Source organism: Chiloscyllium plagiosum, unplaced genomic scaffold (assembly GCF_037043375.1).
Source record: "Chiloscyllium plagiosum isolate Xiang-an unplaced genomic scaffold, Cpla_swu_hap1 HiC_scaffold_52, whole genome shotgun sequence".
Classification (NCBI taxonomy): domain Eukaryota; kingdom Metazoa; phylum Chordata; class Chondrichthyes; order Orectolobiformes; family Hemiscylliidae; genus Chiloscyllium; species Chiloscyllium plagiosum.
The window spans coordinates 11,124,050-11,196,138 of NW_028270190.1; the positions used below are offsets into that span (position 1 = coordinate 11,124,050).

The window sequence follows — 72,089 nt, forward strand, 5'->3', positions numbered from 1 at the left end:
AAATTGAATTCGATAAAATCTACAATTAAGTTTAGATTTAATTAAAATTAAACTAGTTTGATGGATATCAAGTAACTATTTAAACCGCTGGAAATAACATCGAGTTTACGAACATGCTTCTTCGAAGGAAATTTGCCTGTCTTACCGGGCGCAGACTACATGTTATTAAAGAGATATGAACAATCCGGTTAATTCTGAAATGGTCTTTGAAGCAGATTCGGAAGCCAGTCATGTGTGTAGATAATTGTGAAGTAAAATAGGTTTTGAATTATCATTGAGAATTAAATTATTCATTTCTCTTGTGTGGTAATGTATACATATCACCTACGCATATAAACATAAAAATCAATGTACTTCTCGGTCACAGTTAACTGTCAGAATCAACATAGTGGGATGATTAACCATCGTAGCCCCAACTTATTTTGAATAGTATTTCGAACATTATTGGCTTCGTCGGAATTAATTATTTTCTGACACTTTTGTCGTGTGAAATTCATTTGAAAATGATCACTTCTAATCTGGAAGTTGTGCAGCTCATTAAGCACGCGGACATGGTTGATTAGGGTTCTGAGATGTCACTAATATCGTACAACCTTTGAACATCATTGGTCGAGATGGACAAATGTGGTAATTCCACATTTATTAAGACGTAATGCATCACTTGTTATGGTTGGACTGAGCACATTGGGCTGAGGAACACCTGAATTGGCAAGGTGTGATAATTGTAATCCTTATCAAGCATAACAATCTTGTATGATTCCTGCTTTGACAGTCCTGAGACTTCCCGCTGGCTGCAATTGATTTCAGATGCATTTGGCTTCTTCGATGTTGTGATTATTCAATAACTTACTCCAGGTCAGGGGTAGTTAGCCATAGTATGTGCATTTCCTGATCTCACTCATCCATATGAGCCAAATGGAACAGAATTTGTTCCTTTCAGCAAGTTCTGCAGAAATTGAGCATAGTTGAGAGGATGGTACGTCACATCAGTTTTGCTGAGACCTCCTATCAATGTTACTAATGGGAAACAATTGGACAAACTGATCTTGTCATGTTCTTTGTCAAGTAATTGTCATCTTTCCCCAACAATGCACTGGTGCAGACTTGGGCAGTAAGCAAGTCACCCTGAACAATACTTTAGACAATGGGATTGATTCAAGTTTCTGCTGTCAGGTCTAAAGCAATTGGAAGATTGATCTCTGCATTAGATGACATGCCTGCACTATTTATAACGTCTGGATTTGCACAGGCTGTTCGGAGGACTTGGTTTGTTGATAGCCATATGTCTGTTGAACATTATACCATTGTTGGAATTTATACATCACAGATTCATGTCAGGTGGATGTGAAGGTGGTTCAATTTCATATTTTTTGCTGAATAGTTTGTATCATTGAAGAACCTCTATTGTTTGGTGAAACATTACAGATTGGAGTTGAACCTCATGCACTGGTGGAGAATGTCTGTTTTTTGGATGATATTACTCAATATATATTAGATTGAGGGGCTGGGCATTTAACTTACAATATGATGTGTTGGGGTCATTTGTGTTAATTGTACTTATTTCAAAAGTCGAATAGGCTGTATTGTTTGCAACATGTGCTTCTTGGAACCGAAGTTCATTTGAAATGTTTTATTGCCTCGAACCTCCGTCGAATCCCAACACTGTGGAAACGGGTCATTTGGCCCAACACATCCATAACGACCGTCTGGAGGGTATTCCACTCAAACCCATTTCCCGACCCCATTTATCTACATTTCCCCTAAAGCACCTCACCTACACATCCTGAACATTATGTGAAATTAATCTGATCTGCACATCTTTGTGTTGTGGTCGGAGATTGGAGCACATAGAGGAAATCTATATATAAACACAGGGAGAATGTGCAAACTCCACACAGACAGTCTCCCGAGGCTGGAATCGAGTCTGGTCCCTTGTGCTGTGAGGCAGCAGTGCTCACCACTGAGGCACCATGCTGCATGAGGTAGAGATACTGAATGAGTTGATGTCATAGAAGTAGATTCAGATTTTCAATTGAGTGTCTGTTTCTGTGTGTGCATATGGAGAGTGTTTGTTTTGTGTGGTTGCAATTGTCTTGCACAGTTGTGAAAATTGCTGCCTCAGAGGACAAATTGCTGGAATGAACAGAACTTGACAGGCCAGGAGACAGTGTTTAAATATAGGTTTGTGAAATTGCGAAATAATTCCACCCGTCCACACAAATTGTGAAGACAGGCTAATTGTAAATATATTCATATCAAAGAGGAGGCTTCATGTACTTTATAAATCTGAGATATGAAGCAGGCATCAGTAATATTGATGACAATGGTATTATGGAATAAACATCGATTTAAAAAACTGCGGATGCTGTGAATCAGAAACAAGAAGCACAGGTATTGCTGGAAAGGCTCAGCAGATCTGGCAGCATTTGTGGAGAGAAATCACGTTTAACATTTCGTGTCGACTAACGCTTCCTCAGAACTGTTGACTCCGAGGTCAGCTCAGATGCAGAAGATAGTCTGAGGGAGTGGGTAAGGAGGAAGGGAATATAATCCGAAGAAAGAGAAGGAATGTTCAACAAATTGATATGGCCCAGGAATGTGACTTGCAAATTTACAAACCTGCCTCGCCAGGTTAATCAAGCAATTCTGATAGATGTTGAAAATGTTCTTTGCTTGTGTGATTAATGATCATCAGGTCGTCCAAATACACCAGACAACCGAGTAATCCAGAAACAACTTCCTTGGCAAGTCTTAAATTGTGGCTGAATCAATTTTCATGTCTTTAGATTGGTATAGTCCGTTATATGCCACAAATGCCAAATTGTCTTTCCTCTTTAAGATGAAGGTACCTGACAGTACCCACTGAGTATGTCCAGATTGTGTTGCCAATAGAATAAAGAGAGGAAGTATTGCGAATTAAATGTCTTTAGTCACCTAGGATTAAGGAAGATTTAGGCCAAGAAATAGAAATATTTTAATGTTTTGGATTGTGAAAAGACGCGGTTGAATTTTTCTGTACCTTCATTATGTACCAAGAAAGCCACAGGTAGAAATAAAATCATAGCCTTTGATGTCAATTCCCACATTTCAATAACATTTTTTCCGGTTATAATATATTGTGTACGTCCCCGAACTAAAAACAAAAGTGGGAACCAATTTTTTTCTAATTGTAATGGGTGTGTTTACCAGGCTTCCAGAGACAATTCCACGATGGAATGTCAGGGCATAAAGGTTGTGGCGGAGCTGCTTGCTTTACATAGGAAGATTCAGTCAGACGAAAGGTTCAATTTTACTGCTGAATTATTCAAGGAGGTTATGGACAGTTCAGGCATCAGTCACTTTACGTCAAGTGTGCACCATCCTGAATCTCAGGGAGTATTATAAAGATGGCAGCAGGCGCCAAGGCTCACTTGAGCACTTATTGCCAGGATTATCCAAATGATCCTATTTATATTATTTACTATTAGGGATGCTTCACATGAAGGGACTCCGTTTACACCACTCGAATTGGCATTCAGACAGAAGCAAGAGGGCATTTAAAATTAATTATGGAAAGGTTGGCAGGTCCGAAGTCAGATAGCTTGAGGTTGGATTAAATTTCTGAGGTGAGAGAAAGATTCAAAAGAGTAGATGAATTAGCTAGACAACATTAGACGCTGGCACAGCTCCGAATGAAGCACGAAGCAGATAACAAATCTAAAATCCGTATGTTTGACGATGAAGATAAATAATTTGTGCTGTTAGCAGTGGTGGGAGATTCTTTCAGAGGAAGATTTAATTATCCCTATCAGATTGAGAAGAATTTAACTCAGATGAATTATCTGGTAAAGATACCAAATAGAAAAAAAGACTTTCAAGGATATTGTTTGAGCATGGTGGAATTGTACTATGGTATCAAGGAAGCAGGTATTGTTTCCTGCACTCAATGTGAGAAATCAAGTCGTGATGATTTGGATTTTGATGTGCCACCGAAAAAGATTGAAGGATGAAGAAGTCCTGAGGGAATTAGATAGGGTAGAGCTCTATCTGTCCCAGGAGAAGAGAACTATATTGAATGATTTTTGTTACTGTGCTATGGGCACCTATGCAGAAATGGGAGAGGGAGGACTATGGCCATAGTCGATGAGGCTGACAAAGGGATAAAACAACATCCGTACAGGTTGAATCTTTTGAAATTAACACAGCTTCAGAAGGAAGTGGAAGTTCATTGAGATGAATTAAAGCAAATGTAGTTTGCCAAACCTGTTTACGAAATTTGAAGTTACTGAACTATTCTGGAATGACTGTCTGTAGATCAACGCTATGACTAAATCTGACTCACAATCAATTCCCAAACTGAAGATTTGTGTGGATAAATCTGGACATGACATCACCAAGTTAGACTTCTTTTGTGATTAGGGTCAAAGTCAGAGAGAACAAAAGATGTTTCTGCTTTTGTGAGCCCAAACGGGCTATGTTAATTTAAAGTAATGCCCTTTGAAATTAAAACTGCAACAGCTACTTTTCAAAGTCTTGTGAACAGACCTGTTGTAGAGTTGACCAATTGTGCTGACTTAGTGATATTTAGCCATTCGTGGAAATATCACATGGAAAATTTGGTAGAGTGCTTTGAAAGATTATGGCGGGGACGTTGATCATAAGCTTGCAAAACGAGGAATTGTGAAGGTGGAAATGGCATTCTTCGGGCACAGCAACGGAAGTGGGTGATAACACTGAGGAACATGAAGGTGAAGGCTATCGAGGAATTCCCAAAACCATCCTCAAAGAAGGAAGTACTACGAGTTTTACAATTGAGCGGATTCAACAGGAAAATTGTTCCAAACATGACTAAACTTTTAGTTCGTAGTTAGGGGGACAATTTCCACTTCATAATAACGTGGATTTCACTCCTGCATACATTACACCAACTGTGACATAGCTACCGTTGAATACAGCTGCAGCATCACTTTCGCGCTCTTATTAACAAAGGCAAGTATACCATATGCCTTCTTAACGAGGTCACCCAACTGTTCTGATCACAGACTTCTTATGCAGCATCATTCAAAGCAACGACGTTGACAATCTGGTAGCATAAGGGCTGTCTCACGTTGAAACACTATTCTCGACAATTTCCCCACCACACCAATATCTAAAACTTCCATTATTCTCTTGAATTGTTTCCTGTATTCTGATTTGGTCTATCTTTGCTTGCAGTTGGTTTGCTGGTTCATCATCATGCTTTGGTATACATGGTGAACTGTAAACTTATGCTGGACCAGATAGCCTTATATTTATCTGTACAGTAACTGTAGAAGACAATTTGGATTGATTCATGTGCTAATCCATGTTTTTTACTGGACCAGGTTCTAATTATCAAAATAGAAGGACTATACGAAATCCTCAGAGAAAGTTGGCAATACTTGTTTAATTGACTGCCAAGACTTTATACGTAATATAGAGTCGTTATTTATTTTGCATTTGAAGAAGATAATCTCATTTCAGACACACAAGAATGCAAGCCCTTTTTCTCAGAACCATTGTCTCACACACACACGTATGCACATGCACACATGTTTTCACACATACTCTCACACAAACTTTTTCAAACATTCTCATTGGATCAAATGCACTAACTCAAAGTCACACACGCAGTCTCTCTCGTTCTGTCTCACTCTCACACACAAATGTCGTCACATGCATGCACTATCAGACATGCAGAAAGACCCGCTCACTCTCTCCCACATACAGTCACTGACGCACATGAGCAATTCCTGCCTCGCATACATACGCTGGTCTTTATCCAGGAGTTCGTGTTTTCATTTTAATACTTATATTTTGACGGTTCATGAAGACGTCGGTGCAGCTACAGGTCTTTAAATAATTCTTTGCGGTGACAGGCATCTGGTCTGCTCTCTGTGTCGAACGAAATCCAATTGATCAGTGAATTGAGACAATTTGTGCACTCAATGTGCAATTCAATGACAATTTTCTGGAATAACGGGACTTTCATTTTCAAATTTCTCCCTCTGAGGGGTAACGCTACAGTACTTTACTGAGGAGTGTGGACTATCGTGGCTGTTCGGGCCATGTGTCCTGTCAGCAGAGTCTTCAAATCACTACCCTCAATCCTTCACTTCTGGGCTTATTAGTTGAATGGACTTTCGCACAAATTGACAAAATATTTAATTTGTATGTTGATATCCAGAATAGTGAGGGCCTTGTGGGAAATCATTGCAATTTGAGAAAAAAAATGTTATGTCTACGTCATTTGAAATCCAATGAATGCAAATATAACCTGATACAAAGTAGGTTAACAGGTGAAGCACATAAATTATATCCTTCACTCTCAGAAGAGTTTTTCGGTGCTGAAAACAGTGCACAATATAATTACTTGTCAGTGAATGCCTGAAGGCATCGAGGAAAAGGGGAGAACCTGGGCAAACCTATATCAATTCTCGACAGGTTAAGTAAACTAATTATGACAGGTGAATATTCGAAGCCAATGCAACACCAGAAGCTCTCCGACCTCTGAGACAGGTTTACACCCTTGACGAAAGTCAAATCTCAACACCTGGAAAAGTATTCAAAGCTGATGCATTTGTAACTGCTTAGCAGGAGAGTAACCCCCTGCTGGTTATGAGTTATTCTCTGAAACTAAATACTTTAGTTTCATTTCCAGCTCATAAATTGGAAACGAAGCTGGGTACATACAGACAATGATTGGCAGCTGGACTAACTGCAATACGAACAAAGGAACATTGTAGTTAGAAGCGGGAGTAGGGAATTCATTCCTCTGCCATTCCTCTGCTCGCTCTGCCATTTAATATTTTCAAGGCTGATCTTACCCTGACCTCACCTCCACTATCCTACCAAATGCCTATAGCCCTTTATGACACATTTAATCAGAAACACATCTATTTCTTTCTTGAATCTGTTGATTGATTCTGTCTCCATTTAACTCTGGGGCAGCAAGTTCCATATTCACAAACCCCTGAAAAAGTAGTTTCTCCACATCTCAGTGTTGAAGGTGCCTCCTCTAAATCTATCTCTATGACCTCATTTTCGAGACTCTATCACAAGGGGGAAAATCTGATCAACTTATCCAGCTTATAAATGCCCATTAGTATTTTAAATACCCCAATCAAATCGGCTCAATTTATTCTGAACTGGATGGAGTACAAGCCCGAGCTATTTAAACCATCATCGTTTCACAGCCCTTCCATCCCTGGGAAATAACCGGATGAACCTCCTCTGAACGGCATCCAATACCACCACATCCTTCCTCAAGCGAGGAAATTCATTTCTGAGTTGATAATTATTAATGATATCTGAAGGTTCAATATTTGCTTCCACTATTCACTTCCTGTTTATACGCTTATAGAGGCTTTTAGGATCAGTGCTTATGTTTTCTGCTAACTTAGCTTCTCTTAGCTCGATTGATTCTGCTCTGAGTGAATCTTTGCTGACGTTTAGAATACTCCCACTGCTCCAGAGCTTCACTAACCTTCACAGCATGAAATGTTTAGTGTTTATGCTCTCATTGACTTCCTGAATGATTTTGAACTATTTTACAATTCATATGCTTCAATTGAGATTATATTTAGCAACTCCCTCAGCATTTGCCACTGTTCTTCAGCTCTTCCAGAGCTTCATTTTTTCCCCAAGCTACTCCGACCAAATCCTGCCTTAGCCCTGCATAACTGCTTTTTCCCAACACTAAAACTCTCATATAGGACTCTGTCTTCACTCGAGTATGGCGAGGTCACTCCCTCCAAGTGGATTGTAAACGACAAGTTCATTTACCAATGTTTCATCGTTTCATCATGTCAAATCTCTAGTTGGCTCCGTGACATGTTGCTTTAAGAACTAGCACCTTACACTCTAAACAGGCCGTCGAGGCTCCCCTAACCACTTTAATTAATCCGATCAATACCTATGTTTAAGTCGCTCATAACGGCCATTGCGCCTTTCTCACAAGCCCTCCTTTTTTTCCTGATTTATGTCATGCCTTACTTCATACGTATTCTTCAGGATTCTGTAAATTATTCCTATCAAGGTGTAGGAGTACCTTGCTTTTTTTAATTTCCATGCAGACAGATCAACCATTTTTGTCCCTCATGTCAATATCAAATCTCTATACAACCTTGATCATATCCTTCATCAATACAGCAACTCCCCCTTGTTTCTTCTTGTCTATCCTTTCAGAATGTTGAATATCCTTGGATATTTAACTGCCAGTCTTGATCATCCTGTCACCATTTTTCAATAATCCCAACGAGGTCGAACCTGGTTGTCTCTACTCGTCTCGTCAGCAGAAATGTCTCCTTCTGTGCTGCACAAACAAAACCCTGGGTAGTTGCCGCTTGGGGTACTGTGATTAGATGTGGTCAGCACACCTTGGGAAGGACATATCGAACTTGCAGGGAGTACAATATACACGTATCAGTCAAAACTAGCCATCTAACTATTCAAATCCCGTGTGCTCATCCATTGGCCCACAGTCTTGGCATTGTAAGTGCACATCTGAATACTTCCTCAATGCTGTGACGTTCAGACATCTTGGAAGGAGTATAACATAGACTAATGACGATGTTTCTTAAACTTCATAGATCAAACTATTTCAGGAAAGCATATTGAAATGTTATCCTTTCCTTGCGAATTTGAAAAGTTATGTTGTGATAGATGTGCTGTAAAGTTTCAAGATATAATACGGAAAAGACTGGGAATTTAGAGACAGAACATCTCCATATGTTGGTGATTCTCGAACGAGGGAGCATGGTCTGAGATTTCACACCAGACAATTCTGGGGAGACATGAGAAAATGCATTTACAAACAAAAGGTGGTAGGTGTTCGCAACTCAATTCCACAAATGGAAGGGAATATGATATAGAACATAGAAAAATACAGTGTAGAACAGGGATTTTGGCCTGTAAGCCAATCCCCCTACACTATCCCATCATCATCCACATGCTTATCGAAGGACTGTTTAAATGAACCTAATGTCACTGAGTTTGCTGCATTGGCAGGCCGGGAATCACATTCTGAGTCAATACCTGCCTCTGCGTCTGTCTTCAATATATCCCCCTTCAATTTGCAGCTATGCCCCCTCGAACAAGCTGACACCATCATCCTAAGAAAAAGACTGTCACTGTCCATCCTATCTTATGCTCTGAGCATCTTGTATGTCTCTTTTAAATCCACTCTTCGCCTTCTTCTCTCCAAAGAGAACAGAACCAAGTTCCTCAGCCTTCCCTCATAAAACCTTCCCTCCAGCCCAAGCAACATCCTGACATATCTCCTCTGCACCTTTTTCAATGCCTCCACGTCCTTTCTGGAATGGGGCGACCAGAACTGTACACAATGTTCCAAGTGAGGCCGCAACAGCATTTTGTACAGTTGCAGCATTACATCATGGCTCTGGAACTCAATCCCTCTAACAATCTAACACACCGTATGCCTCTTAACAGCGCTATCAACCTGGGTGGCAATTTTCAGAGATCTATGTATTTGGACACCAAGATCCTTCTGCACATCCACACTACCACGAATATTTCCATTGACCCAGTATTCTGTCTTCCTGTTATTCTTCCCAAAGTGAATTCCCAAAGTTAGTCATTTATCTGCATTGAATTTCATATCTACATTGAAATCCATGGCGTTGGAGATTACTGAACTTGATTTTGAATCCTGAAGACGGGAGTTTCCAAGAGGAAGGCTTTGCAAATGTACCAGCACTATGGACTATAGAGTGTTTGATAAGTTGTTAATATTAAATCTGAGAGAAGGATTCAAATGTTGTTCAAAGTTTAAAGGGGTCTCAGCCAAAGACACTTGCCTTTGGCATATGGAGTTAGAGCAAAATGCTGAAGAAACACTTTAGGTATGTCAACACCTATAGAGAGACAACAGAGTTAACATTTTGAGTGCAGTGATGCTTCTTCAGAACTAGAAGCAGCTTGGAAAATAGGAATTTCTGCTGCTGATGCGTCGTTGGATGCGGGTCTGGTGGGTGGGAAAAGGAGCGATCAGATAAGTAGTGAGGGAGCCGAGAGGGAGAGAGAGCGAAATCAAACGACAGGTCGGCCAAGGAAATTTTGATGGTAAGCCAGGCAAGAAGAAAAGCTGTACTGGTTACAATAAGCTCTCTGAGTTGGAAACAATGAGTTGGTACCAATGAATGTAACCCATTTCATGATAGGTTGCGTAGTGTTGTTCTACCAAGGAATGGAGCATTACCACTTTGATATTATTGAACTCGATTTTGAATCCTGAAGTCTTCAGGGTCTCCAAATGGACGGTTGTTTGCAGCTGTACCAGCACTATGGACGATTAAGAAAATTAGCTTTGACAGAAATAGGTTTTATAGAGCGTTTCTCCGATTGTTTCCTGGTTGGTTGACATCTCGTGGGTGTGCACGGTGTAGAAAAAGCCTCTTGAAACAATGAGGTTGCACCAGTCGAGAGCAAATACTGAAGTATTCTCATCCCATATTACACCAATTTTATCCCTGTCCATTGCCGCCATTGCTTCAACTGAAAACTCAATTAAGTTGTCAGACACGACCTGCTCTTAACAAAGCCATCTCTACTATCAGGTATTAAGTTACCATTTTTCCAAGTGGATATAGTTTACCTTGGTATCTCAAGTCACATGAAAATGCTTCTTAAATGTTTAAAGGGTTTCTGCCTCAATCACCCTCACAATGACTGTCATGGTATTACAGAAGTAAGTAGGTCAGACGAGGTCCTTCGGCCCAAATCTACTAAACTGTCAAGAAATACAGACTACAAATGTAGCCCTTGGGCTACACAAAACTTCGTTCTCAAAACAAAATGTGTAAGTCGACACTTGCCCCACTTTCATGCACTAGGCCGATAATTGTGAACTTTGTGACATTTCAAGTCTTCATCTGAAATACTTTTTAAAAGGTTTTGTAATTTGCATTCTCAACTACCCTGCCGGCCATATAACCCTATATATTTTGTAACATTTACTGTCATTCAGGTTCACCTGATTCTCGCTGGTGCAATTTATCTCCACCACTTTCCCAGGTAGTGCATTCCAAATTCTGATAACTCATTGTGTAAAAACGTTTTGCTATTACGAGGGGGCATAGCTTTAAATTAAGGGGTGGTAGGTATAGGATAGATGTTAGGGGTAGGTTCTTTACTCAGCGAGTCGTGAGCTCATGGAATGCCCTGCCAGTAGCAGTGGTGGACTCTCCCTCTTTATGGGCATTTAAGCGGGCATTGGATAGGCTTATGGAGGATAGTTGGCTAGTGTAGGCTAGGTGGGCTTGGATCGGCGCAACATCGAGGGCCAAAGGGCCTGTACTGCGCTGTATTCTTCTGTGTTCTATGTTGTATGTTTCTCATCAACTGGCTCTTGCTGACAGACTTCATATTGTTATCAGCAAGTTACTAATTATAATTGGAAAACGATATCATCTTTACACTGTCAAAATTGATCATAGGTTTAAGCATTCCAAATAGGTCACTTTTTAATGTTCTCTACCTCAAGGAGAAAATGACTAATCACTCTATCCTTTCATTGGATCCAGAATTACTTCATAATTCTTCGAAAACTCCCTTTCACTCTCTCCTGGGCATTAAGATGTTCCATACTGAAACTGCCGACAGCAGAATATAAAACTCCAAATGCGTCTTCCAGATGGTTTTTCTAGGTCTGTCACCGCTTCATTGCTTTTATCTTCCACGCCTCTATGTAAAAACCGTAGTATTCTATTCCTTTTTCAATAACTGTTTCGCAGTGCCTCACAGCACCAGGTACCCAGGTTCGATTCCAGCCTTTGGCGACTGTCTGTGTGGAGTTGGCACATTCCCCTCCTGTCAACGTGGGTTCCCTCCATGTGCCCCGGTTTCCTCTCACAATCTAAAGATTAGGCGAATTAGCCATGTTAAAGTGTTCAGTGATGTTTAGATTAGGTGCATTACTCAGGAGTAAATATAAGATCATGGAGTAATGGGAATGGGTATGGGGGGGATTTGTGTTCCGAGGGTCAGTGCGGACTAGTGGGGCTGAAAACCCTGTTTCCAAATTGTAGAGATTTCATGATATTCTATGATGTTTCAACTTCCCTGGCAACCGTCTGAAATGCAAGCACATTAACCCTGAAGTGTCTCTGCTACTATATGTCCAGCGAAGTTGTATCATTCAGTCTGTATTGCCTCTCTGTTCTGCCTATCAAAAAGCATCGTCACCTGTACCTATTTATTGCAATTTATCTGCCAGGTGTCTGCCGATTCTGCCAACATACGAAAATTCATTCGAAGATGATCAGTGTCATCCTCATTACTCACTATTCCACAAACCACCTTATCATTTGCGAATCCATATTCGAGTATTATCCTCTCTGTTGCGTTTAAGATTCTCTTCATGATTCTGACAGCTATTATCATCGTGGCATGCATCACATGTCATTCATTTCCATCCTTATTTTCTCATCAGTATCCTTAGTCATCCAGATTCCTACCATTTTGAATGCCTCAAATTTATTTCTGATGGGCATGCAGTAAGCATGCACACTATCCAACTATATTTCAACGATATTATCCCATTTCTCATGCATTGTTCTTATCAACGTGCTCCAATTTAGATTTTAGACCCATAACATCGTTCATTTTCCAGATGCAATATTAATCATTGAGTGATGTTTATATACTTTGAACTGAATGTCGAAAATGACTAAGTTGTTATCGCTATTGCCTAACTGCTTCTCCACGCTGATGCTCCGCACTTGGCCTGTCTCAGTTTGTAGGATCAGATACAGTACTGCCCCGTTCTTTGTAGGACTAGAAATGCTCAGTTCTCGGAAGTTCTCCCGCGCACTTTACAGGTTTTCACCCCTTCTGACAGCGCACACCCCTGCAATCTATCAGCCTCCAAAACAGCCATCCAATCAGATGGAATGCCGGCTGGCGCCAGGACACGAACTCGTTGCTCCTCACCCCCGCAGCAAGTTGGTCCACAGCAGAAGACAGTTTATTGATCCTTCACGTCCTCAATATTACTAGCCAAAACACCACCTGCACGAAAACCTAGAGAGACTTCCAGACCGACCACTTGAGAATCCATCATGGTACCTACACTATTGTTGGCCACAAAGCCTACCCATCATTTCCTGACCCAGGAGCTGTTATGTTGTAGATGCGGTGCAGTCCAATTTGCATATCATTTCCAGTCTGTCCCTCTAGGACTCCACCATATCACAGGAAGCGAAGCCTCACCAATCTTGACCTGGTTCTCTCTATCCTTTCACCCAAATATGCAACCACTCGTTCTAAATAAAAACTCATCAGCTGGCCTCCACCTTGGAGGAGGGAACCAACGACCAGCTGAATGCCAAAACTGTTGGCATCCCCAATGTGACCCTGCAAAACTGGATGATCCAGGATTATCTGCTGTTCGAGAAAGTGGGCGCATGCACCCTCATCGTTTCCGATTGCTGCACTTACATACCTAACCCCAGTGAGGACGTCAGTAAACCAGCCTGGCATATCCAAGGCGCTACCGCAGTACTGCTCAACCAAAAACCAAAATGGGACCTATGGAACTGGGCAACAATTGTGGCAGTTTTCCTGAGGCATAGCCTTGCTACAGGGATTCATATTAGTCATTACTATCATCGTCGATATCGCACTTCTTGCATGGCTATTAAAATGTGTTTAAATCGCCAGCGTTTGTGCTTCAAGGTGCTACCCCCGTCCCCTTACCATGCATCAATGAAGGCCCACTCGAACAATAACTTTGCAACCGACACGGAATAGGCAGCTTTGGACTCGGACTCCAAATACTACCCAACTGATGCTGGCCCGACCGCGTCAGATAACCCCCTGGTTCTTGCGACACACACCCTTCACCTCAAACCCAGTTATCAGTAAAAACAAATAAAGGAGGAATTGTCAGAGAAAAAAAAAACCTACTCTGCCTGCCCACTACTTGTTTGCAGAAGCCATGTCGGTTATCAACTAAACACAACATACGCAAAATGCCTCAACTTGACCACAATCAGCTAAGTAACAAAACAGCAAAACAAGCCATTTTCTAAACAGCTTCCAGATTCAATGAATACACTCCTTAGATGATCTGACAACAGTATTCCTAGCTCACAATAGCATCATCTCTATCGAAGTGATGCAAGGACATCTCCAGTCTCCTCAAGTACTGAACCACACAAAGCCTAACTGGACTGAGTGACACCTGATTCGACTGAAGATTGCACACCAACCTGCATAAGCATTGAAACGAGGATACTGGAGATGAGCACCTGCACTAGACGAGGAACGAACACCCCTGTTACAATTACATTCATTTTTCCATTTAATACAATTTAATTCATATTGTCTTGGAATTAACAATGCACGACTGGAACACAGATGTAACACTATGCACACTACTTGTATCTACAACACGGGATAGAGAATCCTGGAATTCCCTGTGCAGTGTGTCCATGCTGTACCATTCCTATCAATTTCTATTGCCCATAATATCGTCAGAAATAAACCAGTATTCGTCTATTTCACAGATCTGTGTGTGACCTCTTTTTGTCATGGACGATTCTCCACCAGTATTGCTTTGCCATACATAAAATACTCCGTTTACCAGTTTTTCTGTCAGTGCCAATCAATAGATGAAATTACATATTCGCATTTGTCTGAACTGAATCTCATCGTGACACTCCCAGTCTACAGTCTGGCCAGCTCAACCTGTTTCCAGGAGTGTTTCTGCTTAGACTCTGTTCAATTAAGCCTTATTGTCCTCAACAACCCCATTGCATTTATTCAGTAACTATGCTGGTGTCAAAAAACACAGACTCTTCAAATTTTCTGTGCATTTGTCTACAACGTGGTTTGACAATAGATTTCATAGCAGACAAGACAATTCATTCGGCACAAAGACAAATACGTTCCTTTGGAACAAACAAGCTCTGAAAATGATTGCTGGCAGCCTTTATTATAATGTTGGACATCAGCAGTACATGCAGATTATTGTCTTCTACAAGCTGGAGAATGTATTCACTCTATCATTTACAGTGGCGATATGTATCAATCAGACAATGCCATTGGTTTTATATGTGCAAAAATCGTTATTATTTCACTTGTTAAATTTGCAGCAGACAATTAAAGCAATGTCCTTGAATGAGTCAGCATTAACAGAAATAGTCCGGATTTCCATTCAGCTGGGATTGATGAAGCTCTGTCTTATCAGTTGGCTCGTTACACGACAGGGTACCGCACAAAACTGGCAATTTCACAGTGATTCCCTCTATCCTTAGCAATTTTGATGTACCCGTCTTCACCCCAGTCTGTTCCCCAGCTGGAAAATAAGAAAATCCATTGGTGTTGGAATCCAAACGCTAATAAAAGAGACATGTTTGGAGAAGCATCTGTTTTAACTCTGGTATACAATTGGAATTATTTTAGGGACTGAATTCTGGAATTACTGAGCTAGATAATGAGTTGTAAAGAATAAGTTGCATCAGGCTGGCAAGAGTCAATTGTTTTCTTTTACATCAATTGCTGATCTGTACAGTCCGTATGGACTCACTACAACATTTAAAATGGCATGAGGTGAGATCATTATCAGGGATAGGTCTGCAGCTGGAGTAGATATGAAGGGGAAAGTGAATAGGGACGAGTGAGAGCTTTATAGATGGCCTCCTGGAGATTTCCTTCTTGCCATATGGAGGAGGAGATTTTCTCAGAGTTTTTTTTTACCATCATCGTTCTGAGATTGCCTGCTACAGGATATAGTCTGTGCAGAGCATGAGTTGATTTGGGCACAGGTTACCCAGTGTCTCCTGAACTGCAACGATACCTCGGCCTTAAAATTTGTTCCATATCCGGTTACCCTGCCCAAATCACATTTCCAGCTTTACCAAATTGTTCCAGCACCCATTACACTGTAATACTATCTACCTTATTAAACAACAATGTCTATGTTTTTATAAGCCACCCACATACTATTTCCTCTGGGAAATCATGTAGAAATGTGTGTATGTGTCAGTGTGTGTGTGTCTGTGTCTGTGTGTGTGTGTGTGTCTGTGTGTGTATATTCACCCGAACCACAGGACTTATTTCATCAAACATTTTGTATCTAATCTGGCCCTGAAGATGTGACTGCTTCTTTCAAGCCTGACTGCCGTGATTGTAATAACGGCAGCCAGCGACGCCTCATAGAATAAATCGCTGAAAGGAGACAGACGGTGGTAGTTGATGGAAAATATTCATTCTCGAGTTCAGTTACTAATGAAGTACTACAAGGATCAGTTTTGGATCCATTTTTTTAGTCGATTTTTATATAAATGAACTGAACGAGAGCATAGAAGGATGATGGATTAATATGCGGATGACATTAAGTTCGTTAGAGTTACTAAGGTTGTATGGATTGCGGAGATAGCGAGATAAGCTGAAGAGCTATGACGAAAGGTGGCGAATGCAGTTTAACGTGGAAAAGTGTGAGGTGATTCAGTTTGGAAGGATTCCAATGTAATGGGCGAAGAGTCAGATTCGTGCTTGTGTAGATGAGCACAGAGATCTCGGTGTCGAGGTACATCGATGTTTGAATGTTGCCTCCCAGGTTGCTGGGTTATTGAGACGGCATATGGTGTGTTAGCTTTGATTGTTAGGGGGATTCAGTTTCGGAATTAGGAGATCATGCTTCAAGCCGGACTAAACTCTGTTGCAACCATATTCTGGGTAATGTGCACTGTTCTGGTCACCATATTACAGGAAGAATGTGCATGCTTTGGAACGGGTTCAGATGAGATTTACTGGGAAATCGCCAGTTATGGAGGGAGATATTAAAAGGAAAAGCTGTGGGAGTTAAGGCACTTTTCGTTAGGAAAAAGTTTGAGAGGTGAATTAATTGAGACACATAAGTTAATTAAAATATTTGATAGGTTGGATAGTGAGAGGCTTTTTTCCTTGAATGGCGATGGCTGGCAGGAGGGCTTTAAAATCAACAGTGATAGATATTGGACAGATGTCAGTGGTAGCTTCTTTCCTCAGATTGTTGTCGGGGATTGGAACTCTGCCTGCAACAGTCGAGGTATTGCCACATTTCAGAGTATTTAAATGGTCATTGGTCAGGCATATGGACGAGAATGGAATAATGTTTGTTACATGGGTTTCAGATTGGTTCCACAGGTCGGCGCAACATCGAGTGTTAAAAGGCATGTACTGGGCTGTAAAGTTCTACGTTCCAAAATTGGGGCTGTTATTCTGATCCCATCAGTGCCCTAGTGACAAGTGGTTCGAGCTTTGTCCTTGTATCCCTGTGAACAGTTTGTACAGTTGGGTTTGGGATCTGACTGTGCCGCCCATTTCACCAGTAACTTGTTTTTTTTGTTGTGTATAGCTGTTAATTTTAACCGTATGTTTGTAATTTGTACTGGTAAGTTTAAAAAATGGTTGTGATTCAGGGATAATGACACTCTGATTCCTGCCTCTGTATGAAGCAATCCTTCACACAAGAACTGTACACTTGTAAGTGCAGCGTTACTTGGTGATGGGATACCTACCTCAGACTTTTTTTAGATATCATCTCAGACAGCACAACCATTAAGCATTCAGTTCCAGATAAACACAGTGTTACGTGCTCGCTGAACAGATACACAGTTTGCAGCACAGAGACAGGAAATTCATTCCATGTCACTGTCCCTTCTCCGTCTGTGATCAGGTGTTTGTTATTTCATAGAGTACGGACCTGTTTTTAACCAGCCAATAGTTCATTCCATCCTCAATTCCAAAACCAACCACCAGCACTTCATCGGTTACATATCCATTGCAATTTTCATCATAGTAAACTCCTGTAAGGAGACACATATTAAATGGTTTATCTGTGAAATATTCAATTCGTGTTAATTTAGCTTTGATTAATGAACACTGATGTGTCTGTTTTTTCCTAACTGTCTTCAAATTGATCGTCCTCACTCCGCACCATTACATCTGTTGACTTTAATCAATGTTTCCCAATGACATCGCCTCTGCCATTCTCACTTCCTCTCGGCACATCCTTCAGAGTCATAGAGTTTTATAGCGTAGAAATGCTTCGATCCTTCGATCGAAATCGTCCATGCTGAGCACATAACCTCAACCAATCTAGTCCTATTTTCCAGCAATTGGCCAATATCCCTGTAAACCATTCCTGTTCATGTACCCATCCATATGCCTTTTCTAATGTTGTATTTGTATCACTCTCCACCACTTCCTCTGGTATTTCATTCCAGACACGTACCATGCTCTGTGTGCAAACATTGCTCCTCAGATAACTTTTAAATCTTTCCTTTCTCGCCTTAAACATATGGTCTCTCGTTTTGGACTCTCCTTCTCTTTATTCGTCCCATACCCATTATTGTTTATGAACATCCACAAGCTCACCCTTCAGTCTCTGTCGTACCAGCGAACAAGGCTGCAGCCTTTTCAGCCTCAGGCGAAAGTGAGGACTGCAGATGCTGGAGATCAGAGTCCAGATTAGACTTAATCTGGAAATGCACAGCAGGTCAGGCAGCATCTGAGGAGCAGGAAAATCGACTTCATCAGGAAGGGCTTTTGCCCGAAACTCGATTTTCCTCTTAATCCAGATACAGTGAGTGTCGCGTCTTCAGTTTACAATTAAAAAAAAACGTTGACATGTGCAGTCACTCAGCAGCACATCAGGACAGTTACATCTCACTATCAGTTCTCTTAGCTATAGCACAACGTTTTGAGCTATTTGCATGACTCCGAATGGGAGCAGGTCCATTTCTCATTACCACTCCTGAGCTCAGTTTGTAGCATGGTCTAACTTTAACTCGATGATATCTGACAGCACTGGACGGCATGTAACACGGGGGGAGTGTAGACAGGAACAATGGCAAGGGTCATGGTCCATGGTAAACATTGCAGTAATATTAATGCCAGAATAGTGACAGTAAATGTGTCTGTAGATGTATGATTTCTAATACATTTTCTTGAACAGTCGATATTATGATTCAAAGACATCATCCAGTGCTCTGCGACTTACCTCCTTTATAATGTTGAAAGGATTTCAGACTTGCATTAATCACAACAGACATCGGTCCTATCTCTCTCACAGCTTGTTCCAATGCTGCCTCGCCTCCCCAAACCCATTTGTAGTCAGTGATTTTAGCAGCAATTTTATCTGGCTGAAATCTGCAGTAGTCTGTATCCTAAATTTTAAATAAAATGTTCAAAAGGAATACTCATTAAGATCATAATAAAGCTCTTTTTTTCTTTGCTTGACACTTTTCTGCATTCCGACTTTGGCATCCACTTTATTTTCCCAAACCTGTGCGATATTTGTTCACTACTTGTTGAGAAAAAGGCACATTTTGCGTGACTTAGCACCAAAACAAACCATTTGTTCCAACTCGTCCTCGCCGGTCACATATCCTGACGTATTGTAGTCCCATTTGCGACCACCTGGTCCTGAACACTTCCAATCCATATACCCATCTCCGTACCTTTTTAATTTTGTAATTGTACCAGCCTCCGCCACTTCTTCAGGCAGGTCATTCCATACATACATGATCCTCGGCGCGAGACAGTTACAACTCAGATCATTTATAGGGTTTTCTTGTGTCAAACTTAATATTTATTGCTCAATGTATTCGAAACATTCTACACTTAGACCAAGCAATGGTATTACAAATGACTTGAAATGTGAGAAAATAAAAAAAAGTACTTTGCCTTGACAACTCAATATCCCAATCAAGCTCACCATCGAGTTAGCTCATACAGAAACTACATTTGAACGAGTTGAACCTCTTCACAGTTTTCGGTCGACTCATCTGAAACTTGTGATCATACATTAGTGAATTAAATTCTTCACATACAGATAACCGTTTCCCTTACCGTCAATAATTACATCATAAGAGTCATTGGATTACAACTAATTAGTATTAGTCACAGAACCTATTCAAATATTTCCCCTTTCATCTTAAGGCTCTGCTATCGAGGTTTGGACTCAGATCCCATGGCTACAACATTCTGCTCTTCACCCGCTTCATGTATGTCATGATTTTATAAACCTTGATAATGTCACCCCTCAGCATCTGTTCCTCCGCTTGGAGAAAAGCCCCAGACTATTCAGTCTCTCCCGATAACTGAAACCCAATCCCAGCAACATCCTTGTCAATATTTTCTGCACCCTGTGAAAGTTAACAACATCCTCCCCTGAACAGAGCAACCAAACATGTGTACAGTTTTACAAAAGTGGCCTCACCAATGTCCTGTACAGCTGCAATATGACGTCCCAATACCTGTATCAATGTTTTGAACAATAAAGGTAAATGTGACAAATGCCTCCTTCACCATCCTATCTATCCTCGGCTCCACTTCCAAGGAATTATACACCTACACCCCTCGGCCTTTCTGTAAATTCTTGCATGTTGGAAATGATGGAGTATATTGATTGTCTAAAGTATGGCCTCAATACCCGTGTTTAAACGAAAATTGGAAAATTATAAATATGGTGACTTTGCAGAGTGTTGCTACTGTCTGATGGAGTGAAGATTGTGGTCAATAATTTTCAATTACTTCTCACCAATGTTGCAGTTACTTCAGCTTCAGGACACAGGGCAGAATATGATGCCAACTCTGGGGTGAGATTGATACTGGGAGCGATATTGAAATGGGTGGTTGTGTGTAACAGGAGGGATTGCCACATTCACCCAGATTTAATTCCAAGATGGTTTAAAATGTAGTTGTGGCAGACTGTGTAGCGTTCATTCCCTATTCAAACTTGGCTTGGAGAAGGTGTGATGAGCTGCCTTCCAGAACATTTGAAGAATTTTTGATTGGTACTATTCTGTTCGAGAAGGAGTTCAAGGCTTTTGACCCAAAGTCGGTGACGGAATGTCAATAAATTTCTGAGCCCGGATGGTGAGTGACTTGAGGGGATGTTGCAGGGAGTGGTGTTAACTGTATCTACTGCCCTCCTTGGCGGAAGTGGCCTTCGGTTTGGAAAATTCTGTCTTCACAGCTGTAGTTCGTGGATTGTATATACTGCTATCACTTTGTGATGATATTGGAGGGAATTAATATTTGTGGATTTGATGCCAGACAAATGGAGTGAATGTCCTGGATGGTGTCAAACCTACTCAGTGTCAAAACATAGAACATTGAACAGTGCAGCACAGTGCATGCCCTTCGGACCCCAATGTTGTGTCAAACATTTATCTTAATCTAAGATCAACCTAAATACACACCACTCAAATTGCTGTCATGCATGTGCTTGTCCAGCAGTCGCTTAAATGTTCTGAATGTCTCTAACTTTACGACCAAAGCTAGCAGTGCAGTCCACGAATCAAAAACTCTTTGGAAACAACCTACCTCTGGTATCTTCACTTTACTTTCTCCAGTGACCATAACTGTATGATCTCCCGTGACAGCCTTTTTCCTGGGTAAACGTCTCTGGTTATATTCCACTTCTTTATCCAAGCCATTTACAAAAAAAAACAACAAAGAGCAAAGGCCCAATAACAGATCCGTGCAGGAGTTCACTGGTCTCCGACCTTCAAATGAATGACATCCCATCCACGACCATTTCCTGTCTTCTATCAGCCAGCCAATTCCGTATACAGGCAGCCAAATTTCAATAGATCCTATATCCTCCTAACTTACTGAATGAGCCTGCCGTGGGGAACCCATCTAATACCTTACTGAAATCCATATACATTCTATCCACTGCTCGACCTTCATCAACCTGTTTCGACCCATCGTCAAAGAACGCAATAAGAATTGCGATGCATGACATGCTCCTCAAAAAGCCATATTGATTTTCCTTAATCAAAAATCATTGTCCAAACAATCCAAAATCCTATATCTGCGATCTTTTTCCAGTACCTTACTGACCACAGACGTAAACCTACCTAGACAATAATTTCAGTTTGTTTTCACCTATTTAATTCCTTGAAGAGAATTACAATATATGCCTCCCTCCAAACATAAAGAACTACTCTTGTGAAGGGTTTGGATTCAAAGATCATTGCCAGATGTGCTGCAATCTCACTTCTCACTTCTCGGAGGAAATGTGGATAGATCTGATCCCGCCCTCGAGATTGAATCATACTCACGCTTTCCAGAATTTCTACCATATCCACATTCTAAATATCAATCTGTTCAAGCCTATTAAGCTCTTCCCCAGTATTTTCTCTATCATCAAGCTCCCTCTCTCTCATGAATACTATAGCAAAAAAAAATTCGTTTTGATCCTTCTCTATCTCGCCACGCTCGATGCTTAAGTTCCCTCCATTGGCTTGGACCCAGCTTAGACTCTCTCAGATCATTCTCTTATTCCTAATGTACGTGTGCAAAACATTTGGATTTTTCCAAATCCTTCCCGCCAAGGCTTCTTCATGCCCCCAACCAGCTTTCCTCAGTCGATTTTGAGTTCGTTCCTTTCGACCCTGTAATCTTCAAAATTTGCGCTAGATCCCGCTCTTTTGCTCTTGTCATCCAGGGCTCCTTTCGTTTACAATTCCACACCGGTCTCATTGGGACAAAGTTATTCAACACAGTAAAAATAAGCTCCACATTTCTGTTGTGCATTTCCGTAGAACAATTATTCCTAATTTACACTCCACAGGTCCTGTAGAAGAGCAGTAAAACATCCCGTCTCCAGATTAAATTCCCTCTCATACAGGAGAAAGTGAGGACTGCAGATGCTGGAGATCAGAGCTGAATATGTGTTGCTGGAAAAGCGCAGCAGGTCGGGCAGCATCCAAGGAGCAGGAGAATCGACGTTTCAGGCATGAGCCCTTCTTCCTGAAGAAGGGCTCATGCCCAAAACGTTGATTCTCCTGCTCATTGGATGCTGCCTGACATGCTGCGCTTTTCCAGCAACACATTTTCAGCTTCCCTCTCATACAGTCCGTTTCTATTCCTCCCCATGTCGACCGCAAAGTTGTAGCATTAATGCTCTCTGTCAACGAAATGCTCTCCCACCGAAATATCTGACATCTGGCCTGGCGAATTGCCTCGCAGCAAATCCAATATGGCCTCCCCCAGTTGGCCTATCTATTTATTGAATCAGGAATACTTCCTGGAAACACCCAACAAAATCATATCCATCCAGATAGTCTGCACCACGGATGTTCCTATTAATATTGGGGAATTTCAAATTACCCTGATCAGCAATTCTGTAAAATCTGCACGTTTCCGAGATCTACTGTCCAATCTGTCCAATGTTTATAGTAGACAACCAATAAAATATCTGTTTCTTTCTTTGTTGTCGGAGCTGCAGTCATCCAGGGAAGTGGTAGTATTCCAACATATCCTTGCCTTTTGTTTAGTTGACGGAAAGGCTTCAGAGATGTTGATAGTGTGCGATTCAGTGATGGGTAAATTATCTCTCTTGTTGGATTTTGTCATTGCCTGGCACTTGTCTGGTGAGAATGTTATTTGTCATTTATCTTCGCAAGTGGAGATATTGTCCACACCTTGCCGCATTAGACACAGATTTCTTCAAAATGTGATAAGAAGGGCTTATGCCTGAAACGTCGATTCTCCTGTTCTTTGGATGCTGCCTGACCTGCTGCGCTTTTCCAGCAACACATTGTCAGCTAAATTCAAATGGTGCTGACAATCGTGTAGATATTCCCCCTGCTTACCTTTTGGATAGAAGATCACTGACGAAGCAGCTGAAGATGGCTGTACCAAGAAGGCTACACTGAGGAACTCCGATCGAAATGTCCTGAGCAGAAAGACATCAAATAACTGCAAACACCTTTCAGTGTGTTCGATATAATTACAACCAAAAGATTTTTTTTCTTCCAATTCCCATTCACTCCAGATTTTCTTGGGCTCCTTCATGTTACGTCATGCCTTGATGGAAAGGGGTGTCATTCTCACTTTAACTCTGGGGTCAGGTCGTTTCCCCAACTATGGAGTGTAAAATAGGGACTAAAGGTGTAATGAATCACAAGCCGAGTATTCGTGCTGGAGTCCAAACTGAGGCTGCCAAATTGGCAATTTATAATACTGAGCAGTCCTGATCCCAATGCCAATATAATTCATTCAGGGTGAGTGAGGTGCTCAATATGAGAGGTCAACGACATGAAAATGTGTTCAGCATTGCTTGTAGATTTAGGGGTCGGGAAAATATCAAGTACCAGTTGAGGAAGGGTACACCTGCTGTTATCTTACCTCACTGCACCACACCCCACCCCAGCCAAACACACCCCGATACAAAGCTGTGTTGTGATCGTCACCTGCCCTCCTCTCACTCAATCACTTACTGTTGGTCTGTTACCCAAGATCAATACCAGCCCTCAGGTTGTTGCACTAAATGTTACTGCCTGCCTGTTGAGCAGGGCCACTGGCCTCTGGCTGGTAATGACCACTCCTTGGCGCTGTCATTTGTGCAAAGCCCTCCTCTTGTCCAGCTCAGTGCCCTTCCCTGTGGCTTCATGAAAAGAGGGGACTCTGTTAATGTTGACTCGCCAGCCAGTGAGTGAGGGGCCATCACCTCCATAAAACATAGCCATATAATAGGTTTAGTTTAGACCGATGCCCAGTTACCAGATCATGTCCGCCTGTCACATGACGAGAGTGTTTCTTTCATTTAGTTGTTTCTTTGGCCAATGAAACGCTGGATTTTGGAGAGCAGAGTGGATGGGCAGACAATGGACTTAAAGTCTGCATTGTCTGTGGCCTCAGTTTACAACAGGAACAATTAAGCAGTGTTGACACAAACCCAAAACAAAAGCAACAGCTGTCCTGGATGATAACGCACAAGTCATCTACAATGAGTCCAGACATGAGAGTGTGGAAGAGCTGGGGTAAGAACTTGAAGAATGAACTGAAAAACAAGTTGAAACTGTGTGACATTGAGACAAAGAGCTGGGATTTGCAAGCAAGAGGCTGATCCCAATCAAATCCAATACGCGGGGCAATTGTGACGTGTAGAAAGACAACAACAGCTTCTGGAGGAACAACATCAACTGTAAAGCAACTTACGCAAAAACGTCTCCTGAGTATAGATTCAAGCTAAGTTTCTTAATTACTCACAATATGCCAAATGTCAACCCAGCAAGTTGCACGGTAAATGATATTCCTAAAGAGTAAACACCTCTCTTAACAAAGGACCATATTTACACACAGACTTAACAACGACATGAGCACATAATTCGAAGATTTCTCATCAAATGTTCATAACTTCTTATAGCTCACACTCCAAACGTAACTTGTTCCTTTTCATGTAAAATTGCAACTTATATTAGAGTGACTGACCAGCCCGATGGGGCATATGGGAGAAGCAGACAGACTAAAAATAGTTACCTTTATTCCTGACTCTTCAGATCTGTCCATCGCTGTGTTAGGATGTGAACTGTTATAGTGAATGGTGCACGTACCCGTCTGAAGGACAGAACATGCGGAATGTTCCGTTGATTCAGCTGAACGTCATATCCACATGCTAACTCACAGTATCATAGTATCCTCAGAGTGCAGAAAATGCCCATTCGGCCCTACCTTATCCCTGTAACCCTGCGTCTCCCATGGCTTAGACACCTAACTTATAATTCCCTGCGCACTATGGTTAGTTTAACATAGACAATCCCCCTAACCACCACATCTTTGAACTCTGTAAATGGTGATCATTAATTCACAGAAATGGAAGTACTCTTAACTCCTCAGACACATTGGCTGAGGGTACGAGGTGTTGGGTCAAGATGTAGGAGAGCATTCCAAGATAAGGTTGAGATGACTGGGAGTGCTGAAAGATTATATTCTCTCAGCCTTCTTAATACTACTTGTACAGTGACACTTTCAGAAACCTGAGGGCAGACTCTCAGGGAAGGATTGACACAGATCCAGCATGGCAGATCCCATTTGAAAAGCGCTGCATTCCACGGTCTATTGCCATGGATGTTGGAATAAGTCCGTGCTTTTGTAAAGCACCTAAGGATTTTCATTTGAGTTATTTACTGTCACGTGCATATTCTTTGCACATACAGTGACATGTGTTGTATAGTGTTGCCACGCTGCAGCACCATCTCAAAACACATTTAAAATCACAACATACAATATAAAGGAGAAAGAAATGGAGAAATAAAGAAAACGTCCAACTGCATAGTCCTTGCTAAGTGCTCCATCATGGACATGCTGGTCAGGCATGTGTCCCCTTCTCTATCACCGTCGGAATGAAAGTCGCCCAATGTTTGGCAGCATCTTGACTCCGCTGATGCCTTGGTCAAAAGGAGGCCTTGATGGACCTCACTGATGCTGCTAGGCATGACATTGGTCCAAACACGATTCTGTTGTTACCACGAGGCTGCTTTCGACATCGGTTACTAATGCAATCACTGCAGTTGCTGCCGGATCTTGTACTGTGCCGAAGCTCCATTGCTGCCTCCATGAATCTGTGATGGCGACCTGCACTGACAGGTACCCAAACTCAACTTCTCCCCATCTCCATGAATCTGTGCTGGATACAGATCATGACAGGAACCCGAAAACACCTTTCCCCTCCCTCCATGAATCTGCGCTGGATAGCGACACTGACAGAACCCAAACTAATCTTCACTAAATTATGATGGATGCAGGAATAACAGGAAACCAAACTCACCTTTTCTGCCTTCATGAATCTGAGCTGGATACAGATACTGACAGGAAACAAATCTCACCTTCGCTCTGCCTCCGTGAACTTCTGCTGGATACAGACACTGACAGAAAACTAACCCACTTGCACGCTACCTCCATGAATCTGTGCTGGATGCAAATGCTGCCAAAATCCCAGACTCACCTGCACAGCTAATTTTGTGAATCTATGATAGATACCGACATTGCCATGAACGAAAACAGAGCTCATCTGCTCCTGCACGAAACTGTACTGGATATGGACACTGCCACGGACGTAGACTCATCACCGCCTGAGCAGCCATGAATTGGCGTCAGGGCAGGAGCCATGAGGAACCCAACCTCTCTCGGCCATCTCCGTTGTGAGTCCGTGCTGCTCGACTCACTCACAGATTTCGCTGCTCTTCACCAAGAGGTAATTAAAATAAACTCCAAGAAAACTTGCAAGTGAATGCAGACAGGACAGAAGAAATGAAATAAAACGAAATGAGAATGAACCCCGACTCCACCACAATCTTACTAGAAGTCTTGGGGATTTACCTTTCCTGTGTAAGGGTAAGTTTCCTCAGAGTTGATGCCTTGAAAATCAATCACTTGATCAAAGCCGTTCATTGCCGTTCCAGTAGAGCATCCGTTTCTTGGTTCCTGACAATCAATCAGATTCTGTTCACTGAGAGAAACCAGGTTTCCATGCCTTTTTGCCCACTGTCCTTCTATGGCACCAGTTGCACTGAAAGCCCAGTCAGAATGATATTGACCCTAGTGTTGACAGAAATATAACCACATTAAATCATATTGATCGAAAAACGATAGCCAGTTTGCATCTGCATTCATTTGGAACACCGTCTCACACTAATGCTCTTAGTCTAAATGTTTGTTCAGGTTTCTCAGAATTACACGAAATCTGTGAATATCGGTGTGCCTGGGTTCGGATTTGATTTGATTTATGTATTGTAACGTGTCGCGAACAAAAGTGAAACCCTTTGTTTATGAGCAATAGAGGCACATGATAGTATGCGAGAATGAAAAGATCAAAAAAGACTTGGACAAATGGTACATTGTAGAGAGTGGGCACAAGGCAAATTCAATGTAAGCAAGACCAGTATGATTTGAGCTAGAGAGTCTCATAACCGTCTAATAACAGCTGGGGAAAAGCTGTTCCTGCACCTGCTGGTGGATGTGTTCAAGCTTCAGTATCTTCTACCTGACGGAATGCATGTAAGGAGTACATTACCGGGGTGAGGTAGGTCCTTGATGATTTTGCCTGCAGTTTCGTGGCAGCGAGATGTGTAAGTGGAGTTCATAGATAGAGTATTCGATTCTATGATCGTCTGGGACTCGCACATAACCTTCAGTAGTTTATTATGATCCTGAGCTTCGCAGTTGCCATACCTGGCCTTCTGCACCCAGACAGTATGCGCTCAAAGGTGCAGCTGTCGAAGTTAGTGAGGGTCCTTGTGCACATGCCAAAATTCCTGAGCTCTCTGGGGAAAAAGAGGTGTTGTTGTATATTTTCCAACGGCACAAACACATGGTATTTTCCGGAAAGTTTGTCCATTTTGGTCAGTCTAGGAAATTTGACATTTTCCATTCTCTCAACCTCATTCCCATTGATGGAGATGGAAGCGTGTTGTTCTCCTTTCCTTCTGAAGTCAATTATGTGTTATTTAATTTTACCGAAATTGAGAGAGAGAGAGAGACGCTATTCTCATTGCACCACGTCAATCTCCCTTCTGTCTTTTCATTAGTCGTTGTCAAATTCCCCTCCTGTTACAGTGCTGTCGTCAGTGAATGTATAGATGGTGTTCTTTCGGAATTCGTGGGTGTAAAGGGAGTACAGTAACTGGTTGAGCACTCATTATTGGGGGACGCAAGTGGTGAAGGTTATTCGGGAGAAGGTGCAGTTGCCTATCTTCAATGATTGGTATCTGTGGGTCAGGCAGCTGCGGATCAACTTGCAGAGGGTAGAATCATGACCAATGTGACAGGGTTTTGAGTTCAATGTGGAGAGGATAAGAGTGTTGAAGGCAGAGGGGTAGTCAATGAGCAGGAGTCTGACAAAAGTGTCCTTGTCCAGATGTTCCAGGGGTGCAGGGCGAGAGATATTTCACCCACTGTGGACCTGATACTTTAAAAGGCAAATTTTAAGTGACCGAGGCAGGCTGGGAGAATGGAGTTGATGTGGACCCTCACCAGCTTCTCGAAGCACTTCATGATGATTGTGCTCAGGCCACTGGTCGGTCCTCATTAAGGAACAATGCATGAGTTTTGTTTCCTCACTTACGAAGATGATGGTGGACTTCTTGAAGAAGGTTGGGACTTCAGCTTGTAGAAGAGAGAGTTTGAAGATGTCGGAGAATTTTCCGCTAGCTGGTCCACACTGGAGCTGAGTGCCTGGTTGGGACAGTATTTGGGCCAAGCAGCGTCCTTCGGGTTATTCCCAGGAGGACTGATCTGATTTCTACAGCAGTGACTAACAACTTGAAGCATTGACATGTTAAAGGATTATTTGATGATGCAAAGTCTCCTTACTAGCAAAACTTGTCTCATTATTCAATTTCCCCTCTTGACAAATTCACAAAATGCATTGGCTATCTAGGGAACATGGCATGGCTCTCAGAGAGGGACAGGATGAACGCTGTTTCCGATTTGTTACAAACGACCATGGTGTTCGATCAGACCAAATAGCATCTCAGGGCAAGATGCACAGGCTCCTGTTGTATGGGCTTGCCCATGAACTTTGGCATCTGGCATTTTCTGGTCCCCAGTCCAGGGATCGACCATAGTCTGGTGCGGGGGCGGGGGGGGGGGGGGGGGGGGTGAGGTGGGGAGTTGTATTTGCGTCTGCAATCCAGAGACTTGGTTTCAACAGTCCTTTGCCGACAAAGTGACCAGTTCGGGGATTGGGAACTTTTGTCACAGGAAGAAGAGTTTGCAATTCTTCACCTCTGAGGGCTGTGCGTTAAGAGGTATGGGAGATTGCAGTTGTGCGCGAGGATGGGTGATAACAAAATATGCAATGGTGAATAAAATGAATCTTGGATGGGAAGGGATTCCATAAATTTGTTGGATGAGGTATGACGGTATTTGCAGCACAGCCTTACCTCTGCAAACCTTGTTCCTCTTCCTTCCACATATGACATCAGGCTCTCAGTACACACATTGATCCTATGTGACCATGTCGTTAGGCATCATGGTGCTGCAGTTATATTAAGCCTTCTCTCCACCGAGAGAGAAACAGCCAAGTGGAAGGTCAAGCTGATACCACTTATCGAAAAGGATCAAATAACGTACGAGGTTTGTCACGCTTGCCACTAAACCTCCCTTTCCTCCATTGTTTCAGATTTAATGAATATCAGTTACTGGGTTGGGCAGGAAGGATCGGACTCCTTGTTGCTGCCTGTTAGCCCTGCAGTGGTTTGTTCAGTCAGCCTCGCAGCATTTCTGTCTGGCGGGGATGAGGAAGCTCTGACAATGATGAGCAGAACTGGGCAGCAGTTTGCAGGTGGAGGCTCAGCCACTTCTATGACATCTTGAGTCTGGATCTTCGGTGTGACCTGTGTGTGCTTCCTCCTCCAGCAAGGCACTGTCCCTATTACTTGTTATTACAAAGTGGCACCTCGACTACAGGCCCGTGGAGCAGTGGTCGATGGGTTACAGCTTTGTGCCCATGGCCAGCAGAGGCTGGGGTTGCTGGGCCTGCTTCTCCATGGCCACTGCGAAACTGTTCTTGGAGATTAGATGATTCATTCATTGGGATATCTGGGTCCCCATAGTGTATCTGCATCCCTGTCGTCTTTCAAGTGTATATCCCTGTCTGCTGCATCTGCTGCTTCCTGGTACATGTTGATATTTGCCGACACCACAGGGTCTCTTCTGCCCGTCCCGGGTCGCTGGCAGCCCTCTGAGTTCTGTGACAAATGACACAGTGAGGTGCTAACCAGACTGTGCTCCCACACCCTCAATAGCTCACATTCCCAGGAAGCTGGTGGTGTGTGCTGGACGCAGCCTTCCTGATATTTCATCTGAGGCCGCAATGCTTTCATGCTCAGAGAACGAGGAGGTGTCTTCTTACCCTGCGGAGCTAGAGTAAATGCTGACAGAACCGGCAGACCACGAGAGACAGAAGTTTCTGGGACCAATGCAAAGATACACTGAAGAATTAATGAGACTGACAGAGTGCTAACAAAGGAGTGAAGAATGGTATTTTCTCGCTTAGTGGAATGTGGGTGTATCATGTTTTCTTGTGAGAAACAAGAGTTACTCCTCACAGGTTGAGGAATCTAGTGTTAGACACCTCTCCACCAATCCAAGAGGTTTCTGTCCTCCAGTGTTCCCTCTTCTCCTTGAATGACAGAAAGGGAAGGATTGAGTGAGAGATTCAAGTTTTGCATGGTTCTTGGTGTTGGTACATGGCGGGAGGTATTCCAAGGTAGTGAAGTTGAAATGCCGATGCGATGTTGGTTTGGAAGATGAGGAAGACGTCAGTGACAGCATGAATCTGGGTAGGAGGGGGTGCTGGGGCTGGGATAGAGTGAGTCGGAGGGAGAAGGTGGGTGGTCACAGAGATTCTGACACATCGCATTCTTACGGCACTGTTGGTTGTTTTTCTGTACCATTCTCTGGCATGTTCGAAAGCATTCCTATCTGAGCAGGGCAAGGTTGCCATGCTTGTGCTCATGTGGGTGCACAGCAGCTTTTTTGTGATGGCTCAGCTCCCAGGATATCGGGCACTAATCAGGAATCTATTGAATTGTTCCGGGAATAACGTGTGGGAAGATTAGGCTCGAATCGGATATGCGAGATGTTATAGCTGCATTGACGTAGCTAACGAGATGGTTTTTACAACGATAGTGAGAAATCTCACTGAGTCTCATGGTGGTATCCCTCCTAAACATACAATGCAACTGACACTTAGAGAATTACAGTATAATCCGATCTTTTACAACTCCCATTTGTACACAATACTTCATATACTTACCAGTAGGCTCTGCCTTCCTGTCGATCAGCCTTGTCAGGTTGGAGAGCATGATTGAGAGAGGTACAAAGCCCAACAGAAGTGAACTGTGAACGTGGTTTTAAAAGTTGGGGTGTCGAGCATATGATCGAATATCCTTTGAATGAGACTGGTCATGTTATCACAAGGAAGCTTGGCATTGCAGTTTGCAACATTACCATTGTTGAGTTTTGCCAATGTACATTTAAACTAATATTTATTATATCGGAATTGTACTGGTAGACTTCAATTTTACAATTTAATCTCACCATTGAATTTGTTTTTGAAGTAAAATTTCTATAGATATTATGAGTAAAAGCACGAACATTACCATTGATACATATACCATGCTCCCTTGCCTGACCATAACCAACACCAGGAAACAAATGCAACAAGAAAGCAGGAGAAGCAATTTAGGTTAAAAATGATCTACTGAAACGGAGCCTTTCCTAACAATTCCTACAAGCTGATCATAATGTCCAATCCTATTGAGAAATTAATGTCTGCACTTAATAATCTTGAGAGCTTTTTCTGATTTTTACCTGGTTTTTCACTGGAGTAACTAATCCTTCTCTACGCCAGTCAACAGTTGCAGTTCTCAATTCAATGTGACTTTCTTCAGATTCACGACTTTCATCTCTTTCATCAGTTTCAATTTCAGTCATGTTGACAGCTTCGATTCGGAGAAATCCATTCATGAGCTTATTGAACTCTTCATTGGTCTGAAAATTCAAACACATTGGTGAAATGATTGACTTTTAGTGGTGATTATGTCAATAACGTAAGAGAGCTACATTCTACATATTCGCTGACATGAGCATGAAGTGCGATGAAAGCAATGAGGGCACTCGTTAATCGTGTTTAATCTTTGACTGAATAAATGAGCAGCAGGCAAAGAAGTGGCCATCCATTTCGTCCGAATCCAATATAAAGCTGTGTGAGAAACCTCGAGCAGCTCAAATATCTCTGTTCGATTGTTCAATTACCAAAATGGCAGGAGCTTTATACATGTGTTTCATTTCGCAAGAATCAGTTCGATAGTCGTCTCTGATCATTAAAACCTGACAGGTCAATTTCATCATGGAAGGATAGGTTAAGTCTCCTCAGATTGGTGGGGTTTATTGGTGTTTGAGATAAACCTTCCCAATCAGGAGGATTACAAATTTCATCAATTGCCTGACCTGATTTCCGGATAACACGTTGGCCTTGAGTTGGCCTCATGGCCCTTGGACCATTAGATTTAGATGCGAAACTCAGATTGTTCATTTTCATGAAGATACTGGATTGGAATGGTTAGAAAAGGACCAGATTTGATGCTATCCATCATCACATAACTTATCATCCGGAACTGTGGATGTCTACATATCAAACTGAGATTGCAGACTGGTATTGAATCATCTTGTATCTCTTTTTGATGGGTAGGGAGGGGTATATGTCGGTTTGAAAGTGGATTGTATATGTCCCATCCTCTGAGTAATAAATTGGGCCCTAGGTACATGCAAAAGTCCGAGTTGCGACTGCCTTTTTGCAGGCTATATGGAGCACGCCTTGTTCCAGTCCTACTCTGACCCCTGTCAAAGTTCTGTCTCTGATCCATTGATTGTTGCTTCCTACTCTCACCCAGAATTAGAAAGAGTAATCAATTTTACTTCGAATTTCCACCCTTGTCCCAACTTCACTTGGAAAATCTGAAAATCTTCCTTTCCTTTCTTGATTTTAATGTTTCCATTTAAGGGCTATACCATCGACTGTCTCCCACAGTTACGTTGAACTACGTCTCCTCACACCCTGCAATCTGCAAAGATTCCATTCGATTTTCCAGGCTCTCCACCTGTACTGCATGTTCATTGGTGTCACCACCCACTGGGGTGTTTATCCTTACCTAAGGACTCCTCTCAATGCTGTTGACAGGCTGTCTTACTCAGTTTGCGCAATTGTTTCCTCACCCATAAGAACATAGGAAATAGCAACATGAGTAGACTAGTGGCCCCTCCACCCTGCTCCATCATTCCATTCTGATTGACCCAAAATTGTCCATGTTCCCGTTCCTTCATTTTCATTGTAACCCTTGATTCCCCTACCGCTTAAGAATCTCTCTCAGATTAGGCATACAGAGAGGCCTAGTGTCATAGAGATGTACAGTATGGAAACAGACCCTTCGGTCCAACCTGTCCATGCTGACCAGATATCCCAACCCAATCTCGTCACATCTGCCAGCACCCAACCCGTATCACTCCAAACCCTTCCTATTCATATACCCATTGCAAATGCCCTTCAAATGTTGCAATTGTGCCAGCCTCCACCACATGGTCTGGAAGCTTGATCCATCCATGTACTACCTACTGTGTGAAAACGTTGCCCCTTAGGTCTCTTTTATGTCATTTCCCTCTCACCCTCAACCTTTGCCCTCTAGCTCTGGATTCCCGATCCCAGGGAAAAGAAATACTTTGTCGAATTATCCTATGCATGCACCTCGTAATTTTGTAAACCTGCATAAGATCACTCCTTACCCTCTTACGCTGCAGGGAACACAACCTCAACTTGTTCAGCCTCTTCCTATCGCTCAGTTCCTCAGTCCTGCCAAAATACTTATTCATCTTTTCTGAACCCTTTCAAGTTTCACAACATCTTTCCGAGTGAATTGAGACCAGACTTGCACGCAATATGCCAACAGTGGCCTAACCAATGTCCTCTACAACAGCAACATGACATCCCAACACCTGTATTCAATAATATGACAAATACAGGGGAGCATAAAAAACGCTTTCTTCACTTTCCTATCTTCCTGCAAAGACATTCAGGCCTCAGAGAGAAGGATTTCCTCCACACCTCGATTTCAAAAAGCTGTTATTGTGATTCGATGATGTCAATTCCGAGCCTCTCTCATTCACGTCAACATCATCTGTGCACTCACCCTTTTAAACCAAGTCAGAACATATAAATTTCAAAGGGATCACCTGTCATTCTTATAAACCCCATTCAGTAAAGTCCCAACCTGATTAGTCTTTCCTCGCTGGACAATATTTGATGCAGTTGTTCCCCTCCATCCCAGAAGAAAAATAGGATTATTTCTGTCTTCACTTTCTACCATCCCATTCTCTGTTTCTTTTTTAGCGAACAAATCGTCTACCAATGCCAATATGTTACGCACTAAACCATAAGCTGTTATTTTGTTTAGCAACAGCTGATGTGGCACTGCATGACATGTCTTTTAAAATTGCAAGTGCACACAATATATCGGCTTTCCTGTGGTAAAAAAAAAGTTTTGTCTCTTTGTTCACTTATTAACATTTGTGTGCACATAGGTCCAGCAAGTTATTAAAGAGGCAAAACAAATATTTGTCTTTAATGCAGGGCAAAGACAGTATCAAAGTGGGGAAGTCTTGTTGCCATTGGACAAACACAGAAGGCACTGTGATGAGCATTGATTTCACTCGTTACGGAGGAATATTTGGAAGGAAATTTGAAGCTGGTTAATCAAAATTATTCCTACGAAGAAGAGGGTTATCACAAGAGAAACATTTTCACAGACTGGGCTCACTCCACAATAAAGTTGAGGAGAATGAGTGCTGATCATACTGAAACAAATAAGATTCGAGGGGGATTGACAGGGCAAATGGTGAGAGGATGATTTTCTTGATGGGAAATGTGAGAACAGAACCAAGGCCTGACGTAGTCATTGTCGCTATTATTTACTTATCTATGCGACTTAACTCTGTGATCTGCCTGTATTGTTCGCAAGACAAAGCTTTTCTCTCTGCCTCAGTACATGTCACATTAATTTCAATTCGATTCAATTCAATTCAGTTCAGTTCAGTTCAGTTCAGCTCAGTTCAATTCAATCCAATTCAATTCGATTAATGTATTTTCAATTCATGGAATGCTGGTGTAATGTTGATGTCATTAGTCACATTTTTTTGAGATGCCAAGAATTGGGGAAATTACCAACTGTCCTGAGGAGCAATAATACAGAGAGAAGGATCATGTACTTCAATTTGATTGGAATGCAGACACGTTTAACTGCTGTGAGATAATGTTTAGTCAGCGACAGGTAGGGCGGAGCCAGAGATCCAGCAGACTCAAGAAGAAAATTGATGCCGAAGGGAGCAGCTTCCACAGTACAGAATGCAACTCCGGCTTCCAGACGTCATAATGGACAGCATCTGTGAAGACTTAACAACATAGAGGTGTATCCATAGTGTGACTGCCGTCTATAGAAGGAGCCCAAGCCAGCCAGTGTTAGAACATAGAACATAGAACAATACAGCACAGAACAGGCCCTTCGGCCCACGATGTTGTGCCGAACTTCTAACCTAGATTAAGTACCCATCCATGTACCTATCCAAATGCCGCTTAATGATTCCGACTCTACCACTCCCACGGGCAGCGCATTCCATGCCCCCACCACTCTCTGGGTAAAGAACCCACCCCTGACATCTCCCCTATACCTTCCACCCTTCACCTTAAATTTATGTCCCCTTGTAACACTCTGTTGTACCCGGGGAAAAAGTTTCTGACTGTCTACTCTATCTATTCCTCTGATCATCTTATAAACCTCTATCAAGTCACCCCTCATCCTTCGCCGTTCCAACGAGAAAAGGCCGAGAACTCTCAACCTATCCTCGTACGACTTCCTCTCCATTCCAGGCAACATCCTGGTAAATCTTCTCTGCACCCTCTCCAAAGCTTCCACATCTTTCCTAAAGTGAGGCGACCAGAACTGCACACAGTACTCCAACTGTGGCCTAACCAAAGTCCTGTACAGCTGCAACATCACTTCACGACTCTTGAATTCAATCCCTCTGCTAATGAACGATAATACTCCATAGGCCTTCTTACGAACTCTATCCACCTGAGTGGCAACCTTCAAAGATCTATGTACATAGACCCCAAGATCCCTCTGTTCCTCCACCTGACTAAGAACCCTACCATTAACCCTGTATTCCGCATTCTTATTTGTTCTTCCAAAATGGACAACCTCACACTTGGCAGGGTTGAACTCCATCTGCCACTCCTCAGCCCAGCTCTGCATCATATCTAAGTCCCTCTGCAGCCGACAACAGCCCTCCTCACTGTCCACAACTCCACCTATCTTCGTATCATCTGCAAATTTACTGACCCACCCTTCGACTCCCTCATCTAAGTCATTAATAAAAATTACAAACAGCAGAGGACCCAGAACTGATCCCTGCGGAACTCCACTTGTAACTGGGCTCCAGGCTGAACATTTACCATCTACCACCACTCTCTGCCTTCGACCGGTTAGCCAGTTTTCTATCCAATTGGCCAAATTTCCCTCTATCCCATGCCTCCTGACTTTCCGCATAAGCCTACCATGGGGAACCTTATCAAATGCCTTTCTAAAATCCATGTACACTACATCCACTGCTCTACCCTCATCCACATGCTTGGTCACCTCCTCAAAGAATTCAATAAGACTTGTAAGGCAAGACCTACCCTTCACAAATCCGTGCTGGCTGTCCCTAATCAAGCAGTGTCTTTCCAGATACTAATAAATCCTATCCCTCAGTACCCTTTCCATTACTTTGCCTACCACAGAAGTAAGACTAACAGGCCTGTAATTCCCGGGGTTATCCCTATTCCCTTTTTTGAACAGGAGCACATCATTCGCAACTCTCCAGTCCCCTGGTACCATCCCCGTTGCCAGTGAAGACGAGAAGATCATTGCCAACGGTCCTGCAATTTCCTCTCTTGCTTCCCACATAATCCTAGGATATATCCCGTCAGGCCCGGGGGACTTGTCTATCCTCAGGTTGTTCAAAATGTCCAACACATCTTCCTTCCTAACAGGTATCTCTTCTGGCTTACCAGTCCATTTCACACTCTCCTCTTCTACAATACGGTCCCTCTCGTTCGTAAATACTGAAGAGAAGTACTTGTTCAAGACCTCTCCTATCTCTTCCGACTCAATACACAGTCTCCCACTACTGTCCTTGATCGGACCTACCCTCGTTCTCGTCATTCTCAGGTTTCTCACATACGCATAAAATGCCTTGGGGTTATCCTTGATGCTATCCGCCAACGATTTTTCATGCCCTCTCTTAGCTCTCCTAATCCCTTTCTTCAGGTCCCTTCTGGCTATCCTGTATCCCTCCACTGCTCTGTCTGAATCCTGTTTCCTCAACCTTATGTAAGCCTCCTTCTTCCTCTTTACTAGACATTCAACCTCTCTCGTCAACCAAGGCTCCCTCACACGACCATTTCTTTCCTGCCTGATAGGTACATACATATCATGGACACGTCGTATCTGCTCTTTGAAAAAGTTCCACATTTCCACCATATCCTTCCCTGACAGCCTATGCTCCCAACGTATGCTCCTCAAATCCTGCCTTACAGCATCGTAATTTCCCTTCCCCCAATTATAAAATCTACCTTGTTGTGCGCACCTATCTCTCTCCATAACCAAGGTGAAAGTCACAGAATTGTGATCACCATCACCAAAATGTTCACCCACTAACAAGCCCACCACTTGTCCCGGTTCATTACCGAGTACCAAATCCAATATGGCCTCCCCTCTGGTTGGACAATCTACATACTGCGTTAGAAAAGCTTCCTGGACACACTGCACAAACACCGCCCCACCAAATCTACTTGATCTAAAGAGCTTCCAATCAATATTTGGGAAGTTGAAGTCGCCCATGACTACGACCCTGTGGCTTCTGCACCTTTCCAAAATCTGTTTCCCAATATGTTTCTCCACATCTCTGCTGCTATTGGGGGGCCTATAGTAAACACCCAACAAGGTGACTGCACCTTTCCTATTTCTGACTTCAGCCCATACTACCTCCAGAGGCAGATCCCCCTCAAACTTCCTTTCTGCAGCCGTTATACCATTTCTAATTAGCAATGCCACCCCCCGTCCTTTTTTCCCACCCTCCCTAATCTTACTGAAACACCTGTAACCAGGAACCTCCAACAGCCATTCCTGTCCCTCATCTATCCACGTTTCCGTGATGGCCACAACATCGTAGTCCCAGGTACCGATCCACGCCTTAAGTTCACCCACCTTATTTCTGTTACTCCTTGCGTTGAAGTATACGCACTTGAGCCCATCTCTGTGTCCGCAAGTCGTCCCTGTCAGTGCTACCTTCTCCACAGCCGCCCTCCAGTCTTGGGCATCCTGACACACAGCTAGCTTACTTGCTGGACTACAAGTCCGGATCCCATCCCCCTGCCAAATTAGTTTAAACCCCCCCGAAGAGTGTTGTTTAATGCAATTTAGTTGTACAGAATCTGATCGTGCAAGTGAGCAGAAATTATCGAATCAGGGGATTGTTAGTCATTAGAGTTCTCTTCCGCAGAGAGAAATGTAGACTTGAGTCATTGAATATACACAAACTTGAGAGAGATGTTTTTGATTTCCAGAGGAGTTACGGGTTATAGAAACCTGGAATGAGAAGGAAGGAATCAACAATTTGGAGTAAAGTGAGATCAGTCATTGAGTGTACTGAATGAGTGAGTCAGCTTGGAGGACCAAATGTCCAAGTGCTGCTCATGTAGCTGAATATAACTTCACAATTATATTGCTTCACAATTTCACAATGACCAGCATCAAATAGATCTCAGACGATACATCCTGTACACACCAGAGCTGCAAATTTGTTCATTCCCACTTTAGATGTGTGTTTTCCCAATGAGTGTTCGATGTTGTGTTTTTCGATGTATCTCATATTGTCCTCCCATGTCATTCTCCTGTAGCTCTCCTCATCCTGAATAAAGAGATTAATATAATCAGGCTGCAGCATCTTTCATTTATAAAATTATACAGAAGCATTAAAAATCCGCTTGTGAAACCTGAAAGAACATTTTGCTGTCAGGGTCCATCCTCCCACCCAAAATTATTAATCAGGTTCCCCTCACCCCACTCAAAATAACGCGCCCATAGCAAAACCTGTCGAGCTGCCAGTCTGAGAGATTCATGCTAAAAGTGAATTAAGAATAAAATAGCTGAACAAGAGGATGGTTTAATCGACCGTCATGAATGACGTTGACAATGGATACGTTCTCTCTCCTACCACCTGTCCCAGTCTGAAGTCAGATTAAGCCAGTGGCAGGCAGGGAATTCAATAAGCCACGTCCTTGCGAAAAAGCCGAGGCCAATACATGGGCAATTACTGTGCATGTATATACCTTCTTATCCTGTTGTGTGAGAGACCTGCCTTAAGCTGCCAGCATAGTAAAATCAGTGTCGGCAAAGAGACGCTTCATTGAATGGGCCGCTTGAGATAATCAGACGGCTTCCCCATCCCTCTGTCTCCAAGTTGCCAACTTACAATTGCCTCTTCAACACCAAGAATGGATCTTAATCTTCTAGAGACAGTTTGTGGTCTTTGTAGTAAATCCAACAGGACTGCAGCGGGATCCTAGTAAATTAAGATACACCAAGTCGCTACTGATTCACTTTGTGTTTGATCAGTTCTCTAATGAAGTTAGAAACTTGGAGAATACCCATTGAATTTCAAGACCAATATTTTCTCAATGTCACTTCACTCAACAGGTACCTGTCATTGACTGCAACTACATATTCTCAATCTCTGCCAATTGTGTGCAGATCATTCCTATTCTGAGTGAGCTTAACATTACAGACTCTCCTTTTACCTTGGTGTACTGGTTCCCATGTTGTGATTTCCAATCTTTCCAGTCTTCATCCAATTTCGAATCAAATGTGCCTGTTGAGGCTGCAGCCAGAATAGATACCGCCACACTGCCCAGAAAGAGCCAGAAGTTCATGATGGACAACCTAATAGGCAAAACCAGTGGGCTTTAGACAGGGAGTGGGTACTTTTCAAGTTAGCTGTTTCCTTATTCTGAGAAGGAACAATATAAATTGTACTAATAATACAAACAATAAAATTCCAACAATTCATCCAATGCTGAAAGTTTAATGTAATTCACCTTCATGAGGCATCGTCAGTAGATTGGAATCTTCCAGCACGAGATTGATCAAATTAATGACGTTTCAAATTTAAAACCAATTATTGGAATGAACACGGTAAAATGAAATCATACTTTTCCATAAATTGCCTTCTTGTGATGAAGGTTATTTGACTCAAGGTCCACAGGTTTAATCAGTCAACAGCTCATGTCGTAATGATTACATTGCATTCAACCTCACATTGAGCAATGAATCCTTAGAAGGCATGGCTGTAGGATTAGCAACAGGAAATAAAGAACAGGTGGACATATTATATTGTTATCTTCTGTCACTTTAGAGAATGCAAAAATAATCTGAAGATGACATGTAAATCGCGAGTTGAAAGGGAAGGAAGAAATTGACCAAATGCAATCAAAATGGAAAGATACAGGGAAAAAAAAATCAAACTCAAAAAACTTGTATGTCCTCAGAAAAAGATAGAATTAATGATAGAATTCCGAAATTGAATGTGTGCAGCATTTTTAAAATGTTGATGTAAAAAGTCACAGAACAATGGGTATGACATGAAAGTTGTTTCAGAGGAGTGGTTCCAAAATGGTCTCGGAAGGGACCATTCAACTGAGTATTCAAGAATCCTTCATGTTTGAGAAGTAAACGAACAAGGCGGAGGGAATTTGGCCAACTCGTTTGATAAGCTTCAATGTGAAAAGGGAAAGTTGAAACGAGAGGTAAGCATTTGTGTTTTTTTTACACAGAGGCTGGTACATGCCTTGAAAATGCTGCCAGTTGAGGTGCTAAAAGTATATGCAATGTCGAAGTTAAGAGAAATGTAGACAGACACATGAACAGGCAGGATATGGAGGGTCACAGAACATGTGAAATCAGATGAGATTAAATTAGAAAAGCATCATGGTCGGCGCAACCATGGTGGTCTGAAGGGCTAGTTTTTTTGCTGCACAGTTTCATGTTTAAAACCATCGGATATCAGTGAAATAGTCAGAAATGGTTTTCTGGATGACTATGTATGTTGATGAGAAAGGAAAATAAGTCTCTGCTGGGTCTTATTCCTGTATTTCTTAAGAGCGTAGATGGAGAGCACAACCCAAGGAATAGTGGGATTTTGTCAGAAAGGTATCGAATAAGTCATTACAATTTTAAATTTCACGTTGATTGCATGAATCAAATTGACAAATACAGCCTTGTGGTTGAATTCATGGGGTGTAATTATAAGAGTCTTTCGAAGAATACGTGATGGAATCAATTGGAGAACAAGCTATTTTCGTCCTGGAATGTATGAAACGAGACAGGATCATCAATAATAATCCAGTAAACGATTCGTTCAACAAACGTGGTCACAGCTTTCCGGAATTTCATATGCAATGTAAAATAGAAAATCTTGGATATCAAGCTAGTGCCTGAAACTGAAAGAAGATCAAGAACAAGAAGATTATGACAGCGTTTACATCAGTGGGAGATGGAAAGAAAGGTGTGGTAAGAGATTGGATAAACAGTGGGATACAGTTAAGGTAATATTTAGGTATTCTTATCAAGGAACTATTCAATGGTGTAGATTGTAAGAGAAGAATGTACCATTTCTGGCTAAATATCAAATTCACGTCTAGTCTAAATAAATTGATCATCATTTGTGCAAACATCGATTAAGAGATTTAAAAAAATAGAAACTGACAAATGACAAATATTGATGAAGAGAACAAGAATATGAATGTTAATGACAAATAAAAAATGAAAGTGAAAGCAAGGATTTTAATACTTATTTAAAGGAAGAAGCTAGCTGAAATATTGATTATTTCGATGGTGAGATTTGTCCATGTGTAATGGAAAAGACGAATGTAGCAGGGAGTTTGAACAAATATCCAGTTTCATGTTAAAAACAACAAAACAAAAAGATTCAGAATCAAGAAGTAAAGGGAGGGAATTATCTTGATCACTGAAGGAACAATTACTCAGAAAGCAAATGAGATTAAAGTCTGACATTCACTTGGATCTGACTGATTAGATCTGAACGTTTTAAATATAGTTACTGCAATGATAATGGGTACAATAGTGGCAATATCATTGCGGTTCAGGAATTGTTTTCGTTGATGGATATCTGCAAATAGGGCAATTCACAAAAAGGAGAAGAATAGAAATTTGGAAGATTTATGCAAGTTAGGAAATATGATGTCATTGCCTAAAATAGAACAAAGAGTAACGACTGTTATCGCACAACAACAGGCCTATCGGCCCTACAAGCCTGTCTTGACACATATTGCCCGTCACCAATGAATTGTCTTCACTTAGAGGAACCATGACCCTCAATCTCCGATCCTATTCTTGTTTTCGACCGGGTACGTCTTGAATACTGCCATTGTGTCTGCTTCCACCAACTCTTTCAGATAGCGCTCTCGGCACTCATCACTTTGTGTGAAATGTTTGCCTCTTTTAAAATGCACGCCCACTACGCATGTTTCCCTTCGTACTGAACCTCCAGCCTGGTAAAAAGATCTCCTACTCACTATTCGATCTATGTCATTCTTGTCCTATTATCTGACAGGTCACCCCAAAAAGCAAACCCAGTCTCCGTGATAATGAACATAACACATAGAAAATTACAGCACAGCACGGACCCTTCGGCCCTCGGTGCACCGACCTCCAGAACAAAAGTAAAGCACATCTCCATTACACAATAACAAATTCATCCGTACGTTTTCCAAATGACCATTTAAATGCCCTTAACCCTGGCGGGTCAGCTGCTGTTGCAAGTAGTGCGTTCCACAGCCTTTCTACTCTCCAGGAAAAAAAAACTACCTCTCACATTCGTCCTATATCTACAGCCCCACAATTTAAAGATATCCCGTCGTGCTAGCCATTTGAGGAATAAAGGCTGTCAGTCTCCACCCTGTCTACCTCTTTGATTATCTCTTATGTCTCAATTAAGTCACCTCTCAACCTTCTTCTCTCTGACCAAAACAGAATCAAGTGCCTCAAACTTTCCTAATAATACCTTCCATCCATAATGCAATCTAATCTAATCTAAAAATCAGGCAACATTCACGTAAATCATGACTGAACCCTCTCCAAAGCATAAACATTTTTCCTCCAATTCGGTGAGCAGAACTGTACGCAATATTCGAAATGTGGCCACACCACAGTTTTGTACAGCTGCTATATTACCTCGTGGCTCCGAAAGTCAATCCATCTGCCAATGAAACATAACACAGCCGTATGCCTTATAAAGAAATTTCTTAACCTGGATAGCTATTTTCACGGATCTCTGTACATGGATACCGAGATCTCTCTGCTCATCTACACTCGCAAGAATCTTACCATTCGCCGAGTAACCTTTATTCCTGTTGCCCCCTCCAAAGTGCGCGTTACTTTTGCGTGTTAACCTACAACTGGCACCGCAGCCCAGCTCTGCAGATTATCTTTCTCCCTCTGTACCTTGTAACATGCATGAGCACTATCCACAACTCCACCGACCATAATGTCACCCGCAAATTTACTATCATATGCTTGTCCGCCCTCATCCATATTATGTATAAAAATAACAAACAGCAGTGGCCCTAAAACAGAGCCTTGCATTACACCATTACTACATGATTCCCAGTATACACATTTCCCGTCAACCGCCTCCCTCTGTCTTCTTTTCGCGAGCCAATCTCTGATCTAAACAACGAAATCATTCTGAATCCCATGACTTCTTACTTTGTGGAATAACCTACCATGGGGAACCTTGTCAAAAGCCTTACTGAAATCCATGTACACCGCATAATCTCTTTTACCTCGTCCAACTCGTTGGTCACCAACTTATAGAACTCAATAACGATTGTGCGGAATGGGCCTCCCCTGCGCAAAACCGTGTTGAGTATCCCTAATCAACGGATTCTTCTCCAGATGATCATAAATCCTGTCGCTTATACCCTGTCGCAACATTTCAATCACAACCAAGGTAAGGTTCACCGGTCTATAATTATCAGAGTTGTCTCTAGTCACCTTTTGAACAAGGCGAGAACATTTGCTATCCTTCAGTCTTCTGGCACTATTCCCGTAGCCAATGTCAACATAACGAAAAAAGCCAAAGTGTCTGAAATCTCCTCCTTATTTCCCAGGAAATCCGAAGATAAATCCCATCCAGTCCAGGGGACGTATTTATTTTCAGACTTTCCAGAATTGCGACATCTCCTACGTGTGAACCTCAGTCCTGTCTAGTCTCTTAACTTGCATTTCAGTATTCTCGACAGCCTATCGCCAGAGCCAAAATGTCCCCCATACCAGGCAACATGATGGTAAGCCTTTTCTGGACACTCTCTATGGCATTGACATCCTTCTGATAGTGTGGCGAACAGAACTGTGAACAATATGCTGAGTATGGCCTTAAATAGAGTTCGGTAAAGCTGAAGCATAGTCTCTCCACCCTTACATTTTCTGCAATTTCAATGAAGCCAAGCATGCGAAACGCATTTCTTTAATTACATATCTACGCTGCTGCCTTCCATGATCTGCGGTTCCAGAAACCCAGATCTCTCTCCATACTAACTCTCCTAATGATTCTTCCATTCACTATATAATTTTCATCTGTACTTGACCTTCCTTAATGCATCAACTGACTTTCTTTCGAGCTCAACTCCACCTTCCATTTTTCTGCCCATGCAGTGACTCATTGATACCCTGCTATCTCCTCCGAAGATCATCCTCACTGTCCACAAAACCACCAATCCTTGTCGTCCATAAACTTACTAATTTGCCCAGCCATGTTTTCCTCCAAACCAGTTATGTAGATCACAAGCGACAGATGTCAAACCACTGAATCCTGTGGAATTCCACTTGTCAGAACCCACCATTTTCAAATAAATTGTGAATCATCCACAAAAACCCTCGTTCTTCTACAACGAAGCAAGGTCTGTTTCTATCTTGCCAGTTCACCCCTGAGACAGTGTGACTTTACCTTTTGTACCAATCTGCCTTGAGGGACCTTATCAAAGCTTTTACTGAAGTCCATGTCGACAGCATCAACTTTTATTCCCTTGGCTATTATCTTTCTCACCCCCTAAAAAATATCGATCAAGTTCGTGAAGTGTGACCTTCCCCACATAAATATATTGAGTCTATCCCTCAGAAGTCCATTTGCTTCTCAATGCCTACAGATATTGTCTCTGAGAATCTTTTCCCATCGTTTCTCTTCAACCAGTGTGAGGCTCACAGGCCTGCAATTACTGTACATATCACTGTGACCTTCCTTAAACAATGGGATAACAATGGCTACTCTCAGCTCCGTTAGATCCTCACCTGTGGCTTCCCCTGGTGGAATCCATTACAGCACAAATATTAAGTAAGGTCACAAAATGCCTGAGGACCATGGGTTTCCTCTCTCTCAGTGGACACAGATGGTATGTCATGGTTAACCATAGGGGTCACCTCAGGAAAGGGCAGAGGTCGAGAATATCGGACTTTCAAGGTAACCGTATGCGATATGGAAAATAAAGTATAACAGCACCTTTAAATATTACACGATAAGCAAGGTCGATCAACATAGTTTTCCGAAAGGAAATTGCATTTGTTCAAACGATTTTGAGGACAAAACAATAGATTAGAACTCGTAGGAAGCAGGATAGTATTGTGTTTAGGTATCTAAAAATGTTCAAAATTGTGAGAGATGAAAGACACAAGAGCTCACACTGATGGAGTTGTATATCAGCGAAAATAGAGAGCTAGCGAAATAATATGAAATAGGGAGTCTATAGGGAGCTATAGCGGTGACACAATGAATGAAGAGAGCCTTTTTCTGTCAAATCTACGGATATATTGATTATTAGATTACATTACAGTGTGGAAACAGGCCCTTCAGCCCAACAAGTCCATACCGACCCGCCGAAGCGCAACCCACCCATACCCCTACATTTACCCCTGACCTAACATTTAGCATGGCCAATTCACCTGACCTGCACATCTTTGGACTGTGGGAGGAAACCGGAGCACCCGGGGAAAACCCACACAGACACGGGGAGAACGTGCAAACTCCACACAGTCAGTCGCCTGAGGCGGGAATTGAACCCTGGTCTCCAGCGCTGTGAGGCAGCAGTGCTAACCACTGTGCCACCGTGCCGCCCACAATTGAACCCGGGTCTCCGGCGCTGTGAGGCAGCAGTGCTAACCACTGTGCCACCGTGCTGCCCACAATTGAACCCGGGTCTCCGGCGCTGTCAGGCAGCAGTGCTAACCACTGTGCCACCGTGCCGCCCACAATATTGTTTGCAATATAAATTGGGAAGAGGACACAAACTGCTTTCAAAGGCACGGAGATAATTTCGCGGGAGGCAGATATTTAGCAGGTGGATTTAAATATGGCAAAGTGGTTGATTCTCCATTTCGTTGGGTAAGCAGGAAAGCAGAATATTATTAAATGGAGAGTAGAATGTAGTTGGACTAAGCGATGGAGGACAGCCCCAAATAAATTCTGAAAAAATTCTAAAAGTCTGACACAATCTCTGGAGTGAGAAACAGAGCTAATGTTTTGAGTCTGGTTTGACATTTTCAGAACTGAAAAGGGCTGGATCTCCATGCCATGCAACAAAACATGCAGTCACAGAATTATGTGTATTGAACTTAATTTGATAATTGTTTATCCATTTTCCACATTTTGTTTAAAAAGTTCACCTTATTTACTGTTGCATACTTCGAAGCTGTCCTCAAATTTAGAAGTTGTGCTTTTAATTCCAAAGTACATTCTGTTAAACCAAAACTTGACTGAAATGGCAATAAATTTAAACAGTATGTCCTGAAGAAGCTCTTCATTTCAGGCACAGATCTCTGAATCAATCATTCTGCAGAATATATTTTCAATCAGAGCTTATTATCACTGTACAAGACTGTGGTGGAAGTCTTAGTCATGCCCCTTTCTGTCTCACTTTTTCTGCTTCCTCGTATTTTCAGAGATGCAGAGAGCAGGGGTATATACAGTGTGTGCATGAACTGTTCTCGTGGCATATTCTGCGGGGCGAGAGAGGCACGTCAGGTGGAAGCTGAGTTTGAGGAATTGGATCGCTGATGGATTAGAGATCGGTGGGGATGGCTAAGAGTAAAGAGTGTCAAGGATCGAAAGTCAGTCTGAAAATGACGAGAAAAGCTGGGAACTGCAGCATTTGGTGGTTATTGAGGGTTTAGGATTGTGACTTCAGGGGTCAGTTGCCTCACAGGGAAGCGTTGTGTCAGTGTTAGAGATGGGGCCGGTGTTGCTGCGATTAGCTGCAGGAAGGATCGTTCTGCTGGGTTGGGTGGTTTTCTAACTTGGTAGATTTATGCACGCCTGCATTCACTGGATAATGCATGAAGGTGAAATGCCTCGCTGATGTGCATAGAATTATGAAAGGACTCAGGATGCAATGATGATGTTTCCTCTGGCCTGGGAGTCCACAGAAAGGGGGCAGGGTCTCAGGATACACACGGGACACCATTTCCGACTGGGATGCTGAGAAATGTCTTCACTCAGGCAATGGTGACCATCCGGAGACGTTCTCCACAAAGGGCTCTGGAGGCAAAGTCATTGTGTTTTTTTTTTAAAGAAAGAAACATGTAGATTTCCAGAATCTAAAAGTGTCAGTGGGTCTGAGAGAAACAAAACAGGTATGGGACTTCGTGATAAAGGGTCAGCCAGGATCATATCGGAAGGTGGAGCAGCGCTGATGGGAAGGTCACCCTTTCTCCCATCGCCCATTCTCTCCTATTCTTAGCATTTATTATCACATATTCAGTTTCTTATCTGCCCGACCAATTCATATATTATGGAACAGTCCAAACTCTCTAAAAACTATCAAGGACATAGCCCAGACCCTAACCTGAGTGTTAGGTGTTGCATTGCAGATGTGGTTCGATTGGTCAATCTACTCGGATTTAAGCAAAAGACACTTCATTCTTACCCCACAGTTAGAAAACACGGAAAACAATCAAGGTTGTATTGGAACAGTTACTTATTAGTAGTTACTGTATCGAGTCTGTTAATGTGTTCCATAGTTAGTTTCTTTTAAATTTCGCTTTCTTTAGTTCGTGTTTCAATTGTAGTGTTTAATTAACTTCTGTTCTACTTAAAGCCGCATGGTTTGACCAATTGCATTGCACCGGGAATATCCACTTTACATCTGCCTTTAAAATGGGAAGAAGTTAGAGTCTCAGCTACCTTCATGAAACATTTTGAGGGGTTCTGGCCCAGACCATAACAAAAAAAAAGCTCCGTACTCTGCTTGTTCTTTGAAGAGAAACAGAACAGAACCAATCCCTCTTAAAGGCGCATGCTATCACACACAGCTCTCTTCTCTCTCTCTTTCTCTCTGCTCCATCTCCACCTATCCGCTCAACTCTAACCTTCCCCCATACCACACTCCACATATTCCTTATTCTCTGCTGCTATCAGTTGTGATGAAGGGGAAACAGACTCAAAGCATTAAATCTGGTTTCTTCCCACAGTTGCTGCTAGTGATTCGCGGTTCACCATATTCATTCCAAAGATAGTTAAGGATGGATAATGGTGGTTGTTCTAGCCAGTGAATACACCAGCGTGTGAAAGCTGAGGTTTTTGCACTGCGAACTCGGAGGTTCGAAAACTGCACTCCCCTGCAGACACCATACTGCCTCTGAGCACAGATACTCCAAAACTGCAAATCAAGCTTAGGTTTATGCCTCCTGGAACACAATTTTCAGATAATCACCCCCTCAATGATACATAAGAATGAACAAATTTCAGGCTCCATTACATTAGCACTGAGTTGTTGTTCCTTGACCTGCAGGCATTTATCTGTGTGTTGTTGGTATGGATCACGCAGGTATGTACCAACCTACCCACAGTATAGCTGGAAAATATCATTTACCATCCATCCAAGTAATATTGTTATTGAAGAATTAGAATTCATCGGATTAAGCAGGACCGGGGGTGGCACAGTGTTTCAGTGGTTAGCACTGCTGCCTCAGCGCCAGGGACCCAAGTTCCATTCGAGCCTCGGGCGACTGTCTGTGTGGGGTTTGCACGTTCCTCCGGGTGCTCCGGTTTCCTCTCACAATTCAAGGATATGCAGGTAATGTGAATTGGCCATACTAAATTGCCCATAGTGTTAGATACATTAGCCAGAGTAAATGTGGAAATGTGTGTGGGTGTGTTACTCTTCAGAGGGTCGGTGTGGACTTGTTGGGCCGAAGGGCTTGTTTCCACACTGTAGGGAACTAAGTCCAATCATTACCTTGTGAAATCTGGTATTTGTAAATATACCGTTCTGACTTCAACTACATGTTTCAGACAGAGAGACAAGCTGACAAAAAAACAATGTGAGAGAGAAAAACAGACGCATAGAGAAATAGTGAGAGAAGGAGACGCAGAGAAAATGAGACAGAAAGACAGTTTGTGGGTGTGTGAGAGAGAGAGAGATGGAGAGACAGAGGCAAGGAGGAACACAGAGAGTAAGAGACAGAGAGAGAGACAATCAGACGTGCAGAGTGGGATAGAGTGAGAAAGGAGGACAGACAGAGGTGACAGTGACAGAGAGAAAACGACAGAGAGTGAGAGGCAGAGAGGGAAAGAGCGAGAAATAGATGGAGAGTGAGGCAGCAGGGAGACAGAGAGACATACATGGGGAAGAACAAGAAAGAAGGACAGAGAGAAAACGGCAGTGAGAGATCGAAAGTGGCAGAGAGATGGTGCGTGAGAAAGACACTGTGAAGGACACGGACAGACAGTGAATGAGGGAGAGTCAGAGACAGTAGAAACAGAGAGATACACAAAGAGAGAGAGATCGATGGAGACAGAGACATGGAGGGGGGAAGATCAAAAAGAGGAAAAGAAACAGTCAGTGAGAAAGAAAGTTACTGTGTGTGAACAAGAGACACTGCGGGGGAGTGAGGAAAACAGTGAGATACACTGAAAGAGAGAGAGTGGGAGACAGTGGGAGAGGAAGGCTCAAAGGGACAGAGGTGCTGAGACAGAAATAGTGAGAGGGAAAGACAGTGAGAGAGGTAGGGAGATGTATAAAGACAGGAGACTGGGACAGAGGGAGAATGAGACAGACAATGGGAAACAGGAATGGAGGAGAGGCATTGAGAGAGAAAGGGAGAGTTACAGAGAAAGAAAGACAGAGTGACAGAGAATGTGTGTGCACGTGAGAGGGAGAGAGAGAGATTCCATGAAGGACCGCGATCGAGAGAGATAGAGTGAAAGAAAGAGCAAGTCAGAGACAGAATAGAAACAGAGAGATGCACGAGGAGAGAGAGAGATAGTGAGAAAGACATGGGGAGCAAGAAAGAGGAACAGAACAAGTCAGTGAGAGAAAGAGAGGCAACATGTCTGTGAAAGAGAGATACTGTGAGTGAGAAAGCAAGGCAGAGGGGGTTGACAGATACAGTGAGATGTACAGAAAGAGAGAAAGTGGGAGACAGAGAGAGGTAGTGGGAGAGAGAGATACAGTGGGGTGTGGAGAAAGAAGGACAGACAGAATGAGAGCGTGAGTCAGTTAGACCGAGAGAGGGAGAGGTACTGTGACAGAAAGAGAGAGAGGGAGAGATAGTGACAGAGAGAGAGAGAGAGAGAGAGAGAGAGAGAGAGAGAGAGAGAAAGAACGAAAGACAGAGACAGACTATAAGAGAGACATAGGGAAAGATTGAGAAAGATGGACAGAGAGAGATCGATAGTGAGAGAGGGCCAGTTTGAGAGAGTGAGACGAGATACAAAGACACTGTGAAGGATAGAGAGAGAAAAAGTCAGAGAGAGAGGAATTCAGAAACAGAGAAGACACACAGAGACACAAGGAGGGGATGGGAAAGAGAGAGAGATAGACATGAGTGGGGGGAACGAGCAAGAAAAAGGAACAGGGAGTGTCATTGAGCGAGAGAGTTGTTGAGGGAGACAACAAGACAGTGAGAAAGAAAAGAATAATGACACAGACAGTGGAAGAGAAAAAGAGAGAGTGCTATATCGGGAGAATCAGGGAGAGAGAAAGAGACAGAAGGAGAGAGACACTGAGATGAGAAAGTGGGAGACAGTGAGTTACAGAGGGAGAGAGAGAGAGAGAGAGAGAGAGAGAGACGAAAAGAGAGACATAGGGAAAGATTGAGAAAGATGGACAGAGAGAGATCGATAGTGAGAGAGGGCCAGTTTGAGAGAGTGAGACGAGATATAAAGACACTGTGAAGGATAGAGAGAGAAAAAGTCAGAGAGAGAGGAATTCAGAAACAGAGGAGACACACAGAGACACAAGGAGGGGATGGGAAAGAGAGAGAGATAGACATGAGTGGGGGGAACGAGCAAGAAAAAGGAATAGGAAGTGTCATTGAGCGAGAGAGTTGTTGAGGGAGACAACAAGACAGTGAGAAAGAAAAGAATAATGACACAGACAGTGGAAGAGAAAAAGAGAGAGTGCGATATCGGGAGAATCAGGGAGAGAGAAAGAGACAGAAGGAGAGAGACACTGAGATGAGAAAGTGGGAGACAGTGAGTTACAGAGGGAGAGAGAGAGAGAGAGAGAGAGATTGAAGCAAATGAAGACAAACAGAGAGAGGCATAAAAACGAATCACCAACCTGAATCACCTCTTCTCTGAACCAGTTAAAGAGTCTGCCCTTCAGCCCTCAATTTATGTCACAGTCCCTGTTGGGCCACTCCTTCTTTTCATTCAGACATTTACATCTTGCAAAACATTCTCTTGGCCAAACAAACCACAGCAAGTCCATCCAGGTTAACAGGGATAGAATGTAAAGTGTAAAAACAATTTGATAACATTTGCATGTTCCTTTGCTTCAAACCAATTTAATGCCAATACTCCGGTGGCTGTTTTCAAACTCTCCTCAAGGTGAGACATTTATTCAGCAACCAACAATTCAATGTGTGTGTTTAATTAAATACACTCTACAAAAGTATTGCATGCAATACTTACTGTCAGAAGCAAGTACTTCATCTGAAGAAATACTTTTATATTGAACTCTCCACTGAAACCTACCCTTCCCTCATAAGATCAGCGGCAATGTGCAATTTTCTTAAACAAGCTGACATCTGGCAAGTGGACAACCTGACAGTGAAGCATTGCCTCACCACTGCTCCTGATAATGCGTCAGTCTGTATACTCTGTAGTTTAGTTTGCATCCATTTAAATCAAAGATTTTAAATATTTCATCGTTTGTAACAAATTTGAGTTCCAATCATGAGCAAAAGCTCAACACGATTTCATCATTGAATCCAGGGGAAGGAAAAGATTGTGGTCAATTAAAGGAAGCGATGCGTAAAGCTGACGTTGGGTGGGAGGGGCATCATGTAGTTCAGTGGGAATGAACAGGTTTCTTTAAAACATGCTGATATTAAACCCCAGGCCTGGGGATTCAGAACAACTTTTTGAATTCAGGACAGTAGGACTAGAAAAAAAATGAATTAAGAGAGGAAACAACATGAAATTAAACCAGTGAGAGAGATGAAAGTGTTTGAAAAAGCTTTCTACAGTTAAAGCTAAAGCTGATTAGAAAAGACAAATATGTACCAGAGTGGCAGCGAACGATCATGATCACTGCAACCAATATTCTGAGTATTTCGAAAGTTGATCTTCAGATGTTGGGATTGTATTAATTTTCAGTCCGACTTCTGTTCACTAATGACCAATTCATGGATCTGCTCATTTTCACTAGGACATTGCTTCTGTTGTATTATTGAGAAGTGGAGTGAATGTTCCTCTCTGAAGACAGACCCAAAATATCATCTTTTTTCTCTGTTTTTCACAGCGTCCCAATTGCAAGTTTTCCTGCCTCTGCCAGTTGTCGGTGCATAACTGTCTTTTCTGATTACCTTCTGCTTTATCTCTAGAAACCTATTTCAAACACTTGTTTCGGTCTCACGCCAGTTTAATTTCATATTGTTTTCGCTAACTGCATTATTTTGTGAATCCTGAATTACTGAATACAAAAGTGTTCCTAAGCACCAGGCGCAGGCCTTAACGTCTGCTTTATATATATATATATTCTTTTAAAAAATAACTTTTTTTGAAAAAATCAACCTGTTCTGAGATGTTAATGCACAACTCTGGAGCATGTGTAGGGACACTACCACTGTACTACAAGATACCTCTTCCATCCAACATCAGATTTATGCTCGTCTTCATTTAATTAACAACAATCTTTACCTTCCCATGGATTCCATGATCAGATCCTGTTGAGCTTTTGCTCATGATTGAAAATCAATTTTTTTTACAAATGATGTAACCGTTAAAACCTTTGATTTAAATGCAAGTGAACCAAACTACAGACTGTCACATTATCAGGAGCAGTGGGGAGGCAAGGCTTAACTGTCAGGTTCTCCACTTGACAGATGTCAGCTGGGTTGTGTCTTTGAGTAAAGTGCACATTATCGCTGATTTTGTGAGGGAAGGTTATGCTTCCAGTGGAGAGATCAGTATTAAAGTATTTCTTCAGATGAAGTACTCGATTGCGACAGTAGAATTGGACACAAAACCCTATTTTGCTCATTTAAAAAAAAGTAGTGTTTATTTAATTACACAGACAGGAGTGTTCCCTCCCAATGGGGAATACTTCAGCGGTCCAGGACATTCGACCTCAGACATTTGGATGACCATCCTCCAAGGCGGACTTCGGAACAGGCAGCAGCGAATAGTGGCCGAGCAGAGGCTGATAGCTTAGTTCGGTACCCATAGTGAGGGCCTCAACCGGGAACTTGTGCTCATGGCACACGACAGATGTCCACCATTGCACTATACACACACACACACACACCTATATACGCACACATAGACACGGACACACGTGGGAAGCTAGGGAAGTAATTTCTAGGCCAGTTGCTGAGATATTCGTATCATCGATAGCAACAGGTGAGGTGCCGGAAGACTGGGGTTTGGTTAACATGGATGGGAAAGATGGGAAGGAAAACCCAGGGAACTATAGACCGGTGAGTCTGACAACAGGGGTGAGAAGGTTGTTGGAGTGAATCCTGATGAAAAGCACTTCCAGGTATTTGGAAAGGCAAGGAATGATTCGGGATAGGCAATATGGTTTTGTGCATGGGAATTCGTGTCAACATTGACTTGATGTTTTGAAGAATTTTTGAAGATGATTGATGAGAAGGCATTTGGTATGCTTTCCTTCATTGGCCAAAGCATGGAATATAGGGGTTGCGAGAACATATTGCGGCTGTTCAGGACTTTGGTTAGGCCGCTTTTGGAATATTATGTGCAATTCTGGTCTCCCTCCTATTGGAAGGATGTTCTGAAACTTGAAAACATTCAGAAAAGATATACAAGGATGTTGCCAGGGTTGGAGGATGTGAGCAACAGGGAGAGGCTGAATCGGCTGGGGCGGTTTTCCCTGGAGTGTCAGAGGCTGGGGGGTGACCTTGTCGAACTTTATATAATCATGAAGAGAATGGATAGGATAAATAGACAAGGTCTTTTCCCTGGGGTGGGAGAGACCAGAACTAGAGAGGACAGGAGGATGCGAGGAGAAAGATATAAAAGTGACCGAAGGGGCAACTTTTTCTCGCAGAGGGTGGTGTGTGTATGGAATGAGAGTCCAGAGTAAGTGGTGGATGCTGGTACAATTACAGCATTTAAAAGGCATCTGGATGGGTACATGACTAGGAAGGGTTTGGAGGGATATGGGCCGGGTGCTGGCAAGTGGGACTAGATTGGGTTGGGATATCTGGTCGGCCTGGACGGGTTGGACCGAAGGGTCTGTTTCCATGCTATACATCTACATGAATCTATGAAAGAAGAGCAGTGGACGTGATCTATATGGAATTCAGTGAGGCACTTGAAAAGGTTCCTCATGGTAAACTGTTTAGCAAAGTAAGATCATGTGGAATATCGGGAGAACGAGCCATTTCACTGTAGAATTTGCTCAAAGGGAGGAGACAGAGGGTGTTGGTGGATGGTTATTTTTCTGTCTGGAGGCCTATGACCAGTGGTGTCGCACAAGGATCGGTGCTGGGTCCACAGTGTTCAATCAGTTACATAAATGACTTGGATGCGAAGATAAGAGGCATAGTTCCTAAATGGAAGATGGTTAAAGTTGGAGATGCAGTCGACAGCGAAGATGCTTACCTCAGAGTACAACAGGATCTTGATCAGATGGGCCTCTGGGCTGAGGAGTGCCAGATGGATTTTAATTTCGATAAATGTGAAGTGCTGCATTTTGGGAAGGCAAATTAGGGCAGGACTTGTACACTTTCTGGAATGGTCCTGTGGAGTGTTCCTTAACAAAGGGACTTTGGAGTGCAGGTTCATAGTTCCTTGATAGTGGAGTTGCCGGTAGACAGGATAGTGAAGAAGGCATTTGGTATACTTTCCTGTGTTGGTCAGAACATTGAGTATAGGAGTTGGAAGGTCATGTTTTGGCTGCACAGGACATTGGTTAGGCCACGTTTAGAATGTTGTGTTCACTCCTGGTCTTCCTGATGAAGGAACGATGCTGTGAAATTTGAAAGGGTTCTGAAAAGATTTATGAGGATGTTGCCAGTGTTGGAGGGTTTGAGCTGTTGGGAAAGACTGAATCGACTGGGGCTGTTTCCCCTGGAGCATCGTAGGCTGAGGGGTGACGTTACAGATTTTTTTTAAATTAAGAGGGGCACGGAGAGGGTGAAGAGCTATAGACTTTTTCCCTTTGTGGGGGATTCCTGAACTGGAGGCATAGGTTTAAGGAGAGGGAAAAGATTAGGGAGAGATCTAAGGGGGAAACTGTTCATGCAGATGGTGATGTATGTATGAAATGCGCTGCCAGAGGAAGTGGTGGATGTGTGTACTGTTACATTTAAAAGGCACCAGGATGGATATTTCAATAGGAAGCGTTTGGAATGAAATGGGCGAAATGCGAGCAAATGAAACTGGATTAATTGAGGATATTTGGTCTTAATAGACGAGTGGGACCGAAGGGTACTGATCAGCTCCATGACTCCTTGATCCTACCTGGAGCGTTGCATGGCAACGAGGCCAGTCCCATCCTTCACAACACCGGGAACTGATAGAGTCTCAGTACGGAGTGACACTTGGTGTTTGTGTACCGAGGGGCTATGCACAGCTTGATACAACCCCACACAAAGACGGGGGGGACATCATGTTGAGGGCGATGTTGGGTATGTTCGCATACTACATTCGCTTGGCGCATGCCCCATCCATTGTGCCGTCGCCACGTTGTGACCACTTCCGAAAACCCAAAACTTGATTCTGCACCAATTCACACGCAGCCGCCCTCACACGCTCCTGAACACTTTCCCCAATTCGAAACACTCCATCCCACTCCACCCCCAACAAGAGGACTACCGTTGGAATGATAATAAGAACTCATCCTGCAGTTAGAAACCAGGGTCTCTCGAGTTTGAGACACTGTTACCGCCACCTTTGTGTGGCATTGTATCTGTCTCTCTGTTCCTGTCTCTCTTTCTCTTTCCCTGACCCTCACCCCCCGACTCTCTCTTTCGTGGGTGTTAGTGGATCGTTCTGGAGACTTATAAACAGCGGTGTCCCACAAGGATCGGTGCTGGGTCCACTGTGTTTTCTCAGTTCCATAAATTATTTGGATGTGAACATAGGAGGCACAGTACCTTAGTTGCAGATTTCACTAAAATTGGAGGTGCAATGGATCGCGAAAAAGCTTCCCTAGAGATAGGGGGGATATGGGTGAAATGCAAGCAAATGGGACTGTATTAATTGAGGATACTTGGTCTTAATGGTGAGTTGGACGGAAGGGTCTGTTTCTGCACTGAACAGTTCCATGACTCTGTGACTCTATTTGGAGCGTTGCAAGGCTACGAGGCCAATCCCATCCTTCCCAGAATCGGGGACAGGTAGAACCATCACTACGGAGTGACACTTGGTATTTGTGTGCACAGAGCTTGATGCAGCCGCACACAGAGGGGGGCCATCAGGATGAGGGCGATGTTGGGTATGTTCATCCCCCCCTTACCTACGGTTTTGTACTTGGACTCCCTGCAGACACAGGCTATCTTAGGCTGCCAGATGAAGTGGAAGTTGCCTCGGGTGACTGAAACAGTGCAGTTTTGGGGATGGGCCAGATCAGCGCCATGTCCAAGAACAGAGAGTGCATCACACCTGGTAACCAGGTTTTTACTCATAAATGGGGCAGGAGTGGTACTCCTAAAAGACCAGTGTCTGCTTCACTTTGGCCGTGCACTCCTGCCTAGATTTTATGCACATCCCAACCCCTCTGAGCTATTTTCCCAGCACCTTCAGGTAATCTGTCCTGACAGATTCGGGAATGAAGGATCAGTCAGCCCAGTTCCCACAGAACATGGGCTCACTCTTGCCTCAATTTCCCTTGGTTCCCAAAGCCTGTTGGAACTGATCCCAGATGCTCATGAGTCTGTGCACTGATAGCGCGTCCCAGCAGAAAACGGCGTCAAAATCCGTGTACAGGGAGGCGTTGACCAGCAGGCCTATACTGCCTGGAATAATCTCCCTGGTCAGGGTCACATCCATCCTGATGGACTCAGCAAAGGGCTCTATACAACACACAAACAAGGCCGGTGAAAGTGGGCAGCCCTGCCTAACCCTGGATCTGATGGGGAAGCTTCCAGATCCCACCCGTTGATTGAGACTGCGCGAACGATGTTGTTGTGGTGCAGTCGGATCCAATTGCAGACTCCCTCCCAAAGCCAATTTTGGAGAGTAGGTCCCACGTGGAGGTGTGTGTGATATTCTGTCAAAAGCCTTCTCCTGGCCCAGGCTGATGAATTCAGTTTATTGAGGACATGACAAAGATGGTTAGTGAGACAAAAGTGGACGATATTGACTTCAGTACTCCTCATGACAGACTGGTACAAAAGCTTGCTATCAGGGATGAGATGGCAAGATGTATACAGAACTGGAGTAGTAGGAAGACAGAGGGGGCAGTGAATGAATGGTTTAAGGAATGGAGACTTGTGATTATTGGTGTTCTGCAGGGATCAGTGCTGGGAGCTCTGCTGTTTATGGTCGATTTGGAGGAAAACGTGGTTGGTTATTTAATAGGTTTGCATATTATACAAATATTGGTGGAATTGCAGATAGTGAGGAAGATTGTCAGAGGATACAGCAGTTGGAGTTGAGATTACTGACAGTGTGGAAACAGGCCATTTGGCCCAACAAGTCCACACCGCCCTGCCGAAGCGCAACCCACCAATACCCCTACATTTACCCCTTAGCTAACACTACGGGCAATTTAGCACGGGGAGAATGTGCAAACTCCACACAGTCAGTCGCCTGAGGCGGGAATTGAACCCAGGTCTCTGGCGCTGTGAGGCAGCAGTGCTAACCACTGTGCCATCGTGCCGCCCAACAAAAGGGAGATGATCCATTTTCAAAGGTCAAGTGTAGATTTAATAGTGAATGGTAGAACCCTTAGGAGTATTAACATGCAGAGCGCTGTGGGTGTGCAGGTTTACAGATCATTGAAGGTGGCAGCTCAGGCTTTTAAGGGAGTGAAAAAGGCCTATGGCATTCTTGCCTTCACTGGAAGGGGCATTGAGGATATGGATAGATGAGTTACGCTGGAGCATCATAGAACTTTAACGAGGCCTCACTTAAGATACTGTGTGCAGTTCTGGTCACCAGAAGGATGGGGATGCTTTGGAGAGGGTACAGAAAATGTTTACCCGGATGTTGTCTTGTATTGGGAAGTTTAGCTGTGAAGAAAGGTTGGATAGACTCGGGCTGTTCTCAATAGAATGCAGGAGGTTGAGGGAGCTGATCGAGGTTTATAAGATTGTTACTGACGTGGACAGAGTGGGCAGTATGAGGCTTTTTTCCCAGGGTTGAAGGGGTACAGGGGCCACAGGTTCAAGGTGCGATGGACGGAGGAAGGGAGAAATTTAAAAGAGCTGTGAGTCACAACTTTTTCACAGAAAGGCTGCTGAGTGCCTGCAATGTGCTGCCAGAGGAAGTGGTGGAAACAGACACGACAGCAGCTTTCAAGAAACACCTGGACGAATACATGAATAGGAAGGGAAGAGAGGAATAGGAATCCTGTAAGTGAAGACAGTTGTAGAAAGTAAGGACAAAATGACTTGTCACAGGCTTGGAGGGCCGAAGGGCCTGTCGCTGTGCTGCGTTGTTCTTAGTTCTCTTCTTCTCTGTGTTCTACGATCTAAGACCTGAGCAGGCTGCAGCTCCATGAGAGCTATTTGAGATTGTGAAACAGCAGTAATTTTAGTTTCTGGCATTACAGCAAATAATCAACACTTGACCAGCATTGCAGAGTAGAAAGGAATCATGATTTAGCTACTGCGACATTGCTCAATATGGGATCTTGCTGTGCATCAATTGTCATCATGCCATCTTTGCACGCAGTGAGATTTCTCATCAGCCAACTCCTCGTTTTGGAAAGGTTTCAAAAACGTCTGGCCTGAAAATCAACTTCCGGCTGACATGTTTAATGTTTGATGTTAGCGAGAGAGACAATCCCTGGGATCTTGGCTGTGCCATCTCTAAAAAAGAAATCCCTGTCTTTTAATTGATCCCGATTCTTTTATCCCAGGGAATTATTATTCGCTTGGAAAATCCAAAGAGAGAGAGAGAGAGAGTTTGGGCAAGGTGAAATTTGAAAAGTGCATCCTCCAAGAGGAGAACACAATCCTGAGGCCTATTCCACAGGCCGCACTCCGTGGGGCCCCACTTCAGTTGTGTCCCTTTATTTTCCCAAAGACTGGTTTCATCTGTTGGACCCTAGTTTTTTTAACAGTCCTCCGGTTAACCGGGTCCTGTCAGATTATGGGCCTGTCATTTTAAAACAGGTTTGAAGCCTGGGGTTAAAGTAACCAAGGTCTTCAGATTTGACACAAAGCTTTTAACCCCCACGTCCCCACCCACAGCGAGTGTCTGACTGACAGAACTTCCCAAAGCGAAAGTAAAATCCTAAATGTCAAACTGTCTCTTAAAGACTTGTTATAATGTCAGAGTAATAATGTGTGAATCTTCACATTCAGAGTGAGAGAGAGACTTGTAAATGGGAGAGAGGCAGGAGAAAGACAGACAGGGTGGGTGTGAGGGAGAGACATTTGAGATTGTGAAGAAGCAGTATTGTCAGTGCCTGTAGTTGCAACAAATATTGAACATTTAAGCAGCCCCTATCAGAAATATCGAGCTGATCTTGCTGCTGACAGATTTCTGCCTGTGAGATCTTGCTGTGCTCTGACAGCCTGCGGCAATGCCATCGAAGCAACGAGCGTTTCAATAAACCAATAGCTTTAATGCTGCCCGGTGGGTCTGAAATTGAAATCTCTGAACTTTATTCCCAATTTGATCGTGCTTGGGTTTGCTGAGGAATGTTTTGTGTGAAGGAATAACCTCTTGCTGTGTAATTTGTTTGAAAACCAAGCCGCCTTTCCAGTTCCAATAACCTTTTTCTCTCCCACTCTCTCCACCCAACCCTTGCAGGAATTCCTATTTTGAAACTATGACAGGACTAGAAATCCTTCCCTTGGATAGAAGCTTCCTCCAGAAGGGAATGTCGGACATCAGCCTGAGGCCTATTCGACAGGCCGCACCCCATGGGGGCCGTGTAAGTTGTGTCTATTTGTTAGCCTGAGGTTTGATTTCCTCTGGGATGCCCTCGATTTTTAAAGGTCTCTGGTGAAATGAGATTGATCGTGGCTCTGTCATTTTAATGCAAGTTTGAAGCCTGTGGTGAAAATAAACAGGGCCTTGGGATTTGACACAAGCATGTTAAGTATCTGACACACAGGACTCCAAAAAGAGGAAATTAAAACCTTGAATGTGAAACTCTCCTTAAAAACTTGGTATAATGTCAGAGTAATGTGTGGTGTGTGGGCAGGATGGACGAGACAGGATAAAGACAGAGAGAGAGAGGGGTAGAGAGAGAGAGTTATAGTTGGCAGTCACACTGACATCAGTAAAATCCCAAGAGGGTACCTCAGCAAATATCCCCACGGTCTGACCAGTTCTTCGAGGCTACTGAGGTGTCATTGTTTACTGTTTTCAAACTGCACAGCTAACCATTAGAAAGCATAAAATTGTTTAAATCTTTAAAAGGAAAGAAGGAATGATCAAGCTTTCCTGTGCTAGAGTTAACATGACAATGTTCACGGAGATCCAACGAAGTTAAATCCTGACATTAACATCTCAACAGGACAGGCAGCTCCCTGGGAGGGGATTGAGAGACATTGCAATGTGTCTGACACTCTGGGGTGGAGATAGTAAACCCCTCATCGAGAATAAATCTGCAGAAGAATATGTCAAATTAATTCTCATGTTATTTCTCTCTCTGTCGAGAGAGAGAGCAGCTCTCTCTGTCTGGTAGAGATTGTCTGTGGTGGGGGAGTGTGCCCGGGTGGGGGTGGGAGAGAGAGGGGCAGACAGATTGATGTACGTGTGTGTGTAGAGAGAGAGGAATAGACAGAGAGAGATTATTTGGTATCTGCAGCAACAGTTGACACTGAAACAGCTTCACACAGGAGAAAGGAATTAGATTCTCGGGCCGGCTGCTGCTGTCGTGCTGGGCCGGGAACAATGTCAGCTGGGTTGTGTCTTTGAGTAAAGTGCACATTATCGCTGATCTTATGAGGGAAGGATGTGCTTCCAGTGGAGAGATCAACATAAAAGTATTTCTTCAGATGTAGTACTCGCTTCTGACAGTAGCATTGGACACAAAACCCTGTTTACTTCATTTAAAAAAAGAGCAGAGTTTATTTAATTAAACATACGCACAGTGAATTGTTGGATGCTGAATAAATGTCTCGCCAAGAGGAGCGTCTGGAAGCAGCCACGAGAATGTAGTCATCAAATGGGTCCGAAGCAAAGGATATGCAAATGGAATCAAATTGTATTTGCACTTTGCATTTACCACTGTTGACCTAAGAGATGGGTGAATGTGCTGTGGTTCGTTTGGCCATGAGATTGTTTTGCAAGTTGTACTAAATTGGAGCAAGGCAAATTTTGATAGTACTTGCCAAGAACATTTAATAGCTGATTGGCAGCAGATACTCGCAGGTAAATGAACAGCTAAAAAATGGGAAGCCGTCAAAAATTGAATAATCAGAGTACAGAAGTAAGATGGAATACAGGGCGGGTAGGTGTAAGGTGGAGTAAACATTCCATTAGACACCCTGGACTAAAACCCTCTGAAATTGGGACATGAGATGGGGAATTCACATTTAAACTAAGAGTCAGTGAGCTCTCTGTCTGAGACAGACGAGGCAATATGCAAGCTCAGGGGCAGCAGTCTGGATCAGGGGTAAGATAAAGGGAGGCCCCACAAATGCCTCAGCTAAAAGACAGTGAGGAGCAAGTGAGGGCTGTGGATGCTGGCGATCAGAGTGGAAAAGTGCGGCGCTGGAAAAGCACAGCAGGTCAGGAAACATCCGAGAAGCAGGAGACTCAGCATTTCGGCCAACAGTCCATCATCAGGAATGTGGGGCGGGGGGAAGGGAGCTGAAAGATAAACTGGGGGGTTGGTGGTGGGGCTGGGGAAGGTAGCTGGGAAGGTGATGGGTAAATGCAGGTGGGGAGAGGGTGATAGGTCGGAGGGGAGTGTGGAGCGGATTGTTGGGAAGGAAGATGGACAGTTCGGACATGTCAAGTGGCCGTTGCTGAGTTGGAGGTTTGGTTCTGGGATGAGGTGCGGATGGGGGAGATGAGGAAACTGGTGAAGTGGATGTTAATTTCGCGTGGTCGGAGGGTCCCAAGGTGGAAGATGAGGCGTTCCTCCTCCAGGCATTGGGTGGCTTGGATTTGGCAGTGGTGGCGTCCCAGCCCTTGCATGCCCTTGGGACTGTCAGAGTGGGAGTTGAAGTGTTCAGCCACAGGGTCGTGGGGTTTGTTTGGTGCCCCTGTCCCAGAGATGTTTCCTGAAACAATCCACAAGACGGTGTCCTGTCTCCAAATGTAGAAGAGACCACTTCGGGTGCAACGGACTCAATAGAAGAGTTGTTAGGATGCACAGAAATATCTCTGCCAGATGTGGAAGGATCCTTTGGGGTCTTTGTCAGAGGTAACGGGGGAGGTGTGGATGTAGGTTTTACACAGCTTGCAGCGATAAGGGAAAATGTCGAAGTGGAAAGTGGGTTGGTGAGGTGTGTGGAACTAATCAGGCAATTACTTTTGGAATAATCTCTGTGGACTGCTTCCACATTCACTCCGTGACTCCCTGGTGAGGTCCACGCCCCCCCACCAACCGACCCGTCACTCCCTGCACCTTCACCTGCCACCGCATGAAGTGTAATACTTGCACCCACACCTTCCTGCTCACCCCTGTCCAAGGCCCCAAAGGATCCTTCCACATCTGGCAACGATTGTTTTGTGCATCCAAACACCTCATCTACTGTGTCTTTTGCTCTTGGTGGTGTCTCCTCCACATTGGCGAGACGGGATGACAACCGATTCGGGACAGACAATATGGCTTTGTGCATGCGATTTCGTGTTTGACTGACTTGATGTTTTGAAGATGATTGATGAGAAGGCGTTTGGTATGCTTTCCTTCATTGGACAGAGTATTAAGTATAGGAGTGGGGGATTATTTTGCAGCTGTACAGGACATTGGTTAGGCCACCCTTGGAATACTTTGTGCAATTCTGGTCTCCCTTCTATTGGAAGGATGTTCAGAAACCTGAAAGGGATCAGAAACGTTTTACAAGGATGTTGCCAGGGTTGGAAGATTTGAGCGACAGGGAGAGGCTGAATAGGCTGGGGCTGTTTTCCCTGGAGTGTCAGAGGCTGAGGGGTGACCGCGTAGAGTTTTATACAATCATGAGGAGAATGGATAGGAGAAATAGACAAGGTCTTTTCCTTGGTGTGGGGGAGCCCAGAACTAGAGGGGAAAGGTTTAGGGTGAGAGGTGAAAGATATAAAAGTGACCGAAGGGGCAACTTTTTCTCACAGAGGGTGGTGTGTGTATGGAATGAGCGGCCAGAGTAAGTGGTGGATGCTGTTAAAATTACAGCATTTAAAAGGCATCTGGATGGGTACATGAATAGGAGTGGGGGTTTGGAGGGATATGGGCCGGGTGCTGGCAGGGGGGACTAGATTGGGTTGGGATATCTGGTCGGCAGGAACGGGTTGGACCGAAGAGTCTGTTTCCATGCTGTACATCTCTATGAATCTATGAAAGCAGAGCAGTGGACGTGATCTATATGGACTTCAGTGAGGCACTTGACAAGGTTCCTCATGGTAAACTGTTTAGCAAATTAAGATCATGTGGAATATCGGGAGGACTAGCCATTTCACTGTAGAATTGGCTCAAAGAGGGTGGATGGTTATTTTTCAGACAGGAGGCCCATGACCAGCGGTTTCGCACAAGGATCGGTGCTGGGCACACTGTGTTCTGTCAGTTACATAAATGACTTGGATGTGTATATAATAGGCATAGTTCTTAACTGGAAGATGGTAATAAAGTTGGAGGTGCAGTCGACAGCGAAGAAGCTAACCTCAGAGTACAACAGGATCTTGTTCAGATGGGCCACTGGGCTGAGGAGTGGCAGACGGATTTTAATTTAGATAAATGTAAAGTGCTGCATTTTGGGAAGGCAAATTAGGGCAGGACTTGTACACTTTATGGAATGGTCCCGTGGATATTGCTGAACAAAGAGACTTTGGAGTACAGGTTCATAGTCCTTGCTAATGGAATTGCAGGGAGACAGGATAGTGAAGAAGGCATTTGGTATACTTTCCTGTATTGATCAGAAGGTCATGTCTTGGCTACACAGGACATTGGTTTGGCCACGTTTAGAATGCTGTTTTCATTTCTGGTCTTCCTGCTGTACGAATTATGCTGTGAGATTTGAAAGGGTTCTGACAAGATTTATAAATATGTTGCCAGTGTTGGAGAGTTTCAGCTATAGATAGAAGCTGAATCGAGTGGGGCTATTTCCCCTGGTGCATCGGAGGCTGAGGGGTGACCTTACAAAAATTTATAAAATTATGAGGGGCATGGATAGGATGAAGAAGTAAAGACTTTTCCCCGGTGCAGGGGATTCCATAACTGGAGGGTATAGGTTTAAGGAGAGGGGAAAGAATTGGAAGAGATTTAAGGGGCAAACTATTCACGAAGATGGTGGTGTGTGTCTGAAATGCTCTGCCAGAGAAAGTGGTGGATGTGTGTACTGTAACACCTAAAAGGCAACTGGATGGGTATTTCAATAGGAAGAGTTTGGGAGCAAATTGGCGAAATGCGATCAAATGGAACTGGATTAATTGAGGATATTTGGTCTTAATAGACGAGTGGGACTGAAGGGTCTGTTTCTGTACTGAACGGCTCCGTGACTCTTTGACTCTATTTGGTGCGTTTAACCCTCTCTCTCTCAACGCACGTATAATTCTATTTAGCTCTGTCTGTATCTCTCTCTCTGTCTCCCCCCACACAGACAATCTCAACCAGAGGGAGCTGCTGTCTCTTACGACAGAGAGAGAAATTACATGCGTTGACAATTACGTTGTCATATTCTACTGAAGATTTATTCTCCTTGACGGGTTCACTGTCTCCACCCCAGTGAGCAGGATACATTGCAATGTCTCTCAGTCCCCTCCCAGAAAGATGTCTGTCCCATTGAGATGTCAGTGTCAGGACATGAACTTCGTTGGATCTCCCTCAACATTGTCATGTTAATTCTAGCACAGGAAAGCTTGGTCATTCCCTGTTTACTTTTAAGGCTTTTTAAAGCTTTGTAATGTATATCAGTGCAGTTTGAAAATATTAAACATTGACCCCTCAGGAGCCTCGAAGATTCTCTGTCCCTAAATCTACATCAAACACAAAACTGGCCGGACCGGGGGGATATTTGCTGAGGTTCGTTCTTGGAATTTTCCCTGTGACTCCCAGATATAACTCTCTCTCTCTCTCGATCCCTCTCTCTCTGTGTCTTTATCCGTATCTCGTCCATCCCTGCCCACACATCACATATTACTTTGACATTACATCAAGCCTTTGAGGAGAATTTCACATTCAGGGTTTTAATTTCCTCCTGTGTGTCAGACACTTAACATGGTTGTGTCAAATCCCAAGGCCCTGGTTATTTTAACCTCAGGCTTAAAACTTGCTCTAAAATGGCAGAGCCACAATCAATCTCAGTTAACCAGAGACCCTTAAAAATCCAAGGTGTCCCAGAGGAAATTAAACCTCGGGCTAACAAATAGACACAACTCACACAGCACCATGGGGTTTAGCCTGTCGAATAGGCCTCAGGCTGATGTCCGCCCCTCCCCTCTCGAGGAAGCTTCTGTCTAAGGGAAGGATTTCTTGTCCTGTCGTAGTCTCAAAATAGCAATTCCTGCAAGGGGTGCGTGGAGAGAGTGAGAGAGAAAAAGATTATAGGAACTGGAAAAGGTGGGGTGGTGATTTTCAAATAAATTACACAGCAAGATGTCATTCCTTCACATAAAACACCCCTCAGCAAACCCAAGTATGATCAAATTGGGAGAAAAGTTTGGGGATTTCAATCCAAGAACCATCGGGCAGCCTTAAAACGTTTAGTTTATTAAAACGGTATCAGAGCACAACAGGATCTCACAGGCAGCAACATGTCAGCAGCAAGATTAGCTCGATATTTCTGATAGGGGCTGCTTAAAAGTTCAATATTTGTTGCATCTACACGCACTGACATAATTGTTATTTCACAATTTCAAATGCCTCTCCCTCCTTCCCTCTCTCTCTTTCTCCTTCCTCTCTCTCTTTCAGAAGTCTCTTTCTCACTTCCACTGTCAATTTGAACATTCACACGTCATTACTTTAGAAAAGGTCTTTAAGAGTCAGTTTGAAATTTAGCGTTTTAATTTCCTCTTTGGGAAGTTCTGTCTCTCAGGCACCCGCTGCGGGTGGGGACATGGGGGTTAACAAGTTTGTGTCAAATCCGAAGACCTTGGTTACTTTAACACCAGGCTTCAAACCTGTTTTAAAATGACAGGACCTCAAACTGACAGGACCCAGTTAACCAGAGGCCTGTTAAAAAAAACAGGGTCCAGCAGATTAAACCAGTCTTTGGGGAATAAAGAGACACAACTGAGGTGGGGTCCCACAGAGTGCGGCCTGTGGAATAGGCCTCAGGACTGTGTGCCAATCTTGGAGGATGCTCTTGTTCAAAGTTCACCATGTCCCAAACTCTCTCTCTCTCTCTTTGGATGTTCCAAGCGAATAATAATTCCCTGGGATAAAAGAGACAGGGTCAATTAAAAGACGGAGAAAAAAACGCTCAGAGAGATGGCACAGCAAGATTTCCAGGTATTTCCTCTCCTAGTAACATCCAAACATTAAACATGTCAGATGAAAGTTGAATTTTCAGGCCAGACAATTTTGAAACCGTTACACTATGAAGTTTTAGCTGATGAGAAGACTCACTGCCTCTAAAGGTAGCCTGGTGTCAGTTGATGCACAGCAAGATCCCATATGGAAGCATGTAGCAGTAGCCACATCATCTGATTCTTTTCTCCTCTGCAATGCTGATCAAGTGTTAATTATTTGCCCTAATGCCAGAATATAACATTCCTGCTGTTTCACAATCTCAAATAGCTCTCCCTCTCTCTCCTACTGTGGAAGGGGTATTGTCATTCACTCTGTGGACAAATTATGGAGCAAACTCGTGGAGCTGCAGATTGCTCAGGCCTTGGATTCGAGAACACAGAACAACAGAGCACAGGAACTTGCACTTCCACCCTCCAAGGCTGCGCCAACACTTTTTGTCATTATTTTCTAAAAGTATCTTCTAAAACTGTTTTTTTTTCCTCCAGACGTCGGGTGGCTTGGATTTGGTCGTGGAGGTGGCCGAGTACTTGCATGTCTTTGGCGGAGTGTTAGGGGGAAATGATGTGCTCAGCTGCAGGGCGTTGGGATTGGTGGTGCGTGTGTCCAGGAGATGTTCACTGAAACATTCCTCAAGTTAGCGTCCTGCGTCCACAATGTCGGGGAGACACCAGCAAGAGCAACAGACAGCAGATGACGTGGTTGGATGTGCAGGAAAATCTCTGCCAGATGGGAAATGGTCCTTTGGGGCATTGTACAGGGAGGTGTGGCTGCAGGTTTTACACTTTGTTCGGTGACAGGGCAAGGTGCCAGGAGTGGAGGAGGGGGTTAGTGGGGACGTGGACCTCACCAGGGAGTCATGGAGAGAATGTGGAAGCAGTCTGCAGAGACTGTTCCCTCTGTGACTCACTGATTTTAAGTCCACGCTCCCCTCCAACACATACTTCACTCCTGTTACCTTCCCCTGCCGCCGCAAGAGGTTAAGACCTGCGCCCACACCTCCCCGCTCATGTCCGACCAAGGCCTCAAAGGATCGTTCCTCATCCGGCAGAGATTTTTCTGCGCATCCAAACACCTCATCTATTGTGTCCGTTCCACCCGATGTGGTTACTGCTACATTCGGAGAACGGACACCGTCTTGCAGATTGTTTCAGGGAACCTCTCTGGGACACACGCACCAAACAAATCCCACTGCCCTATGGCTGAACACTTCAACTCCCCCTCCCACTCTCCCAAGGACATACAGGCCGATTCCGCCCATCCCCTCTGGAGGAAAGGTTTGTCCAAGGGAAGGATTTCTTATCCTGTCGTAGCTTCAAAACAGCAATTCAAGAAAGGGGTGGGTGCAGAGAGTGGGAGAGAAAGAGATGATTGGACCTGGAAAAGGGGGGAGATTTTCAAACAAATTACACAGCAAGCGGTCATTCCTTCAGACAAAACATCCCTCAGCAAACGCAAGTGCGATCAAATTGTGAAAAAGTTCAGGAATTTCAATCCCAGATCCATCGGGCAGACTTAAAGCTATGGGTTTATCAGAACAGTTGTTGCTTCGATCGCATTGCCACAGGCTGTCAGAGCACAGCAGGATCTCACAGGTAGCAACATGTCACCAGCAAGATCAGCTCCATTTTTCTGATGGCAGCTGTTTAAAAGTTCAATATTTGTTGCAACTACAGGCACTGACATAACTGCTATTTCACAATCTCAAATGCCTCTCCCTCCCTTTCTCCTGCCTCTCTCACGTTTACAAGTCTCTCTCTCTCACACTCCCAATGTCAATGTGAACATTCACACATTATTACTCTGACATTATAAAAAGTCTTTCAGAGACAAGTCGACATTTAGGGATTCAATTTCCTCTTTGGGATGTCCTGTCTCTCAGACACTTGCTGGGGGTGGGGACTTGGGGTGTTAACAAGTTTGTGTCAAATTCAAAGCCCTTTTTCCTTTAACCCCAGGCTTCAAACCTGTATTAAAATGACAAGGCCACAATCTTACAGGATCCAGTTAACCAGAGGCCTGTTAAAAAAAAGGGTCCAACAGAGGCACCCACTCTTTGGGGAAATAAAGAGACACAACTGAGGTGGGGCCCCACGGAGTGCGGCCTGTGGAATAGGCCACGGGACTGTGTTCCCTCTTGGAGGATGCTCTTGTTCAAGTTGATCTTGCCCCAAACTCTCTCTATCTTTGGATTTTCCAAGTGATTATTAATTCCCTGGGATAACAGAGATGGATGAATGAAAAGACAGAGCAAGACATTTTTAGAGATGGCACAGCAAGATCCCAGAGATTGTTTCTCTCAGCAACATCCAAATATTAAACATGTCAGCTGGAAGTTGATTGTCAGGCCAGACATTTTAGAAACCTTTCCATAATGAGGAGTTCTGGAATTCCCCCAACACCGGGGGAAAGTCTTTCGCTCTTCACCCGATCCATTCCCCTCATAATTTTATAAACTTCTGTAAGGTCATCCCTCAGCCTCCGATACTCCAGGGAAAAAAGCCCCAGACAATTCTGCCTCTCCCAATAGCTCAAACACTCCAGCCCTGCAAACGTCCTTGGAAATCTTTTCTGAATGCTTTCAAGTTGCATGACATCCTTCCTACAGCAGGAAGACCAGAAATGAACACAGTATTCCAAACATAGTCTAACCTATGTCCGATACAGCCACAGCACAACGCCCACCTCCCTTACTCAATGTTCTGGCCAACAACGGAAGGCATACCAAATGGCTACTTCACTGTCCTGAGTACCTGCAACGCCACTATCAAGGAACTGCACTCCAAAATCTCTATGCTCAGTAACACCTCCCAGGACCTTACCCTACAGTGTCTAAGTCCTGCTTTGATTTGCCTTCTCAAAGTGCAGCACCTTACATTTTCCTAAATTAACCTCCTTCTGACACCCCTCAGCTTATTGGTCCATCTGATCAAGCTCCTGTTTAATCTGAGGTAAGCTTCTTCGCTATCCATTGCACCTCCAATTTTGGTGAAATCTGCGACTTAGTAACTGTGCCTCCTATGTTCACATCCAAGTCATTTATATAACTGAGAAAACACATTGGACCCAGCACCGATCCTTGTGGGACACTGCTGTTTATAGACCTCCAGACCGATCCACTAACACCCTCTGTCTCTTCTCTTTCAGCCAATTCTACATCGAATTGACTAGTTCACCCATTATTTCACGTTATCCAACCTTGTTAAACAGTCTACCATGAGGAACCTTGTTATGTGCCTTATTGAAGTCCATATAGTTCACGACCACCACTCTGCTTTCATCAATCCTCTTCAAAAATTCTTCAAAAGACCAAGTCAGTGCGACACGAATTCCCATGCACAACGCCATATTGCCTATCCCGAACCAGTCCTTGCGTTTCCCAATGCATGTAAGTGCTGTCCATCAGGATTCACTCCAATAACCTTTCCACTACAGATATCAGACTCAGCGGTCTATAGTTCCCCTTGGTTTTCGTTCCAGTCTTTCCCATCCACGTTAGACAACCTCCAGTCTTCCGCCACCTCATCTATGGATATCGACAATACAAATATCTCAGCAAGTGGCCCAGAAATTACTTCACAGCTTCCCATAGAGTTCTAGGGTACACCTGATCACGTCCCGGGTTTTCATCATCGTTTCCGTGATTTAAAAAATCCAGCACCGTCTCCATCTGTCATGTGGACATTATTCAAGATGTCGCCATTTATTTTTCCAAATCTCTAGTTTTTCATATCCTTTTCCAAAGTGAACACTGAGGCAAAATATTCATTTATTATCTCCCCATCTCCTGCAATTCTACACATAGACTGATCTTCGAGTGGTCCTATTCTCTCTCCCATTACCTCTATCTTCTCAATGTATTTGTAAAATTCCTTTGCATTCTCTTAAACCCTATTGCCAAAGATATCCCATGTCCCCTTTTGGCCCTCCAGAATTCCCTCTTAAATATACTTGTCCGGCTTTTGTACTCTTCAAGGGATACACGCAATCCCTGCTGTCTATTCCTGACGTATGTTGCCTTCTTTAACATGACTGAAACCTTACCTTCTCCAGTCCCCCAGCACTCCCTGCACCTATGCAGGGAGAGAGGGTCAGTATATTATCCAGTAGCTCCTTGGTTCTGAGACTGGGCGAATGTGGTGAGATGTGGTGTGGTGAAAAACACAGGAGGGAGATGCTTCAGAGGCAGAGGGAAACTCCGATTGTATTAAAACATTGACAAGAAAATAAATATTCAGAACAACCAGTGCGAGGCATCAAATGAACTGAGACTTGTCTCACAGCTGTTAACTCCCAAGTTCACCCTGAAAGCTCTAACCTGGTGCAGTGGATTTTGACTTACAGAGAGCTGTTAATTACTGGGTGACAGGGGAAAGGAGAGAGAGAGAGAATAAACACGAATCCTGGGGTCCTC

General features: G+C 43.4%; 1 protein-coding gene across 1 annotated transcript; it reads right to left on the minus strand.

The window, feature by feature from the left end:
• Positions 1–15,116: 15,116 nt before the first annotated feature.
• Positions 15,117–40,333, minus strand: LOC148134790 (procathepsin L-like). Its single transcript, XM_087985415.1, has 7 exons — positions 40,199–40,333; positions 39,187–39,309; positions 32,122–32,301; positions 27,124–27,342; positions 19,007–19,172; positions 17,708–17,810; positions 15,117–15,316 (listed from the first exon to the last, which is right to left on the minus strand). The coding sequence occupies exons 1-7, from the start codon at positions 40,328–40,330 to the stop codon at positions 15,217–15,219; spliced, it is 1,023 nt and encodes a 340-aa protein (XP_087841541.1). The 5' UTR covers positions 40,331–40,333; the 3' UTR covers positions 15,117–15,216.
• Between the last annotated feature and the right edge of the window lie 31,756 nt (positions 40,334–72,089).

Coding starts and splice junctions, on each gene's coding strand:
- LOC148134790 (XM_087985415.1), bottom strand. CDS start 40,330: ATGAACTTCTGGCTCTTTCTGGGCAGTGTGGCGGTATCTATTCTGGCT. Junction 32,302..39,186: donor TGAACAAATTTGCAGCTCTG/GTGTGTACAGGA, acceptor TTGAATTTTCAG/ACCAATGAAGAGTTCAATAA. Junction 27,343..32,121: donor TTACTCCAGTGAAAAACCAG/GTAAAAATCAGA, acceptor TGTCAACACTAG/GGTCAATATCATTCTGACTG.